The 72,089-nt window shown below is 49.4% G+C and overlaps 1 protein-coding gene and 1 long non-coding RNA gene across 3 annotated transcripts; both read left to right on the forward strand.

Moving 5' to 3' along the window:
- Positions 1-5,530: 5,530 nt before the first annotated feature.
- Positions 5,531-30,017, forward strand: LOC127342009 (uncharacterized). 2 transcript variants are annotated; one of them, XM_071828060.1, is made up of 3 exons: positions 5,531-5,841; positions 5,919-6,059; positions 29,657-30,017. In XM_071828060.1, exons 1-3 carry the CDS (start codon positions 5,641-5,643, stop codon positions 29,777-29,779), a joined length of 465 nt encoding a protein of 154 aa, XP_071684161.1. In that variant the 5' UTR covers positions 5,531-5,640; the 3' UTR covers positions 29,780-30,017. The 2 variants fall into 2 exon arrangements, with proteins under 2 accessions (XP_071684161.1, XP_051223910.1); XM_051367950.2 differs by lacking the exon at positions 29,657-30,017 and adding an exon at positions 7,042-7,415 and having other exon boundaries at positions 5,539-5,841.
- A 12,728-nt stretch (positions 30,018-42,745) lies between these two features.
- LOC127342010 (uncharacterized) lies at positions 42,746-44,341 on the forward strand. The gene is made up of 3 exons (XR_007876110.2): positions 42,746-42,879; positions 43,199-43,489; positions 43,965-44,341. It is a non-coding gene; the product is annotated as an uncharacterized lncRNA (long non-coding RNA).
- Positions 44,342-72,089: the final 27,748 nt, after the last annotated feature.

Genomic DNA, 72,089 nt, shown 5'->3' on the forward strand with positions numbered 1-72,089 from the left:
AACCTTTCGGTCTTCCGTGTTCCGAGGCCATGTCTGTACATGCTAGGCTCATCAAGTCAAACCCTAGTTTCCGCATGTGCAAAACTTTCTTGCACCCGTTGTATGCACACGTTGAGTTTATCAAACCCGATCATCACGAGATGCTTCAAAACAACGAGTCTTAGCAACAGTGCTAACTAAGGACGTACACTTCATTATCTTGATTTTTAGTGAGAGGGATCATCTTATAAAGCTACCGTCGTGATCTAAGCAATATAAAATGCATAAAAGGATTAACATCACATGCAATTCATATGTGATATGATATGGCCCTTTAGTCTTTGCGCCTTTGATCTTCATCTCCAAAGCATGGACATGATCTCCATCATCAACGAGCATGATCTCCATCATCTTCGGCGTAGCGTCAAGGTCAATGGCGCCGTCTTCATGGTTGTTCTCCCATGTAGCAACTATTACAACTACTTTGAAATAATAACTCAACATGAAAGATAAAGACAACCATAAGGCTCCTGCCGGTTGCCACAATACAATAATGATCATCTCATACATATTCATCATCACACCATGGCCATATCACATCACCAAACCTTGCAAAAACAAGTTAGACTCCTCTAATTTGGTTTGCATATTTTACGTGGTTTAGGGTTTTCGAGTAAGATCCAATCTACCTACGAACATGAACAACAACGCTGATACTAGTGTTGTCAATTGAAATAGTAGATTGAATCTTAACTATGGTGAGAGAGACAGACACCCGCAAAGCCACTTATGCAATACAAGTTGCATGTCGAGCGTGGAGCAAGTCTCATGAACGCGGTCACGTAAAGTTAGCCCGGGCCGCTTCATCACACCATACCGCAAGATGCAAAGTACACATAACAAAAGACAACAAAAGCATCAACGCCCACAAAACCATTGTGTTCTACTCGTGCAACCAATCTATGCATAGAACCTAGCTCTGATGCCACTGTAGGAATTCGTAGCATAGAAAACAAAAAATTTCCCACCGCAAGAACGAATAACAAGCCAAGATCTAATCTAGTAGATGGTAGCAACGAGGTGAAGATCAACATACCCACGAAGATCGCTAAGCGTTAATGAGATAAATCTCGTGGTTGATGTACTCGATCACTTGCCGCTTTCAAAAGCGCGTAGAAGATCTTGTCGGTGCCACAATCGGGCAGCACCTCCGTACTCGGTCACACGTTCGGTGTTGATGACGATGTCCTTCTCCCCGTTCCAGCGGGCAGCGGATGTAGTAGATCCTCCTCGGAATCCCGACAGCACGACGGCGTGGTGGCGGTGGCGGTGGAGATCTTCGGCAGGGTTCACCTAAGCACCGCGGGAGTATCGGGAGGAGGGAGGTGGCTAGGGTTTGGGGAGAGGGGGCACTTGGGGCGCCGACCTTGGTGCCCTTGGGTGGTGCGGCTGGTGTGGTGGCCGGCCCCCTCCCTCTCCTCCTCATTATATAGGTGGAACCCCTAGGGTTTGCCCAAAGATTCGAATAAGAGTCCAACTCAAAACTTACCATATGGGTGAAACCTAGGGGAAGTGGGATTGCTCCCTTTCCTTCCCCTATGGCCGGCCATGGAGGTGGAGTCCACCACGGACTCCACCTTCCCCTTGGATGGCCGGCTAGGGTTGGTGGAGTCCATCTGGGACTCCACCTTCCATGATGATTTCTTCTGGAAGGTTCTAGAACATTCTAGCGCCTTCCATAAATGCACCGGATCATTTCCAAACTTGGAAAGTGACTTCCTATATATGAATCTTATTCTCCGGACCATTCCGGAACTCCTCGTGATGTCCTGGATCCCATCCGAGACTCCGAACAACACTCGAACTCCATTCCATATTCCATATCTACTTAAAACGACATCAAACCTTAAGTGTGTCACCCTACAGTTCGAGAACTATGCGCACATGATCGAGACTCCTCTCCGATCAATAACTAATAGCGGGACCTGGAGATCCATAATAGCTCCCACATATTCAACGATGACTTTGTGATCGAAAGAACCATTCATATAAAATAACAATTCCCTTTGTCTCGCGATATTTTACTTATCCGAAGTTTGATCGTCAGTATCTCCATACCTAGTTCAACATCGTTACTGATAAGTACTCTTTACTCGTACCGTGATATGATATCTCTTGTGAACCAGTCACATGCTTGCAAGCTAATCAGATATCATTCCACCGAGAGGGCCCAGAGTATATCTATCCGTCATTAGGATGGACAAATCCCACTATTGATACAAGTGCCTCAACCCTATACTTTCCAAACACTTAATGCCACCTTTATAACAACCCATTTACGCAGTAGTGTTTGGTGTCATCAAAGCATTCATCCGGTGTAGGTGATTAACAAGATCTCATGGTCGAAGGATTAAGTTACTAGGCATTTCAAAGCTTGAAGCATAAAGAACTAAATGACTTGATCATATGCTATGCTTACTACGGGTGTATGTCCATCACATCATTCACCTAATGATATGACCTTGTTATTAATAACATCCAATGTTCATGACCATGAAACTATGATCATCTATTAATCAACAAGCTAGTTTAACAAGAGGCTTACTAGGGACTCTTTTATGTTTACATAACACACATGCATTAATGTTTTCGGTTAATACAGTTATAGCATGAGATGCAAACTATTATCATAAACACAAAGATATAATAATAACAACTTTATTATTGCCTCTTGGGCATATCTCCAACATCGAGAGGAAGGAGGCGCAGTGAGATTGGAATGTGGAAGCGACGAGAAGGAAGGAGGGGGCGCTCTTTATTGTACATCAGCGGCAGCGGGGCGTCGGCCGCAATAAACACCAGCGCAGATAGCCACACAACCATGCGCGACGAGACGCTTTACTGTGCCAGCTGGGAAAGCCTAGACGCCATTAACATCGCTTGACTAGAGGTAGGAGACGGGTTTTAGACTTCCGTGTCAATGACGCGTCGGGCCCGCCACTCCCCGCCTCGCTTCTCGCTCTGTCCGGCGCGTCTGGAGCGTCCCTGTGGAGCGGGGACGGACTCAGGGCGCCGGACACCGTATTGGACCGCGCTGGACGGAAGGAGGCTTTGGGGCGCGACTAGGGACGAAAAAAATGTCCGGCGCACCCAAAAAGGTTTGGGGGGACGCGATTGGATATGCTCTCGGTCACTCAATTTGTCCATCAATCTTTGCTCGTTCAATGACTATAGCAAGCATATCAGTCACAGTATTAAATAACATAGGTGATAATGGATTGCCTCGCCTTAAAACTTTGTTGTGTGAACGTCTACCAATGTTATCATTAACTTTTATAGCTATGTTTTCTCGAAAAAATAGTTATAAATTAGAGCGCGTCAGTCCTCAGAAAATAAAGTATGCTCTCATATTACACACTGATGGCTGTGTAAAATATACCCATAGACCACATGTATGTTCGAGCATGGGACATTTCGTCAAGAATTGCTGCGACCTTGAGATATTATTGTCACAACATAATGGTCAGTTTGTTGCCAGAGCGCCAGCTGACCATTAATGTGGGACTTCTTTGATGCAGCTTCACGGAAAATAACTCCCAGAGAAAAACGATACCAAAATCTCCATCCAGAGGTGCCACATTAGGTACAAGGTGATTGTGATCTTGAAGGGCTATGAGTTCAGGTTTTGTAAAGAGGCAGATGATTCCAGGCTTTGTTCTGTTTGTTTTGGAAACACACAGATAAGGATGATAAGGCCGGCGAAGGACCCCTAGATTTGCCATTTTCATTAATTAAGAAGATAGTTTGACCGATTAATTAGCGGGAAACCAGCTTAAGATCGTGACACCCCTCGCCGACTGTCATGAAACACGACCATTGTGAAGGTAAATAACCCCGTGGCTGCCCACACAACCTACATGTATAAACGAGGCGAAGGTCTTCGTGGAGGTTGCCTTCCAAAAAAAATATCATTGCCATCATGCAGCGGCGACTCCGACATCCTTGAAAACCTTGCAAAAGCGAATGTGAAGCCGGCCAATGCCAAGCATATGACTCATCACAAAGCGTCAGAATGATCCAATTCAGAAGACTTAGATTTATGAAAATGTTTAAATTGAAAAATATTCAAATTTGAAAAAATCTAATTTAAAATATATTCAATTTTGCGATATTTAGAAACTTTTATTATTTTTCAAAAAATACCTTTTGGTCCAATAAAGTGTTAACTTTTAAAAACAAAATTATAAACAAAAAACAAACATGAAAGAGAGAATAAGAAAAATAAAAAATAAATTAACTACTGGGATGCAGCCCACAAAACAAGTCAGGGGCGTTCGGCACCCCATACGCACTTCATATCATAGCTCTCATTTTCGTCCTATTTCTCAATGAGAAACTCCTAGCCCATAAAATAGAAATGCAAGATCATTAGAGTATAGGCCGACAAAAAACAAACACAAGAGGATCAGGTGGAGGCTAGAGAATACTCTCTCCCGAATCTAATTTAATCTACATCCTAGCAAAAATCAGATAAATTAGTATTATATTCATTAGTACTTTCTCCGTTTCAGTTTACTAGTCCGTCAATTTGGCAAACTTAATCCAAGGTATATATTACAAAAAAATATATCATTAGAAACTTTAAGTTTTATACTTTATAATGGTATAATTTTTATGGTATATAATTTATATTATATAGATCAAATTGAGAACCTACTACACGTGCATGTCTAGTAAACCGAGAGAGAGAGGAAGTACTAGTTTAGTCAATCCAAACTACACTGAAAGTACCTATGTCCGATAAAAAGAGTAAGACGACTTTTTTATGTGGTCTTGTTAAATAAAATCTAGAATGTAGATAATTATGGAACAAAAAATTTAGCCTAAAATTAAAACTAAATCAGAACATGGAGTATATTATATACTCCCTCCATCCACAAATAAGTGTACTTCTAGCTTTTGTATTAAGTCAAACATTTTAAGTTTTGACCAACCCGAAAAAAAGTAGTAACATATATAATAAGATTTTGATATAATTTGAAACTACATTTCAAAACGAATCTCGGGATACTAAATTAGTGTCATAAATGCTACTACTTTTTCTTATATATTTGGTCAAAGTTTAAAGAGTTTGACTAAACATGAAATCTAGATGTACACTTATTTGCGGACGGAGGGAGTATGCAACGGCCGGTGGACTGAGACGTAAGGATATGTCAGTCCACCAAGACCTAGGCACGCCCTTCCTAAAAACCATTCAAATTACAAAATTTGAAAAGAAAATTTTCAGTGATAATTGAATGGGTAGAGTATATTTTTTTAATGTATAGTGTAAAAACAAACTTAGAAAAAACTGCTCTAGAACTGGATTCAATGAATAAGATATTGAATAGAAAATTTACTAAGAATTTGAAAATTCAAATTAATGCCGTACCCTTCAATCAAACATACTCCCTCCGTTCTCTTTTAATTGACTCAGATTTAGTACAAACTAAATTTGAGTCAATTAAAAAAGAAACGGAGGGAGTAGAATAGTTTACGAGAAATCGGCGGAAGCAGAACACACAAACACCCCCGTCGTCGTCGGGTCAAACCAAGCCCGCTCCTCCACGATACCACCGCGCACGCCGCCGACGCACGCTGCGCCCGCACGGCGCGTGCATGGGCGACCCGGCGCCGCCGGCGTGGATGGCGGCCGCGGCCCGCAAGTGGCTCGAGGACGCCGGCGCCATCGGGAAGGACGCCGCAGGCGGCGGCGGCGGCCGCAGGGCGTTCAACGCTCTGCCGCTGTCCGGCGTGCGCGTGGCCCTCGCCGAGCGCGGCCGCGCCCTCTGCTCGCTCCGCGTGCCCGCCCACCTCACCGTGCGCACGCCCTCGCCTGTCTCTGAATCGATTTCCTCTTGCTGGGCTGCAATTGATTCTACTCTGCGTGTGAGCAGGACGCGGAGGGGAACTGGCACGCGGGGGCGATCGCTGCGGCGATGGACGACGTCTGCGCGGCGGCGATCATGTCGGTGGAGGGCATCATCAAGGTCTCCGTCCACTACGACATCTCCTACTTCGCACCGGCCAAGCACCATGTGCGTTCTCTTCCCTGTTCCTCCTCCAAAGGCAACAAAAAAAATGGTTTGTATATTTTGGTAAAAATGTATTCTTGCGATCGGTATGTTGATAGCAACGACCAATTTCAGCTAGCAATTTCACATGTCTAATCATTCAATTCTATCGGTAATCTAGGCTGTCAGTACCAGAAAGTGATAAACTGTTAATTTGATTATGAGGGATGTTTATGCATAATCAAATACTTCCACATCTGACCAAACTGGTACTCAAATAAATTATCAGAAAGAACATTACTTATATCACACTGTTAGGGGCTTAGGGCGGCGATTAGGTTGTGTGGGCGGCGGATTATCATATAAAACTAGATTAGGCGAGTTTGGTCTTTCCAGGAAAGCTGCTTTTTGGGCCAAAAGAATCATGTCAATTATTCAACGTGTGCTTTTTGAAGTCGTATTAGAGTATCCATCCATAGATGCTTTTTTTTTTAGAGCTTTCAACAATTTCTTATTCTTGTAACAAAGTTACTCTACAATCTCTTCTTTGAATAGTTAGGCTTAGGCCACAGACAATGCAATGGTGGTTTCTCCACCAAGACTTGCATAGTTTTGTTTCCTCTTCTGTCGTTTATGCAACACAATGCAGCGGTTATGTTACCATAGAAGGGATATTCCGGAACAAATTTAGGCTGTGTCATTTTCAGGCGCGGCACACCGAGCTTTAAGGGTACATTCGCATCACGGTCCAAACAAAGTATTAGTTCCACATGCCAGCATTCCAATTTCAGACGTTTTTCAGTTTCCATCAAGTCCCATTTTCTGAAGTTGCCGAAATTCAGGGTTTTTTTGACGGTTAAGTGGCAGTAGCTCTGCCTTTGCATTATATAGAAGAAGCAGTTTAAAAAATCCAGAAATTCAGGTTTTAGTTGCTTTCTTTTTTCGTTCTCGCGCATACAAGTGTTTTTTACAAAGCTGAAGTGAAAACTTGTTGAAATGTTTTTAGGATGAAGTGGAGATGGATGGGAGGGTGGTGGACCGGAAAGGGAGGATGACGGCGGTGACGACCGAGGTTCGTAAGAAGGAGACTGGCGAGCTAGTGGCGATTGGACGGCAGTGGATGACCACTTCCAGACCAAAGGGGTCTCAAGGAAGCAAGCTATGATAAGCTTGTTGTGCTGTATTCAGGGGCATTCATAATTGGTCTCTTTACACCATCCTAAATCGGCTAGAAGTTCGTAAGTCATTTTTTTTTCAAAACTAACCAATTACCTGCATTGGTCATTAATTCATTATGGTAGCGCTTGTTGTATGTTTGGAATATGCTGATTTTGACGGGCTCTTTCACAACCTTTGATGAACACCCTTAGCCGTGTTCAATTCCTCGAGCGATCATCATTAGCTCAATTCACATAATTTATCACCATGAAACACAATTAGTTTACTATAACTAAAGTTTGAGCTTTACAATTGTTACTTGTATTTCGTTAAGTTTAATAAACATAAGGCTATAGGCCCGGCTTTATATATAAAGCCATACGGCAACCACAAGAGTATGATAGCTTACAAACCAAATCCTGGCCTCACCCAGCCCCACACATCAAGATCATACAACGTTCGATCAAGTACCAAAGCAAACGGAGTACAAGACACAAGCACACACACACAGCCACAAAGATCGCAAATGGCTTCATCCAGCTTGTGCGCGCGTTGTCGCCTGGAGCCTCCTAACCCCTTCCATCACCACGTCCAGAGTCGCACGGTGACATGGGCATACCCTTTGGGTACCCATTATTAGTATACCTGGCTCGGCCCAATATGGAGAAGACCTAATATGGAGAAGGCCCAACAAGGCAACCCGAAGAAGTAGTCGACTAGGACTCTTGTAAAACCCTAGGCTGGTTGCATATATAAAGCTAGCCAGGGCACCCGAAAGAGAGAGGACAACAGATAGACAGAATAGAGACAACATAGATCCGCCTATGGCGACACCCTGTAAACATACATATGATCATATACTGGATTGCTAGCAGCACGTAGGGATCCTCCACCGAGGGGACCCGAAGCTGGGTAAATCGTGTGCCCAATCTCGTCCCCGGAATCTCCATCGTCGCTCTTCCCGAAAACCCTAGTCTACAATACGTAGGCATTGCCGAGGTGATCCCTCGTCAATTGGCGCCGACCGTGGGGATCGCGACGACTGGATTTCGTTATCCAGGCGAGATCCTTATCATCTTCAAAGCTTGGTCGCTTCCGTCGACGTAAACAAGCAGGTGGCGGCGCGCCGATCTACATAAACGAAACATATGCGGCGCAGCAAGCAAGAGACCTCATCCGAAGATATAGACATATCAGGACTGGTTCTGTGTATACGGTTCCAATCAAGAAAGATCAGATCATCTATCAAATCGGTGCAATTTTTGTGTCTACAGCGGGCGTCCCAAGGTCAGGCCAACACACTCGGCGTTTGCCTTAGGCCGTTCCAAGGCGCTGCTAGCAGAGACTCAGGAAGTTAAAGAAAGGAAAGATCAATCAAGACGGCAGGAGAGAGAGGCGGCATGTCTCCTCGAGGAGTGTGCACGCACATACACCCATCAATTTGTGTCCAAGATTGAAAAGCTAGCTGATCGAACGGGAGAAAGCATCGGATGGCGGCCGCACTCGGCGAGATCAGCTCGTTCCGTCTTGTCGTCGAGTTGCTTCCACAATTTTTTTTTTCTTTTTCTTCATCGGATCAAAAGATCCTGAATCAAGTCCCAAGACGCGCACCATGGTCAGCAATACAAACGGTGTATACCAAAATCAGATGAATTTCCATCCGCCGTAAGGACCAAGTCGATTGATTACCGAGCCGGAAATTGCAAGCAACAATGACGATCTAATTGTTTCCAACACAAGGATCATCGATCAATCGATCAGGTGCTATATTTTCAGTTAACTACTACTCGCAATATTTATTTGGTCAAATACTTTTTTGGCTCGTACTATTATTTGCTCGTAGATTTTTTGCGTCGTAATATCATTGCAGATCAGAACAAATTTCGCTTACTTTGCTTTGACGACCCTATTTGCCATTACGCACTTGCTACGTTCGGGGGCTGCCTGTCGTGAACTCGACAGCGTGCACCTCGTCACGCTCGGGGGCTCACCCATCGCGGATCCGCTACATCGACTACTTCCGGCTAGGCGCCGGGCGAATACATCGACTGTGTCCGCCGCACGACCTCCTTTCACGTCGGCTCCGCCACAGCTGATAAAAAAGCTAAGTGTCCCTCTTTCAAGATTCAATTATTATTTACTTTCGCCACACCCGAATACTCGGAGGCTGTACCATTACTTCGTTACCACAAATATGCTCGATTACTTGGTGAAATTCTTTTCTTCGTCTCTGGATATATCTACTTCGGCTAAGTGGATTTATTTTCGGCTCGATGGAATTATTTTTTTCGGATCAAGGGATTCATCTTCTTCGGCTTATTGGATTCCTTTTCATCGGATTCATCTTATAAGATTCATTTATATGAATATTACTGGCTTACTCTTATACAACATTACCCGAGGCGTTTCGGGTCACTGGATTTTTCATCGAGGATTATTACTGGATTTATTTTCTTCGGCGGATTCATCTTCTATATTACTGGATTCTTCGGTTCAATGGATTAATCTTCTATGATTATTACTGGAACTATTTTCTTCGGATCAATGGTTTCATCCTCTATGATATCAGCGAATTCATCTTCTATGGGTATTACTGGATTTTTCAGGTCAATGGATTCATCCTCTATGATATCGATGGATTTATCTTCAATATATGCTCTATATTTAATGGTGTAATCCTCAATATGGACTCATCTCAAATACTTCATCTGGGAGTCATCTTCATACATTATTGACAATGGCTTCATCTTAAATGGCTTCACCTTATATGATGTCGCGACTCCGTCAACTTATTTCGACATCATGGCTAATACTCGGGGGCTCGACCGTGATTTCGCCTTGGGTCACGACTGCGACACAACAATCATGACATCACCTCAGCAACGCTCGGGGGTTTGGCTATTTCTTCATCAACAATTTCGTGGCATCCACTTTTGCTATTTGGTAGTTTCTACTTTGGCTGGATTTCTTATCTACACTCGAAGACTTCATCATGCATCGACTTCATCGTGTCCAAAAAGCTAAGTGTTCTTTTATTTTGCACAAAGTTGATTATCATTTACTTTTGCCGCACCCGACGCTCGGGGGCTGCACGGCATATATTCACTTTACATATCATCAAATCCGAGCATCTAACACCGCATGCGAAAAAGAGAGTCAAGGAAAAGATAGAAAAAGTTTGTTTATTTGTGCAGAAGATAGCAAATTTCAAAGTATATAAAAGAGCACCCGACGAAATTTTCTTCAAAAGAGAACCCGACAAAATCTTCTTCAGGGAGGAACCCGACGAAATCAAAAGAGCACCCGATAAAATCTTCTTTAGGGAGGAACCCGACGAAATCAAAATAGCACCCGACGAAATCTTCTTCAGGGAGGAACCCGATAAAATTGTGAGAGAACCCGACGAAATTTTTTTCAAAAGAGAACCCAATGAAATTTTATTCAAGGAGTTGCCGAAGAATTATCCTCAAGGAGGTGCTGAAGAATTATCCTCAAGGAGGTGCCGAAGAATTATCCTCAAGGAGGTGCCGAAGAAATTTTCCTGAAGGAGGAACCCGAAGAATTGTCCTCAAATAGGACCCGAAGAAATTTTCCTGAAGGAGGAACCCGAAGAATTGTCCTCAAGGAGGACCCGAAGAAATTTTCCTGAAGGAGGAACCCGAAGAATTGTCCTCAAGGAGGACCCGAAGAAATTTTCCTGAGGGAGGAACTCGACGAAATTATCATCAAGGAGAAACCAAAAAAAAAAAAAAAGAGGAGTAGAAAAAAAAAGGGAGGAAAAAAAAGAGGATGGACAAATCTTCGGGTCCATTGACTCGTCATTTGTTTTGAGCAAGAGCATCGGCGATGTGCCTGACGACAATATAGAAGAACCAATATATTCGGCTGTCTCATCAAGCCCGAGAGAAAAATATAGAAGAACCCGCAAAATGGGTCATTGCATCAGCAGAACAAGGCACTCGACAATATATTCTCAGAACGCCAAAGTTGCGATCAATTTCTGAATGCCGCAAATTTGCGAAGGTAAGACCCCAGATCCGTTCTGCTGGGCGTGGCATCGCCGAAGACTGCGCTCTGCTACTTTTATCCGTATCAACAAATACGAAGAAAAATCCTAACGGACGCGTTAGGTACCCGATAAAATATGACTGGGACTCGACAGAATGGTAAGACCTTAAGCGGCACCTGTCGAGTTAACACCAGTATCCCGAGATCATGTCCAGGGACGTGATCTTGAAGTAGGTTTTTGCGGATTGCCACTAGAGCAGTTAACTAGTACCTGATCCGTCAGATGAACTAGCCCCAATTACCATTATCCCTGTACAATATAGATATGGATGTCAAATAAAAATAGCAAAGACCTGGAGTCGATAAAAAAGAGGGGCTGTGCCAAGTTGTTTATTGAGTAGTACAACTCGAGCCTATGCCTAGGTGCAAGCACCTGCTCATAGGCTCGGGGGCTACTCTTATCGAGAGTATTGTTCATCCTCCCGATAAGATACAAGAAAGAGGAAAAATTGTGGTGTCGATTAAAAGCAAGTTGAGCCTACACCCAAGTGCAAACACTTGGCTGTAGCCTCGGGGGCTACTCCCATCGGGAGCGCTGGTCGCGCACCCGATAGAAAATAACTTCGACATCATCTATGACAATCAAGGTTTGCAGACTCAACTCGATTCTACGACTCGAGTGGAGCCTACTCCCATCGGGAGCACATGGATTTCATCGAGTCCTCCAGAAATATAGTTAAGTTCTTCATCGAGTAGTACAACTTGAGTCTATGCCCAAGTGCAAGCACTTGCCCATAGACTCGGGGGGCTACTCCCATCGGGAGCGCTGCCGCGCACCCGATAATTTCAAGAATCGTCGACATCATTTACGCTACACGTGATCTGCGGCATGGACCTCGCCTTGAATTTTTCTTCGACTTCGGAGATTGTTATGCTTGGAGTTTCTACGCAAGTCTGCGACTTCCCTATAAACTCGGGGGCTACTGACATGGGCATACCCTTTGGGTACCCATTATTAGTATACCTGGCTCGGCCCAATATGGAGAAGACCTAATATGGAGAAGGCCCAACAAGGCAACCCGAAGAAGTAGTCGACTAGGACTCTTGTAAAACCCTAGGCTGGTTGCATATATAAAGCTAGCCAGGGCACCCGAAAGAGAGAGGACAACAGATAGACAGAATAGAGACAACATAGATCCGCCTATGGCGACACCCTGTAAACATACATATGATCATATACTGGATTGCTAGCAGCACGTAGGGATCCTCCACCGAGGGGACCCGAAGCTGGGTAAATCGTGTGCCCAATCTCGTCCCCGGAATCTCCATCGTCGCTCTTCCCGAAAACCCTAGTCTACAATACGTAGGCATTGCCGAGGTGATCCCTCGTCACACGGTCCCTCGGTCTGACCAGAACCCTCCAGCGCTGCATATATGAGTGCATGTGGAAGAAGACATCAGCAGGGTTATTGATAAGCTTTCCTTCCATAGCTAGTTTATTCCTAATGTTCCAAAGCGCCCAACATTGGGCCGCAAAGGTGAACCAGGCTAGCCTACGAAGTGACCCCGAAAGACTTTGGACAAGAGCGATGAACTCCCCAGCCCCTGCTGGGTTCCAATCACACCGTAGGAGCTCCCTAGCTCCTGCCCATGCCAACTTGGCCAGGTAGCATGAGAAAAAGATATGGTTACAATCCTCCTGTTCCCCACAGAAGGCACATGCCCCATTAGTTGGGCCATTCCTCTTCGCCACTTGTACTCCCGATGGAAGGCGGCTTCTGATGAGTTGCCAAAGGAAAACCCTAATCCTAGGCGGCACCCTCGTCTTCCAGACCTCCCTAAAGTGAGTCACAACCGCCCCCTGCGAGAGACATCCGTAGATGGACCTAGTGGAAAAGGCCCCGGATGGTTCAAGAGCCCACGAGACTTCGTCCTCGCCCTCCGAGAAAGGATGAAGGTCGAAGATCCTGCAAAGGTTTTCCCATTCCACAACCTCCGCCGTCCCAAAGGTCCTCCGGAACCTAATATGCCACCCGTTGGCATCCCGCACTCCCGCAACTGTGGAAAAGTGGTTGTCACAGCACTCAAAGAGGCGGGGGAACAGCACTCTCAAGGGACCCTTCCCTGTCCACCAGTCGAGCCAGAAGTATGTGCGTCTTCCGTTCGCAACCCTGTGCCTCGCGCCCAGTTTGAAATACCATTTGATTTTGTGTATTGCATTCCAAAACTGGGAACCCTTAGTCGGCACCAGCGGGGAGAAGAGATCGTTCCCCCTAAGGTATTTGGCTCTGAGCAGGTCCGCCCATAGACCCTCTGCCCCCTGGTAAAGTTTCCAAATCCACTTCAACATCAGCGCAATATTCATCAATTTTGTGTTAAGGATTCCCAATCCTCCAAGCTCCCGTGGCTTGCACACCGTCGCCCAATCGACCATGTGGTACTTCCTCTTATTCCCTGCTCCTTCCCAAAAGAAGCGGGCTCTGGATTTATTCATATCCCCGTGTGTCGCTTCGTGGAGAAGATAGATCCCCATTGCGAACATCGACAGACTCGACAGGCACGAGTTGGTCAGCTCCAGTCTCCCCGCAGAGGCCAGAAAGAGTCCCTGCCATGGGTCAACCCTATGGCCCACTTTCTCCGTCAGGAAGTACCAGTCAGCCACCGAGAGGGATTTATCCGAGACCGGAAGGCCCAGATAAGACATGGGAAGGCTCTCGAGGTTGCAATTAAGCAAGTCGGCGACCCTACGCCGCTCCGCGTCGTCCACCCCTGTGACAAGCGCCTCACTCTTGGTGAAGTTGATCTTGAGCCCCGACATGTTCTCGAAACAGAGCAAAAGGAGCTTGAGGTTTGCAATCCCGATGTCAGAAGGCTCAGTCATGATCAACGTATCATCAGCATATTGGAGATGCGTGACTCCCCCTGGAATCAGGTGTGGCACAACCCCCTGGATGTGGCCGCTCTCCTTGGCCCTGGTTAGGATGGCCGCCAGGGCATCAACCATGAAGTCAAAAAGAATAGGGGATAGGGGATCCCCCTGCCGTACCCCCCGGGCATTGCGGAAATATTGGCCAATCTCACCGTTGACGTTGATCGCCGTCTGCCCACCCGAGACAAGTTGCATCAATCTGTGCACAACCCCTGCTGAGAAACCCTTCCTCAGTAGGACTTCACGGAGGAACTCCCAGTTCACCCGATCATATGCTTTCTCAAAATCCAGCTTAAGCAGAATGCCCTTGAGCTTCTTAACCCGTAACTCATGGGCAATCTCGTGGATAGCCAACACTCCCTCGTGTAAGCAGCGGCCTCTAATGAAGGCCGTCTGGCTCCTGTCAATCGTCCTATGTGCAATCGGGGTCAGTCTAGTCGCATACGCCTTAGCTATAAACTTAAAGATCACGTTGATGAGCGCAATAGGCCTGTACTGTCTAATCGCTTCCGCTCCTCTGACCTTCGGGATCAAGGAGATGATACCATAGTTGAGGCGTGCAATGTCTACTCTCCCTAGAGCAAAATCGTTCAGGATGTTGAGAACGGGTCCTTTAAGAATCTCCCAGAACTTCTTAAAGAACACCACCGGTAGCCCGCCAGGGCCAGGCGCCGAGTCCGGTTTCATCTCGGCGAGCACAGCATCAAGCTCCTCCGGCGTAAAAGTGAGTGCAAGTTCTTCATTCTCCCCTTGAGAAACCTGCTCCTCCACCGGCCAGAGGTCCGGGCCCAAGGAGAACACTTTCTCCTCCCCCACCGAGCCCATAAGGCCCTGGTAGAAACCGTATATGTGATCTACCAAGTCCTGTTGCACGGAAATCTCCCCAGCTTCCGTGATCAGGCGGGGAATCATGCATTTCCTGCGTCTACCGTTGGCGAAGGCATGGAAATATGCCGTGCACGCGTCCCCCTTAAGCGTCCACTGCACTCTGCTCCTCTGTTTCCAATATTCCTCCTCTAGGCTGTCCATCACAATGATCTGATCCTCCAAGCTGTATCGGAGGGCCCATCCCTCCTCATCCAAACCATTAGCATCTGCCATCTCATCTAACCCCTGGATCCGCTTGACCAAGTCCTCGCGGAACACCCGACGCTCCCTCCCTAGATTCGCTCCCCACCCTTTGAGGAATTGCCTAAGCCCTCGAGCGATGTGCTGCCAAAGGTCAACACTCGACCTCTGTGTTCCTGCAGCCGATATGGCAGATGCCAACCTACCCCGGACCAGCTCCCCAAAGCCCGGTACCCCAAACCACCACGTCTGAAAGAATAACCGTGGTGATCGCTTAAGACCTTTCTCCCTGTTGTCCAAGATCAGAGGACAGTGATCCGAACCGATCCTTGTGACCGCCGCAAGGGAAGAAAGGGGGAACACCATCTCCCAAGATGGCGAGACAAAGACTCTGTCCAGAACCGACCTAATCGGAGAGGCCTGGTTATTAGTCCAAGTGAAGCGGGCCCCTGCCCGACAGATTTCCCTCAGGGATAAGCTAGCCAGGACGTCATTAAATCGGCGCACCCGTGGCCAATTAACCACCCCATTACTCTTATCTTCCGCTCGACGGACCAGGTTGAAATCCCCTGCTACCACAATAGGAAGTAGGCAATTGGAAACCTCCCTCTCGAGCTCTCCCAGAAACTCAGATGTCCGCGAGTGATCTGCTGGACCATACACCAGCATGAAGCGCCATTTAAGATTGTTATTCCTCTGTAGAATGTCAGCGCTAAGAAAGAAGGAGCCCTTTCTCCAGAACCCAACCTCAAAGAATTCATCCCTGAAGCCTAGCAAGAGCCCACCCGAGTGCCCCGCCGCCGGCACCCAATTCCAGTTGAATTGGCCACCGTGTTCAAGCCAACGCAGTTCTTGTGCCGAGAAATCCTGTTTAATAGTCTCTTGTAGGCCAATGATATCGACTTGCTCAGTCTTGAAGATGTCCTTTAGCTGAGACCGCCGCCCCGGCGCTCCCCAGCCACGTATGTTTTGGATAAGGAACCTCATGCGGCCCCTCGGCGCTTAGAAGAGTTCTTCCTGACCGTGAGCGAGGACTTCTTCCTCCTCCTCTTGGGAGCCTGGGTGGTGCGACCCTTCGCCCCATCCAAGTCCGGCACTGCCGCCGTGGCCAAGTGTGTCCCGTTCACCTGGTCGTCCTCCTCCCCCTCGGAGGCGGTGGACGCCGCCTCTTCATCCCGAAGAGGCTGCCCCACCCGAGAATCGGAGCCCTGCTCCTCGAGGGCACCCTGCCGCTCCTGCGCAGGGGCCATGCTGGTCGTTTCCGCCGCCTTGCGGGCTTCCGACTCAAGCTGGAGCCTTCTAGCCGTGGCCGCCAGCGCAGCCTGAACTTGTTCCTTAGCGCGAATAATGGACAGAGCCTCCCCCGGGCAGCCCAAACTAGGAGAGAAAACTATGCAGCTATCCTTGACTACAGAGGAGAGATGGGAGTCGGGTAGGATGTCAAGGATGGCGAAATCCGTACCTTTGTCTGCCTTCTTGTTGTTGGTGCCGGCCGTCTCCAGGTTCTTGTCGGCCGCGAGCTGCTGCGCCTTCTCCATCACCGTTGTCGAGGCCGCCGTCCCCTTCCCGTGACGGGCGCTCTTGCGCACCGCCGAGGCCGGCTTGCTCGCCGTCTTCCGCGCGTAGGGGATCGCTGCCGACCGCGGGCCGCGCACCACCGGAGTGGCCGTCCTCGCCTCCTGCAGCAGGTCCTGTACCATCACCTGTCCCACAGCACCAGCCTCCTCACCAACCGCCTCGCCCAGCACCACCACCTCCGCCACCGTCGATATGCCAGCCCCGGCCTCCCGCCGTGCCACCTTGGCCGGTGGTCCCAAGGGGTCTGGGCTGTCCACCGACCAAGAGGAGGGGGGGTCCGTCACCGTGGAGAGCGAGGAGCCCTCCAGGCCAGCCCTGCCTGCCTCAGTCCCCATCGGCGTCGCCTGCAGCCCCTCCGGCCCGTACAGCTCCAGGGATGGGAACGAGAAGGGGATCGCCGTCCCCTTAAGGTTTGACCCATACTGATCCAGCGCCAGACCACCAGGCGCCGGCCCCTTCCCAGGCGGGGGAGCGGACTGGGACCCCTGTCCCACAGCTGCCGCCCCCAAGACGGTCTTGCCGGTAGTCCCCGTCGAAACTGACTTGTCCTTCTCCGGCACCGCATCCTTCTCCTTCTCGCTGTCCTTGTTCTTCCTGCGCCGGTGTCTGTTCCACTCGCTGTCCGAGGAGAAGCCGTCAGACTCCTCGTCCTCATCGTCCTGACGAGCCGGAGGTTTGGGCGGCCCCCCTGATCCCCCAGCGCCCCCACGCGGCGGCGCTTCAGCTTGCACCCCCACAGTGAACCCTTCCCCGTTCACGAACACTTGAACCGACCCCTTGATCCTTTCCGGGAACCGACAATGGAAGCGCATGCGGATCGGCTCCGTGTCCCTCTTCTTCAACGACAACTCATCCACCTCAAACGGCCTTCCCACCATCACGAAAGCAGCCATGAGCCTCTCCTTAGTCGCCAGATCCTCAGGGACCCCGGTCAGGCGAACCCACGTCGACGGCAGCAGCACACTGGGCCTAGGAGCCAGAAAAGCCTCACGGATAGCCGTGTCAGTCCTGCTCAGCGGGAGGAACAACTTTCCGCTGCCCGTGCTCAGCTTGAGCGTCTCGCGGGATGGGAAGACAACGGAAAACTCTACCTCCGAGAGCTTGCGCACTTGCCAGTCCCAAAGCTCATCCACCAGATGCTTGAGTTCATCGGACAGCTGTTCCTCCGAAAGGGGCTTCCCCTTGAAGCTAATGATCGCCGCGAACACCTCCCCGGGTGCCTGGCTACCTCTCAGCGGCTCTACATCAATGTTATAGAACCCGCCCCCGGTGATCGCGTGGCCCATGGATTGCAGCCTCAAAGTCTTTCCCCTCGACGGACAGTTCGCCGAGGAATGTCCTCACGCTGCAGATCACACAGAGGGGCTCGAAGGTGCATTCCGATTGGAAATGTCCCTCGCGGCCACACTTGAAGCACTCTCCTCCGGCCGGTGTTCCACCCTTGGAAGCACCAGCCTTGTTCTTCCCCTTCGCCAAGGGTTGCTGCCCCCCTCCGGCCGCGCCCTGCGCCTTCTTGAAAGGTTTAGCCTTGTTGATATGCTGGCGATGGCCGCCCGCGCCACCACGGTCTCCCTGACCCGCGGCAGCCGCCCGGTCTCCCTGACCCCTGGCGCGCATCGCCTCTTGTTGCCGCTGCCATTGCTCCTCCTCCCGCCGTTGTGTCGCCTCACGACGCTGTTGCTCTTCCCACCAAGGCGGCGGTGGGCCCCAATCCTCCCGGCCACGCCCCTGGTAGCGGTGGTCAGCACTCTGGTAGTGGTACTCGCCGCCATGGTAACCACCCTCGAGCCTGCCGCCGCCCTCAAGCCGTCCGCCACGGCCCGCACCGGAGCCGCGACCCTCACCGTGGTCAAAGTCCCCGCCGTCCGCCCGCCACTGGCTCGCCTCCCCCTCCAGCCTCCTCTTCCGCCCTTCCTCGAACCCTCTGTCCATCACCGCCGCAGCAAAGGAGCGAGAGAGAGGGGGCGGTGGCGCGATTTTGCGGAGGAGTCGATGCGGCGGCGCAAACGGGTCGTTGAGCCTCTGCCTAACTTCACTCGCACGAGCAGGAAACCCTAGGGTTGGGATCGTGCATCCCTTAGGCAGCCAAAGCCACCTAAAGAGGCTCCCCTCCCGTCGGCTGGGCCTCACCGAGCCAGGCGGGTTGGGCTCCCCCTCCACCTGGGCCAAGGACGGCCCAGCGTCCTGAGAGATAGTCAGCCAGGAGCCTCCCTCGGCGTCCTCCCCAAAGCCCTCTGGGGTGCTGCACAGAAGTAGCCCAATTGGGCCAAGCGGCCCAACAGCCGGCCCACGCGGGGGACAGGCCGCGGCCCCCGAGCCACGCGTGCCTCCCCCGACAACCTCGGCCACCCGCATCCCTGGCGGCGCCGAAACCGGAGCCTCCGGCGTCCCCGGCGGCACCGCCGCCGTCCGCAGAGCATCCGTCTTGCCCCCAGCCGGCGCCGACGCAGGACAACGGGCGGCACCCCCACGTGCCCCTGCACCTCGTGGGCGGCGCCCATCCAGAGCACACAAACGGCGGCAGCGGGGCGTCTCCCGCGGCCGGAATCGAGAGCCCCTTCCGCCGGGCGCGAACGCCGACCGCCTCCCGAGCCTGAGCTCCCCGCCCAGCTCCTCTGCGCGCCGGACGAAGCCGTCCAACCGCAGCTCCGACGGTGTGTTGCAAGGTGAGCCCGGCTCACCCACATCTGAGACCTCCACTTCTTCAGACTCGGACGCCGGTGAGGCCTCCCCATCCACCTCCTCCAGCGCCCAGAACCGGCCCCGGCAGCTCCCCGCTCCCGTGGTCGAGGGGGAAATCGGCGCCCCCATCCCGGCGTGCCGACCCTCCCCGCCGCCGCCGCCCGCGGGGCTCGGAAATTCAAAATCGCCTCTCAATCGCCAGATCCGCCAGAATCTACTGTAGCACACAGCCAACCACTTGCTTTCGCCAGATTCGTTAAGTTTTGAGCCTTGGCAGAACAGTAAGCTCTTCAAATTGTCTATATTTGGTTCTATTGATTTACTTAGTATGAATATACAGTCTCCATAGTTACATCTTTTCTCACCTCTCCGGTATTTCGTTAAGTTATTGGTCTACCAATCACTCAATGGAGGTGGGCTTTAACGAATGGAGCTAACTGAATATCAAACTAAATCAAAGCCGCGGCAGAACAGAAAAAAAGTTCATCTTCGCTTATTTCCATAATTCATTTCCCCTAAAGAGACGAATGGACCACCAAAATGCTTAAAGTATAGTCTTGCAGAAACTAGCATATAGCAAGAAGTAGCGTACCAGACCCACGATCCGACACCATTCCTTGGAGCTTCACTTTGACCAAACGTTGCAAGAGTCGCGCCCTCTTTGCGCGCGAGCTGGTGTGCCCGCTGCAAGGCTGGCCATGGCCAGCGCCGCATCGCAAACTGAGCACTCCCGATCCCCACCCGCCCCGCGGCCGTGGCTCCTCCTGCTCCGCTCCGGCGCGGCGGACGCGGCTACTCTGCCGCCCTGGGTCGTTTGCCTCACTTTTTTTTAGATAAAAGGCATCTAGTGCCCGACTTTAAATTAATAAAGCCCTCGAGGTTTGAAACATAGTATGGTTACAATGCTGCGGCATACAGCTTAGCCGAAGGAACAAGCTAACAACATAGCAAGAAAACGAAACAGGGGCGATCCAGCCTAAGTCATGGCGCCACGTCAAGAGGAGTCGCGTGCGCCTGCGCCATCGGAGATCCTTGCTGGTCGCTTGCCACCACGTCCGCGTGCAAAAGTCTTAATTGCCTTGCCATCTCCAACAGGTTTGCTCTGTCTTGAGGCTTTGCGAGAGGCGTCCACAGCTGCAAGAACACGACAGTTTTATAAAGAAGGTTAGCAGGTTTAGAAATCACCCTAGATTCAAAAACGTGCTTGTTGCGAACTTGCCAAAGCGCCCAGCTTTGCGCCGCAAAAAGGGTTCAAATAAGACGGCGCGGACGGCCCGAAAAACTGGAGACGATGGCAAAAAACTGGGCAAAAGAGGTAGGGGACCAGCGACAATCGAGGAGCTGCCTTGCCACACTCCACATAAATCTAGCGAGCGAACAAGTGAAGAAGATATGATTTGTGTCTTCTGGCGCATCACAGAGGGCACATCTCCCAGTTGCCGGGCCAAACCTGGAGGCCACCAACTGGCTAGATGGGAGGCGATCAAGGATCAACTGCCAGGTGAAAATGCGAATCTTAAGAGGGAGTTTGGCTGCCCACACATCCCTAGCATGCGCAACAGAAGCTCCCTCGGACAGTTTCTTGTACATGGATGACACGGAGTAGCAGCCCGAGGGGTCAAGGATCCAGGTGATGGTGTCAGCTCCCGGAGCAAGCCTGGTTTCCTGAAGTTTGGGGAGCAAACTGGCCCATTCCTCTCTGGCCTGAGGACCAAAGGCTCGACGGAAGCGAAGTCCCGAAGAGGCAGTGCAAGCGGAGGCAACAGAGATTTGCTGGTTTTTGTTGCTTTCGCCTCTAGAAGGTTCAGAAGGAGAAAAAATGGTCGAGATTGCTGTCAGAAAATGTATGGACCAAATTCACTAACGTAACCCGTTCAGTTAACCAATCGATCAAAAAGAAAATAGGTAGAGTTACTACATCATCCCGTCGAAAAATAGCTCAGTACGATATTATTTGAGGACGCATATTCGGGAGACGATAATTTTTCAACCGTGCAACGGCGTGACAATTTCAACCTCAAATTTAGTTTTAGCAGTAATTTTTTGTGAGGCGAAAACAACGTATATGTTTCTAGAAAGCAATTTCTCAGTACACATCTTGAACATTGCCGATGTAAACTATGAAACACGCCGTTAACTACTTACTATTAGTTATTTAAGACCACATATTTCTCCACCGGTCATTTTGCAACGACACATAGGGTAGTAATTTTTTCACGAACCTTCAACCTCAACCGTGGTTATGTACATTAATTACCTACCGATATTTTTTTTAGTAGTGCATGATTCTTCAATGCTGATTCAAAAAAAATAACCAACATCCGCTCCCTCTTTTACTCGGGAAAATAATGTTGTGTTCTTCTACGGTAACATCAAAAAAATATACTTACTCCACCATCCATCACATTTTCACCTGAGATGATCTTCTTTTATGGTAACTTTATAAAGATAGATTTACTCTATCACCCATTGCCTCTTTCGGCCGAAGAAATACTACCATTTCCTTTTGTAGCAACACTGAAAACAAAAACACTCCACCATCCGCCACCTATTTCATGGGTACTTCTGTGGTACTTCAGCAACCCAAATATTGTTTCTATAATATTTTAACCAACGATCTATAAACAAAAGCACTCCACGATTTTCTGCCTATTTCACTGACATTTCTGTGGTACTTCGATAACCTAGGTATTATATTATTTTACAAAATTGTAACCAACGATCTTCATACCAAGGTGTTGCGGTCAGAAACCCACCGGCGAGCAGCGACGGGTAACACAGTAGAGCCGGGAACAACTTAGTGCTGCGGCTGGCCCTGGTCCCTCCGAGCGATGGCCCGCAAAGCCTCTGGTACGCACGTCCGATGCTGGTGCAAGGGCGTGCCACCTGACCTATACCTGGTCAGGAAGGTGATGGAGATGCCTCGCTTAGTTTCCTGCATGGCATACACGTAAACATTAAATACGAGCCTCGATCGGCTCTCAGGTTATCCTGTGAATCGGCTCAAGGAGCCGATCCACCCATGATTCGTACGAGGTGCACGAATATATGGTGGTCCTGCTTGATCAAGATAAAGCTAAAGCGATCTACGACGATTTAGGGTTTTCACCGCATAATCGGATCATCCTACTCACGATTGGGCCTCGCAGTCACGTACGGTGATCGTAAGCCGGTCCTAGACAAGGCCTAAAAACCAACGCGAGGTTGATCCTCGGAACATCCTGTCTAGGGCTAGCAAACGACACCCTACGCGTCGCTGGATCCTCCAACCCTTTGTAAGGCCTAACTATTGCAGATATTAAACTAATCCTTGAAGAACAAGGAGCAACCGTAACGGATCGGATCTACTAAATAATGATCAAGCGGGGTGCCGCCCCTACACCTAAGATAGGTGTAAGGGCGGCTAGATGTATAAGGGTTGCACTACGACAGCATATGATACGAAGAACAATGCTAACCCTAACACATCTAAGATAACTACGTTGCTCGCCATCAAAAAGGCTTCAGTACGAGCAACGCATGAACAACGAAATAAGCTTATGCTGCCTAGATCGCAAGATGCGATCTAGGCAGCATGATGCTTACCGGAAGAAACCCTCGAGACGAAGGAGTTGGCGATGCGCCGAGATTGATTTGTGTTGAACGATGGTTGTTGTTTATTTCATAAACCCTAGATACATATTTATAGTCCAGGGGACTTTCTAACGTGGGAATAATCCCAACCGTGTACGAGGCAAACTCTACCTAACCAATACGTAATCTACTATATTAAGATACACGGGCCAACTAGCCCAAACTTTGCATAACAGGCCGATTCACGTATTTCTTCCATGTATATTCTTCAAGTCCATCTTGATCGCGGCCCACCTCTGACTCGGTCAAATTCTGGTGATAACACATGCCCCCCTGGTTTTGGAATTGATAATTCCAAAATCACTCTGCTTTTCCTTCGTCGGGTCATGTCGTGGCAGAGCAGAACCGTCGCAGTATCCTTTATCATGATGCCTTGCCTTCTCAACTTCTCCGCGTGACCTGGCAGTTTTTTTTTCTTTTAGGCACCACTTCCTCGGAAACTGCTGTGGCATTGAATTTCCACTATATCCCCTTTTATTTAACCGCTCCAAACAGTTTGCCTCCGCATCCCCTTCGCATTAGCACTCCAAAAGCCCTCCTGCGCCACCATGTCTTCTTCCTCCTCTGTCTCATCGGATCTTTCCACCCAGTCTTCCTCTTCCCGCGAGCCGACGCCGGAGCCGAACCCGGAGGAGGTTCACGCGGCCAACACCCGCCGCGCCATCGAGGCCGGGGAGGAGCCCAGTCATGACTTCTCCGTCTGGTCAGAGGACGACAAGTCCTTGACCGACGGGGAAAGTGACCTCCGCTTCCTCGCCGACGGGAAACGGAGGAGGAGAGCGATGACGATCGCTTCTCCTGCGACGACTTCACCTCTCCCGAGGAGGAGGAGGAGGAGAAGGAGGAGGAAGAGGAGGAGGACGACACCTCCTCCGACGAGCCGCCGGCCAAACGGTTCTGCCCCTGGCCGGGGAACCTCAGCGACTTCGACAGCGACGACGACGATGCTGACGAGGAGGATGAGGACAACGAGGGCCCGGCCGGCGGCCGCTGGAGTAGCGCCGACAGCGGCGACGACGGCGATGACGAGGACAGCGACGGCCCTTAGATAGGACCATTAGCATAGGATCAGTAGTAGTAGACGGGGCAATGTATCCCCTAGTACTTCCTTTTGGGAGCAATCAGCTCTTTATGTAAGAAATCTTGCTTATCAATGAAGAATTTCCCCAATTTGACTTTGCCGATTTCCCTTGAGCCAATTTAGCCGATTTCCCCTCATACTGATTCTGCCGATTTGTCCACTTAGCCAATGCTTAATGAGCCGATAGCAACACATCGGTCCTTTACGATCCATCCTCCAATTCTTCAACTGATGACCCTGAGATCTGGTGGATAATGTGAAGTCCTCAAGAGAGCCTTTAAATTCTTCCAACCAGGCCCAACGATCTTCTCCTGCATGAACTCACCATTTTTGAAGGAGGTTGTAATGAAGGATCAGCCGATGACGCCTCAATCGGCTTCCAAAACAGAGCATCTACCGGGCCAGCTGCCCCCCGAGCCTCAGCCAAGGCGAGAATACTGGTAAGGATGCACAGATCAGGCAAAAGGCTTGGAACTCAGGTAATTCTGACACAGCCACCCTGCCGACTCAGTCGCTCTTGACCCCATCGATTACTTCTTCCTCTGTTGAAAACCGATATTGTAGACGAAACACTACAGTACTATTGCAATCGGCTCATTGCAGCTGAAGAAGCTCTCATTGTACATTCCCTTCAAGGAAACAGAAGCTCTTGAAGCCGAACTGAAAACCATCTTGGCGAAAATCTGGGCCTTGAGCACATAGCCGGTAGGTCTTGCGTAATTGTACTAGAGTCGATGGCTGTGCATCGGCTGTATGTCATGAATTTTTTTTTCTTTACTGGCCGATTTTTTCTAATCGGCCCCTAATATTTCACTGCGCACATGTTCACCTGCACATGTTCATCTGCACATGTTCATCTGATTAGATGCCCCCCGAGCCGAATCTGTCAGGTAACTGCAGATATCGGCTCTGTAATTTAGCCAAGGCACCGTATTTGCACGTCGGCTTCGGTAGGACCAATGTTGATTTTCCCTGACTCATCAGCCGACGTAAACCGCTGCCCAGTAGATCGACGTTGTATACAAGCAGAACATGTGGTGAGGATAATTTTGGCCGATTGCTGGAATCGGCCTCCATATTGATCGAAGCGTTCAATGAAGGTTTTGTAATGTTCCTTCATAGATCTTTGGGGGCCGATCCCAAGGATCGGCCTCGCCACATTTGCTCATCGGTTTTCTCTTGCTACACGGTCAGGCCAGTGGATAAGACCAGCCTAACCCTGCCCTTCGTCACGTCGATGCGCTCGCAGTCGTCCAAATTGGGTGCCTCGTGTAATCCTGGAGCACTAAACTCCGTCGGAAGGACGAGCACCATGTTTGTGCCAGCCGATGTTTCATCATCGGCTTTCCTTTGCTTGGGGCGCCACTCCATTTTCCGTGGTCGACCCTCTTCATCCAGGGTTCGCTGAATTTTCGCGGCCAGATCAGGCCGCGCCTTTCTTAGCGTGTGCAGGTATAACCTTTCAGCTTCCTCCAAGCCGCGCAATCGCTGAACCCTACGCTTTTGGGAACGGCTGAGTCCATCAGGGCACCACCTTGGCCAGTGGTACCTGTCTTCTTCTTCTTCCAGATCCTCGAGATCTTCCAAATCCTCGAGATCTTCCACCCGAGGGGACTCAGCGCGTTTGCTTCGAGGTGTGAGAGGCCCTAAGCGTTGGAACACGGACACGTTAGCTGCCTCCTTCTTCTTCCGGTTACATTCTGGGCAGTTGCCGATTGTAGGCAATCGGCTCATTCCTGAATCCCAGCAGTGTCTGAAGAAGGGGCAGTCCCAGTGCCTATCCTCGTCGTCCTGCTCCCTCGACTCTTCCTTGGCACGGCGCTCGTACTCCTCTTCGCGATCATGCCGACGATGTCTCCTGGTGTCCCTAGCCAGACGGTCTCTATCATCATCGTCGCTGGATCGTCGGCGTTGGCTATATTGACTCACATACTTATTGAGGAGGTGATCAGAGAGGGGTCGCTGATATCTTATGTTCTTTACTTCTCCCTCTGTGACGTAGCGCTGGCCATCGTGACGGAGCCGATCGCGTGGAGCGGCCTCCTCTGTGTCCTTGCTACGAGAGCAGCTGCCCTCGTCTCCATCCTTGCCAGAGTGGTGTCCAGGTCCTACCATGTTGATGCTGAACGAGGATCCTGGCTGGCAACCTTCAGGGTAAGTGCATTCCACCATGTTAACGGCGGGGAAGGGGTGGGTGTCGACCTTCATGGCGTACTGGTTGAAAATCAGACGTCCTTGTTCTATCGCCATTTGGATCTGCTGACGCCACACCCTGCAGTCGTTGGTGGCATGGGAGAGCGAGTTATGCCATTTGCAGTATGGCTTTCCGTTCAGCTCCTGTACCGTGGGGATTTTGAGGCCTTCGGGTATCTTCAACTGCTTTTCCTTGAGTAGGAGGTCGAAGATTTGCTCCGTTTTAGTCACGTCAAAATCGAACCCTCTAGGCGGACCTGGTGGCTTTACCCATTTGCAGGACACGGGGGTTGCCCCCCGAGTCCATTCAGCCACTGCTACCTCTTGATCTCCCGCAGAGCCTTCGTCTTCATCCGCCTCAACCAGGACTACCGCACGCTTGAATTTGTCCTGGTACAAGTCCGGGTGGCGCTGTTCATATGCTGACAGTTTCTGAACCATGTGCGCCAGTGAAGGGTAGTCTGCTTGGGAGGCCATATCCTTGATTTGTGAGGCGAGGCCCACCACTGCCAACTCGACTGCTTCTTTTTCAGTCACACGAGCCGAATAACATCGGTTCCTCAGATTTCTGAAGCGCTGGATGTATTCCGCCACGGTTTCTCCACGCTTCTGACGTATTTGAGCTAGATCGGCAATGCCGGCCTCGGAAGCTTCTGAGTGAAACTGCATGTGGAACTGTTCTTCCAACTGCTTCCAAGTCCGGATCGAGTCCGGTGGCAACGAAGTGTACCACCCGAAAGCCGATCCCGTGAGGGACTGTGCGAAGAACCTCACGCGTAGTGGATCCGACGCTGAGGCCGTTCCTAGCTGTGCCAAATATCGGCTCACATGCTCGATGGAGCTGGAACCATCTGATCCACTGAATTTGGAGAAATCAGGGAGCCGATATTTGGGTGGTAGCGGGACCAATTCGTACTCATCGGGGTACGGCTTGGAATAGCCGATTGTCCTCCTTTTCGGCACCATGCCGAACTGATCTCTCAGTATAGTACTGATTTGATCCACGGTGCTGGCTGCAGGAGTCGAACTCTGAAGATTCGCCGAGGTGGCGTACTTAGCCAGCCATGCTTGCTTTTCCAGCTCTGAGCCAACTGCAGGAGTTGTGCTCTGGAGGTTCGTCGGAGTGGCGTACTTAGCTAGCCACGTCTGCTTCTCAAGATCTGTCGCTGACGTTCCTCCTGCTTTTCCAGAAATCCCTGTTGTCGCGGCCTGGTTTGTGAGTGCCCAGTTACCGCAGTCCGGCACGTATGTGCACATGTATCCGTGAGGGATCTCCTTAGGCGTCTCATGCAAGAACTGGCAGTCACTAGGGTCACCACCGATCTTGTAGAGATGAATGCCGGTGAATTCGGCACTTCTGGTGCTGCCAACGCAAATGGCAGCGGTGGACGGGACTGGAGTGGCATCTCTCCTTGGTATGTCCCGAGAGCTGGTCCTGACGGGGAGTACTGGTGCCTCATGATCTCCTGGATCACCCGAAGAGCGACGCACTCCAAAGTGTTCACCAGGTTCTCAGAGTGGCGGTGCAGCGAGTGAGCCACCATGTAGTTGATCTCCTGACGTAGGGACCTGGTGCGTTCCTCTGACGGGGCAGACATGTCTATCCCATCGAGCGCACCATCAGGCGAGAACCCCTTCCACCTGATGCCATGTGAACGGGTTCTGTGAAAAGAGCCGATGAGGTCGGCCTCGAGGATAGCTTTGACCTCGTCATACTTCTTCTTGAGCTCGTCGGTCAGATCCTCGTACGTGACTGGAGTGCCGTCCGCCATCTCAGATGTAGATGGCGATGTGGTTGATGTCGAAGCTTGTCCCACCGGGCGTGCCAGAATATGTTGCGGTCAGAAACCCACCGGCGAGCAGCAACGGGCAACACAGTAGAGCCGGGAACAACTTAGGGCTGCGGCTGGCCCTGGTCCCTCCGAGCGACGGCCCGCAAAGCCTCTGGTACGCACGTCCGATGCTGGTGCAAGGGCGTGCCACCTGACCTATACCTGGTCAGGAAGGTGATGGAGATGCCTCGCTTAGTTTCCTGCATGGCATACACGTAAACATTAAATACGAGCCTCGATCGGCTCTCAGGTTATCCTGTGAATCGGCTCAAGGAGCCGATCCACCCATGATTCGTACGAGGTGCACGAATATATGGTAGTCCTGCTTGATCAAGATAAAGCTAAAGCGATCTACGACGATTTAGGGTTTTCACCGCATAATCGGATCATCCTACTCACGATTGGGCCTCGCGGTCACGTACGGTGATCGTAAGCCGGTCCTAGACAAGGCCTAAAAACCAACGCGAAGTTGATCCTCGGAACATCCTGTCTAGGGCTAGCAAACGACACCCTACGCGTCACTGGATCCTCCAACCCTTTGTAAGGCCTAACTATTGCAGATATTAAACTAATCCTTGAAGAACAAGTAGCAACCGTAACGGATCGGATCTACTAAATAATGATCAAGCGGGGTGCCGCCCCTACACCTAAGATAGGTGTAAGGGCGGCTAGATGTATAAGGGTTGCACTACGACAGCATATGATACGAAGAACAATGCTAACCCTAACACATCTAAGATAACTACGTTGCTCGCCATCAAAAAGGCTTTAGTACGAGCAACACATGAACAACGAAATAAGCTTGTGCTGCCTAGATCGCAAGATGCGATCTAGGCAGCATGATGCTTACCGGAAGAAACCCTCGAGACGAAGGAGTTGGCGATGCGCCGAGATTGATTTGTGTTGAACGATGGTTGTTGTTTATTTCATAAACCCTAGATACATATTTATAGTCCAGGGGACTTTCTAACCTGGGAATAATCCCAACCGTGTACGAGGCAAACTCTACCTAACCAATACGTAATCTACTATATTAAGATACACGGGCCAACTAGCCCAAACTTTGCATAACAGGCCGATTCACGTATTTCTTCCATGTATATTCTTCAAGTCCATCTTGATCGCGGCCCACCTCTGACTCGGTCAAATTCTGGTGATAACACAAAGGCATGGTCGAGTTTTAGATGCTTCTTCATCTGTTTTTGAAAAGGAATCCCGCACTCCTAAACCTAAAAATGCCGTTTATAAAATAATGCCACACCGTAGACAACACGGGCGCGGCGTGCGCCGCGCCGCAAACTTCCTAGTTCCATTTCATACACTTTTCAGTTTCCATCAAGTCACAGTTTCTGAAGTTGCAGAAACTCAGGTTTTAGCTGCATTTTTTTCCTTCTCCTGTGTGCATTTTTTTCTTTCACAAAGCTAAAGTAAAAAAAAAAACTTGCTGCAATGTTTTTAGGACGAAGTGGAGATGGATGGGAGGGTGGTCGACCGGAAAGGGAGGATGACGGCGGTGACGACGGAAGTCCGTAAGAAGGACACTGGCGTGGCGAGCTGGTGGCGATTGGGCGGCAGTGGATGACCACGTCTAGACCAAAGGGAGCTCAAGGAAGCAAGCTATGATAAACTTGTTGCGCTATATTCCCGAACATACTAAGGCTATGACATTTTCAGCCGCGGCACACCCAGCATTAAAAGCACATTCTCATCATGGCCCAAACTAAGCATTAACTCCACATGATAGCATTCCACTTCAGACGTTTTTCATTTTCATTCAAGTCACATTTTCTGAAGTTGCAGAAATTCTTGTTTTAGTTGCATCTTTTCGTTCTAGCTTGTGCAAGTGTTTTTTACGAAGCTGAGGTGAGAACTTGCTGAAATATTTTTAGGACGAAGTGGAGATGGACGGAAGAGTGGTTGTCCGGAAAGAGAGGATGACGGCGGTGACGATGAAGGTCCGAAAGAAGGAGACATGTGAGATGGAGGCGATCAACCGGCAGTTGATGACCACGTCTAGACCAAAGGGAGCTCAAGAAAGCAAGCGATGATAAACTTGTTGTGCTGTATTCAGTGGCGTTCATCACTGGTTTCTTTACACCGTCTTAAACGGGCTCCCGCTACGCAAGTCATTAAAAAAACTAACCAATTATCTCCATTGGGCATTACGCCGATTTTGACGGGTTCTTTTAAAATATGTGGTGAACACCCTTAGCTGTGTTCAATTCCTCGAGTGATCAGCATTAGCTCGACGGGCCTAATTTTTCGTCATAAAAAAAACAATTAATTTACTGGATCTAGGGTTTGAGTCAACCATTAGCTCGAGTGATCAGCATCTTGCTATCATGATTGAAGCATCCACATCCGTAACTTCATCGGTTATACAAGCTGAAGCAAAAGCACTGCTACTAGCAGCAAGACTGAAGACGCTACCCAACATCGACCTGCTGACCTTTTTAACTGAAAATCAAAATCTGGCCAGGAACTAGACAAAATTATTTCCCTATCGTCTCTCTTAGCGTATGCGGTGGACATGCCCTAATATTAACCGAGGTTTTCTTCTAACGATAGGTTATATACCGGGTACCCGTGGTTCTACACTTGGCAAACCTCCAAACACTTGGCATCGGCGGTTTCTCCAGCGGTGACCATCCATCGATGGAGGAGGAGGAAAGGTAGGCCTCCATGTCCATCTCATACCCAAGCAAGTTCTTCCATGAGTCACCGTCATCAGCGAGCTTGTTGACGACTTCGTCATGGAGGTTCAACACGAAGGTGCCCCTGTGTCCGCTAGGCCTTCCCATGGTGAACAGGACGAGACCGCTTTTCTCGCCAAACCACCGCAGCTTGATCGCGGTGTTACGGTGTGACATCTTCATCTGGGGCATCCGCAAGTGTTTCTCGTCACGACAGATCCCTTTGGTGCCAGTGCGAATGTTGTCTTCTTCCTCGAACTCGAAGTAGGAGAAGCTAGCCATCATAATCTTCTCTTGGTGCACGACCCCAGTGTACATGAAGAAGAGCCTGTTGTCGGGCGAGATGCCCAAGAGCCGCTTTTCTGGCCACCAATGAGGTGTGTCATACGGCACCAAGTGCATGTCCATCACGGCGCCATGCTGGTCGATCTGATCGAGGCGTGCCCCGAGCACCCCAAGGTCCAGTGCCCAGAAGGCCACTCCGCGGCGCACCACAGCTTGGCCGATGTCGCAGATCTTCGTGCTTGGAATTTCGATGCAGCACTCGGCCTCCCGTCCCCAGCAGCCAGTGTCCGAGGAGTAGCACTGGAGCACGGTCGAGTTCCCGGGGCCACGGTTGTGGTTGTAGACGAGCAGCAGACGGAAGAAACTGTTGCAGCGAGGTGGGCGGAGGTCCTGGCCGGTGAGCAACGCGCAGCCGTAGTCTTGTATGGTGCTTGCTGATGAGACCAGAGGCGGCACGACGACGATGCTATTAGGCATCATCGGGTTGCAGACGGTGAGGCGGAGACCGCTGGCGGCGTGGCCCTCGCGCCGGAGCTCCAGAACCAGGCGGCCGTTCCGGGACGCGACGGGGCGGGAGTGGTTCAAGAGCCCGCCGTCGTCGCGTAGCCCCGCGACGCTGAGAAGCCGCTGCTGGCCGGCGAGGAGGAAGCGAGCGGCGGAGGCCATGGGCACGAAGCACGGCAGGGATGATGCCGCTGCGGGCAGGTCTATCTCAGGCCGGTGGAAGAGGCCGACCGCGAGGTCCGGCAAAAAGCGGCCGAGGGACGGCAGAGAGGGGGAGATTATGGAGGCGCTCGTGGCCACGACGCGCCCCCAGCGCCGGCACGTGGCGGCGCAGCGGACCGCAGCTGCCGCATCCGATAACCCGGCGAAGATGCAGGTGACCAAGTCGTCCGACAGAGACACGGTCGGGCTGCCGCTGGCTTTGCGGTGTTGACGATGTTTTTTGATCCGGCGGTGTTTCGCCTTCCTGCAGTAGGGCGCCGGGTTGGCCGAAGAAGGACGGGGGCAGCGCTGTCCTGTGCGCGGCGGCGGCATCTCCTGCCGGTGGTATCGAGATTGATATATTGATCGATGGCAGATGTGTTTCGCTAATGCGTCGATCGATTCCGGAGGAGGATGTAATTTATCGGACCTTATCATGACGCGACGGCTTAAGGAGCAAACCCAGTCCGGAGCAATCACGTCAGTTGCCATCACGCCCTCCCCTGGAGGATCTGACGGCTGGTACTAAATGATCCACGTCTAGAAAATCCTTCTAGGACTTGCAGGTTTGATGCGTTTAGCTTAGTGGTTGGCTGGTACACAAACTTGATTTTTGGGTGCAAAATAGGTCCATTTAGTTCACTGCTTGGCTGTACATGTTAGACCATTTTTTTTTTTTGCCAAAACCATCTAGTACTCCCCAAAACAATTCATGTAGTCCTTTGTCAAGTGGGTCCGTGCCAAATAGCAAAAATGACCCCGGGCGGATTTAGGTAGGGTTAAGGGTTTGATGATTGGCAGCGATTTAGCTCTCAATTTCGGTTGGAACTGGTGCTGATAGTCTTAAGTATAGGGTTAGGGATTGCGAGAGCAAGAGCAAGAGCAAGCAGCCAATCACAGAACTTGTGAAAATCATAAGTCCATTGCAAAGTACAAAATGTAGAATTAAGTACAAGAATATCCACCACCAAGGACAGCTAACCATTTGCAGCACAGACATATGATATATAACATCATTACAACTAATCAAGATAGATCTATCTCAAGGAGGACAAAATTGTCCAGAATATATCAAGTGATAAAGGTATGTGTTGCTCAATCTCAACCTCACTTGAAACTGCGCGTATGCTGACTTTAATTAACTCATATCCATTTGATTGCTAAATGCTAAGCCTCCAAAGTCCCACCTGATACAGCATGTAATGAAATAGATTAAAATGGTTGCAAAGGCTAGGAGGCAGGAGCACACGAATAAAACAAATATGCAGCTGATTTGATTAAGATGAAGTGGAGCATATGAAAATAGCCAGGTTGTTTATATATACCAAATTCACATTTCCATATACCTGCAGCCATCATATCAACTTAATAGCATACAGAGAGGCTAAAAAAACACATATCAACTAAACAGGAGGCAGACAGGCAAAACGGTGAAGTAATATAGTCCCACACAGACATCTTTTATCTCTAAATATGAGATCCCCACTACCTTATTTCTCTGCTCTCTCATGCATCCACGTCACCACTTTTGCTCAACCCATGATGTTTAACTATTTCCGTACGGGTCTAGGAACTTCTTTTGCATTATCTCCGCGACTGCTTTTCTTCGTCTCCTAAAGAGTCAATGCAACAACCGGTGTCAGTAACGGACAAAGCAGGCGAGCAGGCGACTTCGTAGTAGCGCATTTCCTCGGATAGAGGCCGGGCGTGGCCACCACACTTTGCACCTTGCGATCCCTCGTGTCAATAGCTAGGACCCATGATTTGGGGTGCCTCCAGTTCTCCCTCGCAGTCAGGTAAACAACATGCATGTCATTCCCGTTCATGCCAATAACAGGATCAGAGACATAAAGATTGTGCAAGTCTATCGGCGGTAGGTCGGATTTCGGGTGGTCGCCGAGTAAGATGTCGGAAGCTTGGATCGTGTCGACCATGCGCCAATCATCGTAGGAGTTACTCATCTCCTTGTTGGTCCAGGTGGTGATTGTCCAGTTCTCGATTCGGTGGCGAGGCGACCCAGTATCTTGGTCATACACAACGGGGGCGACCTTGAAACGAACCTCTCCTAACCTGAGATGGCCACCGACGAAGGCGATGCCACGGCTAGTTCTTCCAGATGTTAGCTCCTCGTCGCTTGGATCGCCGTCAGGTTTGGTAAGCTTCAGTGAGAGCGGCAGCGGAACACCACGTAGCGTATGGTGACCGGAGAGCATGTCACAGAAGAGGACGCCGCGCCAGAGATCGACCCAGCCGATGGTTCCTCCAAGAGTGAGCACAGTGGACATATTATGTGATGATAACAGAAAGCGATAGTTGATGGGGATGGGAACCGGGAAGTCGTCCTGCGGCGACTCGACGGACAGCTTCTTCGAGCTCCAGGTCTTAGTCTCGGAGTCGTAGAGGCGAAGTGTAAAAATGCCGTCCTTGAATTGATGAGGAATCATCGAGGCGATGGTGTAGTGATCCTCTTCCCCGCCGCGAGGGAAGATGCCAAACGCATGATACTTGCGGACCAAATCTTGCGGGGGCGGTTGCGGCAGCAGCTCGAGGGACGGCCGGTTGGGGTCGACCCGGTGCATGAAGAAGTAGGACGGCAGCGCGGAGCGGGCGTGGTAGGCACACCCGACGTAGACATGGAAGAGGATGAGGTCGTCCACCATGGCGAGCGTGGATGGGCGCTCCGCGAGAGCGGCGCCTGAGCAGTGCACGTAGAGGTTGGAGGGGAGCGGCGGGCGCTCGCGGACGAGGGAAGCGCATATCTTCATATCATCGGTAACTTGGCAGGGAGGATGACGGCGGTGACGATGAAGGTCCGAAAGAAGGAGACATGTGAGATGGAGGCGATCAACCGGCAGTTGATGACCACGTCTAGACCAAAGGGAGCTAAAGAAAGCAAGCGATGATAAACTTGTTGTGCTGTATTCAGTGGCGTTCATCACTGGTTTCTTTACACCGTCTTAAACGGGCTACAGCTACGCAAGTCATTAACCAATTATCTCCATTGGGCATTACGCCGATTTTGACGGGTTCTTTTAAAATCTGTGATGAACACCCTTAGCTGTGTTCAATTCCTCGAGTGATCAGCATTAGCTCGACGGGCCTAATTTTTCGTCATGAAAAAACAATTAATTTACTGGAACTAGGGTTTGAGTCAACCATTAGCTCGAGTGATCAGCATCTTGCTATCATGATTCAAGCATCCACATCCGTAACTTCATCGGTTATACAAGCTGAAGCAAAAGCATTGCTACTAGCAGCAAGACTGAAGACGCTACTCAACATCGACCCGCCGATCTTTTTAACTGGAAATCAAAATCTGGCCAGGAGCTAGACGAAATTATTTCCCTATCATCTGCGTTGGACATGCCCTAATATTAACCGAGGTTTTCTTCTAACGATAGGTTATATACCGAGTACCCGTGGTTCTACACTTGGCAAACCTCCAAACACTTGGCATCGGTGGTTTCTCTAGCGGTGACCGTCCATCCATGGAGGAAGAGGCAAGGTAGGTCTCCATGTCCATCTCATACCCAAGCAAGTTCTTCCACGAGTCGCCGTCATCGGCGAGCTTGTTGACGACTTTGTCGTGGAGGTTCAACACGAAGGTGCCCCTGTGCCCGCTAGGCCTTCCCATGGTGAACAGGACGAGACCACTTTTCTCGCCAAACCACCGCAGCTTGATCGCGGTGTTACGGTGTGACATCTTCATCTGGGGCATCCGCAAGTGTTTCTCGTCACGACAGATCCCTTTGGTGCCAGTGCGAATGTCTAGGAGAAGCTGGCCATCATAATCTTCTCTTGGTGCACGACCCCATGCCGTAACTGTGGATCTTCCTTTGGATACAACCTCTTGAGGATCTTCAACGGCCTCGCCCTAGTCGCCTCTATCCCCAGCTCCTGTTCACCACGCCGTAACCTATTCATAGGCAGTACTGAAACTTGTTTGTTTTCAGGCCATCTGGCTCTCTTGCCGGCTGTGAGGGGCAGCTTGCCTCTGGTGGCTCTTGTGGTGGTGGTGTTGTTGCTATGCTAGATCTAGCCTCCCACGCCTCCCTCATGGTTGTAAGCTTACCTTGGTCCTGTATATTGTAGTCATGCGACGGCGGTGAGTTCACCATGCTGCAACCACGGTAGCTGTGAGGCTTGGCCTGGGCTACAACCTCTCTGGTAAGCTACTATGTGCTATGTGATACCACGGCATTGTGCTGTGGCTGCAGTATGCTCTGGCCATCTGGTCTCCTAGTTACTAAGTTCTATTAGCAATAGTTTGACATCTAGTGGGACTTTTTTGTAGAGTTCCCGGTGATAGTATTTCTGGTTACTGATGATTGTTTTATGGGCCTACACTTGCTGTCATTTGGTTGTGAATACCCACAGTTGTGTAGACTTAAGAAGTACAACAATAAGAAAATATTGCTAAAATCTGGCTGTGTTTTAAAAGTGATACATGGAGGTAACTTTTAGTTTTGCTTATTCTGTATTTTGTTAGCTTCACTTGCATTCCTGGCAATAAAGTGGCTACAAGTGTCCGGCGAGTTATTTGTTTTAATTATGGTGATTATGTTCATCTCATCACCTAGTTTGTAAGTTATGGTCCCTTTTGTTCTCTCTCTACCTCGCCAAACTGTCCTTTATTATCATGTAGTCGTATGTGTTCTTTGTACTCAGGTGTGTATCTATATTGACCACCAAGCTCCGGGCGGTTTGTTTGTGTTCCGATAATTCGCACCTGAGCACTGTCAAGTGCCTTCTTTGTGTTAGCGCGTGTGTTGAGATATGTAGTGAGCAATCAATGCTCTTGTAGTTGAACCTCCTTTCTTTCTTTGTTGAAGAAACCAATGAAGTGTCATACTGGTGTATTGTAAGTTTCTTATCAGGTTTATCTTGGAAGCCGTATGTGTTCTTTGTACTCAGGTGTGTATCTATATTGACTATGAAGTAAGCAGGAATAAAATAAAATTCAAAATCGTTCATGGTTTTTTTCGTGCAGTATGATGTTGCAATGTGTATGCATGTTAACGATAAACCGATCTCATCCTTGATTCACCGAGTGGACTATCTTTCTAATTTTTAAAATACTGTGTTATGACAAGTCATCATTACCTACCGACGCCAGACTTGGCAGTTTTAAGTTGGATGATTTGTCCTACAAGTCACCATTCCCAACCAATGCCAGGCTCTACAAAGCTTCAAAACTGATCATTTAGAAAACCATTACACATGAACAAATTCAATTGCCCCCGTCGCACAATAATCTAGAGCTACACTAGAGAACAAAAAGAAAAAGTTAAGCTGGGATACCTTGAAATAAGGATTGATCGTATTGATTGATTCCTGGAAACGACCAGCTAGCTAGCCAATACCGTGAGAGAGGGAAACCCCAGAGTCAGCTGGAGAGCTAACCAAGAAATTATAGATATGTAGTAGAAAATGAGGCGTCTGCAATCAATTACAGGCTCCATGCCTGGCTTTTGATATTTTTTTTTCATTCGTTTCAAATAAATAAGTGCATAACGCCACTCGTGTCGCTGCAATGAGGAGAAAGCTATAGCTTGTACTAGCTTTTTGTTCTTGCCATTAGCATCGGCCTGAGGCGCCGCGATGAAGCGAGCCAAGAGACCTGGGTGAGCCGTCGACAGCATCGCTCGTGTCCAGCCTCCAGCGTGGACTCGCAGGAAGTCGGAGTTCATGAAGTGGGTACCATTGCTTTACCAATATACGCGGCACTCTGCGGGTCTAGAAATTCCCTCCACACAATCGATATACACATCTTTGCTAAGAAAAAGGGAGACAAATGAATCAAACAGTGTGGTTTCTGAACATAGCTTCCCACGCATAACCCTACCACTGCGATTAATTAGATATGAAAGAGCGAGAAACCCGGAGACTACCTAATTGGATTGACTATATCGACCCGCAGATTGTGTTTATAAAATGGGGCGCAGTTGATATCATAGCCGTTGTTTATAGTTGTGTTCCTCGAGATTCGGTCCAGCATGACCCCACGTGAAAAAGGAATCTACAGCTGTCATGTGTGTAAAATCAACAGTACTTTTGACATTACTACATGTACCATATGAAAAATTGACAAGGACTTTATAAATCCAGCAGTACTTTTTGCAGGACTACATGAACATGGCATATGGACTACATGCGCAAACAATAGAGGACTTTATAGATACAGTTCACGAAATCAATTTTAAAAAATTAAATATTAGACTCATTTTGAAGAGTTCGTCGGGAGGAAGTCAAATATGCAAACAAAATCTCATTTACATTTATTACGCGAAAGTTATACTCATTTTAGAATTAGTACTGTATTTCAAGAAGAGAATCTTTTGCAATGAGTGGATAAGCTAGCGGACCCCACAGATGAGCATCCATATGCATGTGAATGGCTGTGATTTCACTTGCGCCCCAATTCATAAGTGCCAATGCATTTTCGTGACTATATCTATTAAATAGGTGACTCCTCGAGTTCTACGACGTCTACGGTTTATTGCATCTGCCATGTCAATGATCCATGACACCACCTAGATCTTGACCGTCCATCAAGAAACCAGAGAGAGAGGAGTGGAACGATGGGAAAACTCCCGCTCTACTTCCCTCGTTAAGAATTGATGAAACATGCCCTTTGCTCTATAAGTAAAGCCCCTAGCCATGTTGCCGCGTGTCGGCTGCGCGTGACTAGTGACTTAGACTTTACGCGTGACTAGTGACTTAGGAGAGGAGAGGAGAGGAGAGGAGAGGAGAGGAGAGGAGAGCGATCGCCATGGCCGGCCGGCTGCCGAGCGACGCAAGGAGTTGCCATGGCGTGGTGTGAGCTGTCTTCGTCGACGTTTCGATGGCCGGCGAGTGGACGATGTTCAGGATACAACAGCTAGCAGGTAAATCGTTCGTCCCTGGTCTAACTTTGGCTTCCTTACCTGTTACGATTTTTGACATTTGGATCGGCAGAGAGATGCTAGCTAGGATGAGGTATGCTTTGACTTTTTTGCGTTTTGGGTTGTTTCTTCTGATTCCTTTGAAGCAGCTGGCTTTGTTTATTTGGCCTAAGGAAACAAAACGACCACAGCTAGCTCGATTTTCCTAGCTCGTAGCGCGCGAGTCTCTGAACCCGGAAACAACAATACTGTTTAGTTTCTGAACCCGGAAACAACAATGCAGAGCGCTGAGCCGGGCGAAAAACGGCTTTAGGGAGACACAGATGGGGAGAGATCGAAATGGAAAGGGGATGGCGTGGAAGGATGACGCCGGCGTCCGGCCACACGTATATAGTTTGCTGCCCGGCGCACGGCATGGTGGCATCCCCTCTCCTCTCCGTCCCGTCGCCAAAGTCAAAAGTCATAAGTCACGGCACGCGCTGCCGCCCGCGGCGACCAATGAGGTGTGTCATACGGCACCAAGTGCATGTCCATCACGGCGCCATGCTGGTCGATCTGATCGATCTGATCACGATCCCTTTAGCTTAGTGGTTTTTTTTTAGGAAAGCTTAGTGGTTATTTGTTGGACGGAAATCATTTTCAATGAGATTTTGTCGACATTCACTGAACCTCAGTGATTTGGGTAGATCCTGAAATAATTTCCTTTCTGTCAAACTACGTCAGACATTTCACTAATACACATAGGTTAGAAACAATTCGAAATATTTTTCAATTTTTGAATGTTTAGATGAATTTTAAGAGAAAATTCAGCCCTTTTGGCCAAAGTAAAAACTGAAATCACTCCGAAAACTGAAATTAGGTAAGAATAAACACACATTAAAGCAATGTTTGAAACACACAGTAAAGGTGGTTTTTGAACTAAGGCGGAGATGCATGATGAACTCATGGCACGTGCGGCACAAGGGAGAATTAAAATGAGTTAATATTAACGCCATGAGTACACTAAGTGTCTTGGATATGAATTTTCACACGAAAACTTGCAAATTGTTGTACAGGGTACACAAACTTGATTTTCGGGTGCAAAATAGGTCCATTTAGTTCACTGCTTGGCTGTACATGTTAGACCATTCTTTTTTTTGCCAAAACCATCTAGTACTCCCCAAAACAATTCATGTAGTCCTTTGTCAAGCGGGTCCGTACCAAATAGCAAAAATGACCCCGTGTTTTTCCCATATTACTATGTCCTCCTTTCCGAGAACAAGCCTAAAACAAATGGCACCAACATGCACGAAGCACGTCGCTGCCGTCGAATTTGCCGCAATGTCACCCAATACACAGCCATTCGACCAGGAGGATGTGCTCCTTTTCTCACTTTGGACCCTTCTTTCTGTCTCGCTGTTAGGGGCGGATTTAGGTAGAGTTAAGGGTTTGATGATCAGCAGCGATTTAGCTCTCAATTTCGGTTGTAACTGGTGCTCACAGTCTTAGGTATAAGGTTAGGGATATCGAGAGCAAGAGCAAACAGCCAATGACAGAACTTTTGAAAATCATAACTCCATTGCAAAGTACGAAATGTAGAACTAAGTACAAGAATATCCACCACCAAGGACAGCTAACCATTTGCACCACAGACATATGATATATAGCATCATTGCAACTAATCAAGATAGATCTATCTCAAGCAGGACAAAATTGTCCAGAATATATCAAGTGATAAACGTATGTGTTACTCAATCTCAACCTCACGTGAAACTGCGCATATGCTGACCTTAATTTAGTCCATAGCCATTTGATTGCTAAATGCTAAGCATCCAAAGTCCCACCTGATACAGCATGTAATGAAATAGATTAAAATGCTTGCAAAGGCTAGGAGGCAGGAACCCATGAATAAAACAAATATGCAGCTGATTTGATTAAGATGAAGTGAAGCATCTGGAAATAGCCAGGTTGTTTATATATACTACATTCACATTTCGATATACCTGCAGACATCAGATCAACTTAATAGCATACAGAGAGGCTAAAAAAACAGGTATCAACTAAACAGGAGGCAGACACGCAAAATGGTGAAGTAATATAGTCCCAGAAAGAGATTTAACTGAAGACTCAGCGCTTTTAGTTAATTACAGAACGCCTAGCAATTGATCCAAAAGAACTGAATGGTCTTACATTATGAAATCAATGATTTAGTAAAACAGTAGTACTAATTACCTAGTGAAGCGTTGGCACACTATTTGGAGATAATAGTGCAGGTACAGTAGTTTGCATCGTAGTAGCGCATTTCCTCGGATAGAGGGCCGGGCGTGGCCACCACACTTTGCACCTTGCGATCCCTCGTGTCAATAGCTAGGACCCATGATTTGGGGTGCCTCCAGTTCTCCCTCGCAGTCAGGTAAACAACATGCATGTCATTCCCGTTCATGCCAATAATAGGATCAGAGACAAAAAGATTCTGCAAGTCTATCGGCGGTAGCTCCGATTCCAGGTGGTCGCCGAGGAAGATGTCGGAAGCTTGGAACGTGCCGTCCATGCGCCAATCATTGTAGGAGTTACTCATCTCCTTGTTGGTCCAGGTGGTGATTGTCCAGTTTTCGATTCGGTGGCGAGGTGACCCAGTATCTTGGTCATACACAACGGGGGCGACCTTGACACGAACCTCAACTAACCTGAGATGGCCACCGACGAAGGCGATGCCACGGCTAGTTCTTCCAGATGTTAGCTCCTCGTCGCTTGGATCGCCGTCAGGTTTGGTCAGCTTCAGTGGGAGCGGCAGCGGAACACCACGTAGGGTATGGTGACCGGAGAGCATGTCACAGAAGAGCGACCCAGCCGATGGTTCCTCCAAGAGTGAGCACAGTGGACATATTATGTGATAACAGAAAGCGATAGTTGACGGGGATGGGAACCGGGAAGTCCTCCTGCGGCGACTCGACGGACAGCTTCTTCGAGCTCCAGGTCTTAGTCTCGGAGTCGTACAGGCGAAGTGTAAAAATGCCGTCCTTGAATTGATGAGGAATCATTGAGGCGATGGTGTAGTGATCCTCTTCCCCGCCGCGAGGGAAGATGCCAAACGCATGATACTTGCGGACCAAATCTTGCGGGGGCGGTTGCGGCAGCAGCTCGAGGGACGGCCGGTTGGGGTCGACCCGGTGCATGAAGAAGTAGGACGGCAGCGCGGAGCGGGCGCGGTAGGCACACCCGACGTAGACATGGAAGAGGATGAGGTCGTCCACCATGGCGAGCGTGGATGGGCGCTCCGCGAGAGCGGCGCCTGAGCAGTGCACGTAGAGGTTGGAGGGGAGCGGCGGGCGCTCGCGGACGAGGGAAGCATGTATTTTCATGTCATCCGTAACTTGGCAGTGGGCGGTGGTTTCAAGTCTGGTGGTATTGCTTAGTGGGGGAAACAAAGTTAGTTTTGCTAACTGAACAGTAAAAGTTGTGCATTTAAATGGATTCATGTTGTTGTTAGGCCATATTCTTCTTTGTCGATGTGTGGCTGCACTTGAGGACACATAATTATACACTTGCAGATGGTGCCTTGTAGCATATTACACTGATGTATTCAGTTTGGACAGTACTGGTTACAATTGCTCAATACCTAAACTAACTTATTATTGAGAGAGAGATATGTGACAATCTACAAATAAAATTACTAACTTACTGGGTTCAGATTTCATATTATGTCTAATTTAAGTAAACCAAACTACTAGTATTCTATTTTATAGTTCTGAGATTATGTAGTTTGAATGGACATATATTGAGATACTTATTGTGAATGTTAAGATTATAGAGCTGTCGATTAATGGAAGCTACATAATTCCGCCCCTATACTTCCAAATATTTCCCCATTCCAGTAGAAATTTGAGACGTTTTTTGTCAAGACACAAAGATAACACTTATTATGATTGAAGTGGTTGTTGCATCTGCTAGTATGCTTTCTTTTATAGTGACCTAACCTACGTTAACTTGTCTGCAGCGATGAACAACCCAACCAACTTCACCAAGCACCAAGCCAACCCGAAGGTGGGTCCCACCATAGCAAACATCATGTCGAAGGTCAATGGTGGGTCCCAGTTAACATCATGAGCTCACTGTGCGCAACCGCTAGCTCCCAGGTTTGCCCCTTCAATCTGGAGCTCCCATATGTTGTGGGATACCATGGCACTGCTTTGTTGGGCCATCGATCCCATGACCCCTATTTGAATTATAGTGATGATGATCATATGGTCACCTAGTTTCAAAGTTTCTCTTAATTGACATTTGGTCCTGGTTATTAGAGGTCCTGGTGCTATTATTTGTGGTGATTTTTAATATTTGTTGTAGGCCGAAACCCTAATTCAACATGCAGTTTCTGAATAGCGTGAGTGATGGTCTGAGACAGAAAATAGTGATGGATATTGTGCTTTGCATATCTCAGCTCTTTTTATGTCGCAGGTTGTGCTTCCTAAAAGTCTACAAGTTGTTCTCGAGGCAATCAAACTTGATCTGAGCAAAGTCATTTATTGAATTTCACCCTCCGGTCCAACACCTTCTTCTTCTCTGTCACTGCTGTCGTCATGAAGGTAATGAAGCACAAGGGGGTTAAAGAGAGGCTGCAACTGCTATACCTCTACTTCCAGCAGGAAGGACATCGTGGTGGTTTTGGTGTGGCGCCTTGGCAATTTCCGGTGTCCATGGGGCTGCTAATATCGCCAGAGAGAACACGATCAGGACTTAATTGGGGAGGTGCGGACCGTTTCTTCCTCAATAACATGAATACATCTTGATTTGTAGTTGCTGGATTGATTATGCTGAAAAAATATTTCCTCTCAAAATAATTTTTGCTGCTTTGGCGGTGAGCCGACTGAATCTGATTCTAGGACTTAATTGCCTATGTTTATAGACATGGTTCATAGTAATTCGAAGTAGTTAGCCTTGTGGCTGGGTTAGCTGTGCAAATTCCAAATATGTAGCATTTTGGGAATCATCTTGGTTTAGTTGGCTTCCAACATGAAAAATAAACCTAATTTGTTGCCTTGTTGTAATCTGAAGCTAATTTAATGAGCTAGGCCTAGTAGTGACTGGTTATAGATCTTCTGCTATTATTTACATTTTTGGAGCAATGATGCGTGCATGAACAAAGAAAGTCTCTTGTTGCCATTTAATTATTTGGACAGTGGGATGTAAAGAACAATCTTGTACTAAAACTTGTATTTTTCAGGTTCAAAGCCCGTGGTGTTTTTCAGCATCTTTGACGAAGCCGCAGAAGGTTAAACTTTTCCTCACTAGCTTATCGTATTCTTGATATTCCGGTTCATGTATATAGCATATGCTCCACTGACATAGAAGACTGAACAAATTCTTTGGGCATGAATTATATATGGGACTATAAGTGCATTTATACCTGAACAAATTCTGGACCCAAGGGATAGTTTTGTGCAAGAATACCTGGCTTACTTTTTTGCTCATATTAATTCATTGCATAATATCTACATAAGTGGTGCTCTTTGTTCCACTTGCTTTGACAATGCTATCTGATTTCACTTGTAATAGATATATAGAGAGATATAGGGATTGCAACCTGATGCATATTTTTTTCTTTTTAGTGGCCGGCCATAAAACTATTTCAGTTTAGTTCTTAATTTACTTGATCAAATTACTTTTGTGATGTAATGTAGTCCTTTCCCTACCTCTTGGACCTATAATAATGTCTTCATCTCCTACACTTGGATAGTTGGCTCGACATAGAACTGCATTTCTTCTTCTCTTATATGAGAAAGAGTGCAACTTTTCAGTCTAATTTGCGTATTTCTTCATGGAATTTTGATGTTGTATATGTCTCTGGTAGTTTCATCTTTAACATGGCGCTGAGTATGCCATGTGCTACCCAGCCGGGAGCTAGCTTTGCTCAATTTTATTTTATCTTCACCTGGGCATCTATAAGTTTGGATATATCGTGACATTTGTTGCATGAGTGTAGTAGTATTATCACAGCTGATGTTATATATGCATATATAGGTGATGCTATATGTTGTTTCCGGATGAAGCCTGGTGACCGGGTGTATACGTGAGCACGCGCTGATTGACTGCCACGTGTCTAACGGACGTTTGTTTTCTGTGAGATTGGCCCGTGGAAACGCTCGCGTGTTGTTCTTTTGACCGGTAGACAAGTCACGAAAATGGCTCTTCGATGAAGCATAGGGGTGGAACGGGTTAGACTCGTCTACAGTTGAGATGTAACTGTACGGGTGCTGTAGCTGTTAAATCCACCGTCAACTCCAATCAAAAGGCCCTGCTTCATTCCCCTTAATTCTCCAATTAATTAAGTATAAAACACCTAGCCGACGTCGGAGAGGCCGCAATGGCCGTCCCCATGCTGCCCGCGTCTGCCAGCTCTGTAGTCGGCGTAGCTAAAGCCGTCACGCTTAGCACCGGCGCCGTCGGAAGTTGGGACAGGGGAGCCCGCCCGCCTCGTAGAGAAGCTGCACTGCTGTACTGCTCTACCGGAGAACAAGATCCTCAAGGAGCCATCGTTTATTTGTATACGTCTGTGCAGACCGAGCTCACTATGATCTGCGCCATGGAGAAGAAAACTAGCAGCGGTGGAAGAGTTCTTGTCTCAATGCCACTAGAAAGCTCCTCCTTCGTTTTTGATCTGGCGCCGAAGTATTATTAAGTTACTACCGAGAACTTATCAGACGCTACAGCTCCGGTGACGCCAATAGCGGGCAAAAACTTGACCTCTTTGGCGACGGACTGCTGGCCTCTCCAGCCGACCAGGAACTCCCTGATGGACACCTTGGCGGAGTCGGCGCCCCGCCGGAACTGGGCCGAGTAGCTCGTGGCGTCCTTCTCCTCCAGCGACTCCCGGATCGTCCGCACCACCTCCCTCGCCGCCTCCAGGTACGCCTTGGGGAGCCCCTTCCCAGCCTTGGGGCCCCGACGACCCCCTCACCGCCGGCGCCTTCGACCTCCTCCGTCGCCCTGGCGCGACCCGCCGGCGACACCACAGCCACCGCGGCGCCCGCGAGGAGGGAGAAGACCTGCGGGTCAGCAGCAGCCGCGCTCCACCTGCACTGTTGCGCACGCAAGGAGTTAGCAAGGATTAGCGCGGCAAGAACGGCCGGCCGAGAGAACGATCGAGCTGAGAGTTTCTTCATGCTGATTTGCCTCCAGTATTTGGGTCTTTTTGGCAGCTGATTTATATGGAATTTTTTATCTTCTTGACTCCACTTCCTCTTCTCTTCTTGGTGTCCCGTGGATCCAGAGCAGCCCAGCCACACGAGCATCGCGGCAGCTCCATGGTCACGTGGACCACGATTAGACTGGCAGAAAAGTAGATTCCAAGATAGAAAAGTTGATTTCACACCGTGTGCTCACCGTGAGCATCTCTCAGATCTGCGCACATCTAAAAGCAAATCGAACGACAATGACTGCGTGCACAGCTATACACCCGATCACCAAATCCACACTCGTTTTGTTTCCCCTGCTAGCTAGCTAGCTGATGTGCGTGTACTAACATAAGTCCAAACTAAATTATTGTTCCTGATGTGCATGGCAGCTATAGCTGGTGCTAGCCTAGGCTGCAAATTAAACTTATTATGCCGGGAGAGCCTAAACTTGTCATTGGTTTCACTGTTTATTTAGTTTTGTGTCTTTTGTTGCAATATGTACCTAGAAGATTTATCTTACGGTGCTAGATCCACCGGGGATGATTCTTGTTTTGTGGCAATTTTCTTTGCATAATTCATATTATTATGTATCACACTTCTCTATGAGTGTCATGTAAGGTTCAGAGTAGCGTAAACCTGAAACCTTCCCGGTGAGACAGCGACATGCATTCAGAATAAGCTAAACCTGAAACTTTGGGTTATGTTAGTAATTGTCACCTATCGAACATTTCTTATGCACGTCTCATTGCCTGATCTAGTCAGTACTCAGTATGTTATATGTTGTTTCTGCGCTAGTAGTTTCATGTGCTGTACCTAGAGGTGATTCTTTCTTGTCCTGCATGTGATGTTGAACAACCCTGTAATATATGGAATCTGTCCGATAGATTTCTTAGGTGATCCTGGGATTATACATGCTTTTCTAGAACATGCCATGCCTAGGGTACTCTGTAATATGGCCTGCTCACCCAGTTTTACTGGAACACCTTCCAGCCATCACATGCCATTAGTAGGAAGTTATGAATGAACACTCAATATCGTCACTTGTTGAATATTCTTTATTTGTGTATGTAGATTCTGATGCCTAGTCTGGCCTAGTAAATATCGTTATTGTTTTGGTAACAGTTTCCTCTGGTCTGTTTTCGTGCAGTTGATGGACAAACAATCAAACAAACCTTGTTGAACCAACCAGTGCTAAGCGGACGTGATGCTTGAGCGGTACATGGGGCAGCAAATTCAAGTGGCGCTCGCTCGTGGGGAGGTGGCCAGGAGGGGGGCACCACCAGGGCTGCCTGATTCGTACAATGGTTTCTGTGTTTGTTAAGATTCGTCGTGACTTGTTGTGGAAGGCCAAGAATTATGATAAAAGAGGGGCATGCTTAGTCAGCTGGAAGAATGTTTGTTGGCCAAAGTCGCTTGGAGGCCTAGGTATTTTGGACCTCAACTTGTTTAGCAGAGCCCTCCGGTAAGGTGGAAGTGGTTTGAATGGACAGACGGGAGGCGGCCATGGGTTGGAACTACAGTGCCATGTGACCAAATTGATTTATCCCTATTTGATGCTTGCACTCAATTTTCCGTGGGGAGGGGTAATATTGCTATGTTGTGGACAACAAGGTGCTTGGACGGGGTTGCCCCGGCTGAGATGGTGCCTAGTTTGTTCAAGCTGACTAGGCTTGAAAAGCTTACGATTGTACATGTCATGCCATGATGGATGACAAGTGGATGATGGGACTAACCTGGATCAACACGAAGATCCAGCTTAGGGAATTCACAGAGCTGTGGATCAAGCTGCAAGGGGTAAACCTCACCGAGGAGGATGAGATCGCCTAGAAGCTCAATGCCTCATCCCAGTATAGCTTGGCGTCTGGATAGAAGGTACAGTTCATCGGGTCTTACCCTGTTATTGACTACAACATGCGCTGGAATTCCAAAGTTCAACCCAACTGTAATTTTTTTATGTGGCTTTGGCTGAGGCAGTGTATTCTGATGGACAATATGCTGCAGGCTAGAGGAATTGATCATGGGAGCATTGCGCTCTATGTGAGCAGGATCAAGAGACGGTTGATCACCCCATTATGGGCTTCCGATACGCACGGGTTGTCTGGTAATTACTAGCCCAATGGACGGGTTTTTCCGACCTGCAGATTCGACGACACCAATTCTTCTCTCTGGCTGATTTGTGGAGACACATGACAGGTATGTTGTCAAAAGATGAACTGATGGTTGCCAGCTATGGAGAGTAGCACCTATGGAAGGAATGATGCCGAAGAGTTTTTCAACAGAAGACACTAAAATTCAAAAAAAAAGCAGAAGACACTAACTGACCGGCACTGTTGGAACTACTTAAGGATGATCTTCTGATACTGGGAGAGAAAGCTCGAAGAGATGAGACAGGCATGGAGCCTATCTACAGGAGAAAGCTCGAAGAGAGATGAGACATGCATGGAGCCTATTGAGAGCGAGTAGTCCGCTCAGTCTCTCTTTTCCGTTTCTCATTGTTTTTTTCTGTTTTTTTTTCCTTGTCAGCCAGATGCTCTCTATCTTGTATCAGACTCTTATTCGCTGAACTGAATTGCCACAACATGCTGTTTTCCTCAATATAAAGAAATATGTTGTAGTGGGTCTGTTAGGTACTAGCTACTCGAGTGTGTCCATTTGTTTGTCATATAACATCCATGTACATAGACTGAGTTCACACCTGGGCATTTTGGTCTGCATGTACGTACATGTGTACTTTGACTTGCTAGTGGTTTTCCTCATTATTTGGTTCTAATTATGCTTGTTTTGCTGTGTGGCCAAAACTTCCAAAAAACTGTAGAGAGCATGTCCAAATTTCTAGCAAATTTACCAATGCAGGGAGGTGTTACCTATGGTATGATAAATGACACGCATGGACCCTCTCCTTACGCTCATATATATCCAAATAAAAGAAGAAGAGAGTACTAAAAATAGCTGGTTTGTTTGCACCGGGAGGAGGCTAGCTTGTACGTGTTTTTTGCTCTTGCTATTAGCATCGGCCTGAGGCGCGACGAAGCGAGCTGGGTTCGCCATTGACAACGTCGCTCGTGTGTAGCGCAGCGTGGACTCGCTGGAGGTCAGAGTTGATGAAGATGGTACTGTCGGGGCTGCACCTCCACTAGTGGAAAACTGGGCAATAGGCCCGGTCCATTTGGGCCTTTAGACCCGGTTCCTGAACCGGGACCAACTAGGCGGGACTAAAGGGGGTACCCTTTAGTCCCGGTTCAAAGATAAACCGGGCCTAAAGGCCTCAACACGTGGTGCGACCAGGGAGCTCGCGCTGGAAGGGCTTTGGTCCCGGTTCGTGGTACGAACCGGGCCTATGTTTCTCTGCCGCGGCAGAGAATTGCTATTTCTCTGCCGCGGCACAGATTTGGGCTGTACTCAGGCGTTTCTACGCGCGGCAGAGAAACAGTCTGTTTCCCTTGCCGCGGCAGAGTTTCAGCAATGCATATATATATCATTCAAGAAACCACAAAAAATCGTCATGAATATATATAGACATCGTCAACAGTACACGACATAGTCAACACAGTACACGTAATGCATGCATATTTACAATACAACTTTTCCTGAACGAATATCCTCCGCCGTCACGATCTTCCGATAGTGCTCTCCACCTGGGGTAAGGACCTCGGTAATAAAGAATCCCGCGATTTCCTCTTGAATTGCTTTTATTTGATCCGCTGTTATGAGAGTGTCCATGGGCGTGTCATCTATATTTAAAAAAGGAGATCAATATATGAATGGAACTCAATACAATAGATGGTACTAATTAAGATTAATTGTGAAAATTTGTTATCGTACACGAGTGTGGTGTATTTGGGCATCCCCACCCTTGGGACAGGACATGTCACGCATGAAGGTGCAGACGTAGTATCCACATAAGTTATTCCCTTTTTCCTGCCTCATACACTTTACGAAAAATAGTTCGATCAAACTAATAATCAAGCATCGTATTGAAAGTAAATATCATATATAAAGTTTCACGGACATAGCTATATATATAGTACTACTTACAGGGGTAATCTCTAAATGTAAGCTCCGGTTTCCATTCACCCGAACAGTATTGATGAACCGTTTCCAAGCCCTGCCCGGCAAAAAATAATGAGTAAATGAGTAATTGATTAGTTGATGATATCTTCGAATTAGAGCAGATGAAGATGCCAATACGAAATTGATTGAAACTACCTCTGGAGGATGGCAGCCATGTCCGCCCATTCCGCATATTCTGTACGTTTCGAGTCCATGACGTTTACGACTCCAAGGTGAAGATCAATGATTAGGAGAATAAAATGGAAAGCGCACAAGCATAGCTCAATGATTACGAGAATAAAGTGGAAGGTGCACAAGCATAATGTATGTTATATATAACACTCACTTGAAGTTGTAGGGAAAGAATATATCCTCTTTGTCTGCTTGCTTCTCTAAAAACATTACGATGTTGTCCTCTGTGTCCTTGGCGAAGTCTCGAACCGTAACTTCATGAACTGTGTTTGGGTCTATGAACCCCAGTGGTAGGAGCTTGCCTCTTTTGTATTCCAGCTTCTTCATTCGCATAATTAAATGTATAGCGTACACAAAGAATATAATGAGGATAATTGTTAGTGCAAATGAATGAGCTACAAACTTAATTACACAAATAAATCACTTACGAGGCAATAGCAATCGATGACAGCTTTGTCGAGGGCGTCTTGATTGAATAATCGAAACAGCTTCTTCTAACTCAATGTTTATCTCATCTTCCCCCGGAAGTAATGCTCATCTCTAAGATACACCGTGATGTAGGTTTCACATCTTCGACAAAGCTTTCAGGTACCAGACATTCAACCTTCGCAACGGAGTCCCTAGACGCGCGATCTCGCCAGGTTTGACGAGATCAGATCCGTATCTATACTTGTTTACCACGTGAGCCGTTGGATAGTAATCTTCGTACTCAACGATGCTCCCGAGCTCTAGCCGCCCGTTCGATCATCGATGCCGTCTCTGGATCATGATATGGCTCCACGATGAAGTGGGGTGCGGCTCGAATGTCTCTTTGTCCAAGCTGGGCGACTTTTTTGCTTCTTTCATCGCTCTAGAGGACTGTCCAAGAGAGCGGTCATAATCAGCTCTCAGCTCAGGTCTCTTCATTCTCGTCTCGGCAAAGTGCTTCACTGTCTGCGGTGGAATAAACATCTTCTTCGGCGCAGTTGCAAGAAACGCCTTTTGCTCTTCGATCTGCTCATGTGGCAACAACTCGAGTCTGTTCCCTCATTGGAGTTGATGATCTCTTCGGAGCTGTAGGAGGTGCCGCGGACCGCTTCCTCTTTTGCTTAGGTGGAAGCGGCGGAGTCTCCCGACGAGGAGGAGGAGGCGGCGGAGTATTTTCACGCGGAGGAGACCGGTCATGGATAGGGGAATCATCATCGCGCAGAGGAGAATCATCACGCGGAGGAGACTGCACAGGTGGCGGAGGAGGCGGAGGTGGCCCGCTTGTTGGCTTCTCACCTGGATACACAATGTTCACCTACCGCCATTGCACGGTGGATCTACGCGCTTCTCCCATTTCTTTGATTACCCAAACATCACCTTCAGGTAGCTCAACAAACAAACCCTCATACTCTCTCAACACGTCAACCACCATCACAACAACAAAGTCGTCTTGGACCGGACGGCAATGGTAAGACCTTGTAGGTAAGAGGATGCCGACCGCCGCCTTGAAGGATAGGTTGAAAACTTTAACATGCAGCTCACAAGGACGGCTCTCAGTGAGATCATCCACGGGGGGGTAGCGAGGAGGCTCGACCACCTGGTCATCATCATCATCATTATCCACCTGCTGAGAGGAAGCCACGCTGCTTTTCCGGTGTGGTTGAGATTGCAGTGGGGCGATGGCATTGAGCAGTGCAGGATCTACAGCCTGCCCCGAGCCATCCGAGATGTAAGTACTTGGGTTACCATGGTTAATTGGGCGTTCATGGTGCTCAGACCCTCCTCTAAGTTAGCCAGGCGGTCTGTTTCCCTTGCCGTCCTCCTCTCATGGCTTTGATCAGGAAATCTATTCCTTTCCGCAGGAAAGCCATACTTCCACGGAACGGAGCCTGCTGTGCCTCGTGTTCGTCCGCCGTGTTCTTTGTTCCCAAGGGCGCGTGTCAGCTCATCGTTCTCTCTTTCGGGCTGGAACAACCCCGCCTCCACGTCCCTATGTGCCTTTTCCAGGGCATCAATGGGAACCTTCAGATGAGCTTTCTTATAGATGCACTTCCCTGTTTCTCGGATCCAACGTTCCCCCAATCCCGTAGAACCACTCCTTGCACCGTTCGATCCAACCGTGTGTCCCTAATCTGATCCCTTTATCGGTCGGGCCCGCCTCAGCTGCCTGCCACTTAGGACGGTTAGCCCTGTATCCACCTGGACCCAGAATTTGGTGATATAGCTTCAACGCAACATTTGCCTTATTTATTTCCGACCTTCTCTTAAATTCTTCTGACTCCGTGCTGTACTTCACGAATTCGTCCCAGTGATTTTTTACCTTCTCACTGTCCGGAGTCTTCTTTAACTTGATAAGGCGGCGCAATCTTTTCTTGTGGCTCTTGAATAGTTCGGCCATCTTCTTCTTGCCAAACTCGCGGAGGGCCTGCTCCATCTTGGCCTTCTCGCGTCACCCCCCTCTTCGGGTACTATGTTGAAATGTGCCATGAGCTTGTTCATAATGCTGTTTTTGGCTACATCATCGATATAAAGACCTTGAGCTTCTTCCTCTGCAGACAGCACTAGTCCCTTCGGCTTATGCCATTCTCGAACGGTGATCGGGACGTGGTCCCTAACAAGCACTCCGCATTGAGCTATAAATGCCTTTGCACCTTTCTCTGGAGCAATCGGTTTACCATCCTTCTCGATGTGGGTGATGTCGTGCCTAACACCGTCATCCAACTTTTTGGCCGGGCCTCGCTTCCTCGACTTTACAGAAGAAGTGCTCGATCCGGAGGGCTAAAAAAGAAATAGTTCATAGTCGCACAATTTCATTAGTTAATGCATCTAGTCGATCAACAATGCTTAATTAATTTATATACCTCGGTGATAACTACAGTTCGGGAGCCATTATGATGATCTTGTTCCTCACCGGCGCCACTAGGATCTTCTTCCTCAATATCCTCCGCTCCCTCACCGGAGTCATTCAAATAAGTTGCGGTGACATCGTCACCGCCATCATCTGGAATAACGTCGTCGTCGCGATCATCCAGAGTACCGTTTGCTATGAGTTCCTCCATGAAATTTTCTTGAATTTCATCTCTCTCCATGCTTTCTACAACGACCTGCAAGCTATACATAGGAACCATCATATGATCAAATTAAGGATAATGCAGAAAACTGAAAATGGAGTTACATATGTGTAGTTCTTAACTAAGGATCGATAATATAGTGCTGAAAGCAGACATCGCAGATTACATGCATAAATAGATCGCGTTCATGTTTATTTAACCCATATCCATATCAAGCACTACTACCACCACTCAACCGCTGCAGACCGGGTCCTAGAGGGCGCCGACCGGGTCCCGAGCCGCTACTGGTGTGCCCCCAAAGCCACGGAACAACAACGGGAGCATAGCTAACATGAGATCCCCGCATAATGCTCCATCCGGTCCTATACATGTTGTCTAACGCGTACATGTAACGGCGAACGTGCTGGTCCTCCGCTTCAATGCGCTGAGCTACCTCCTCCGGCGGGGCCGGCTCCTCTCGAAACGACCGTGGCCCATAAGACCTCCACCAAAGAATATCCGGGTCGACAACGGGACCCGGATTCCGCACCAAGGTGCGCGACCCGGAAGCTAAGACCTCCCAGTGCCACCCCGGCGGAGCCCAGTCCCGGACCTCCCCCATCTGCTCCATCTCCTCGGTGAGAGTCAGACCACGGCCCGCCGGCTGTCGCTGTCGCGGCATCGTAGCTACGAAAACAAATCATATATATATGTACCAACGTTAACATAAATTAAAAAATAACTTTACTACTTTTATGTTAGTGGGCGTCGGCACTATTTAGTCGGCGCCGGCACTACTCTATTTAGTCAGCGCCGGTACTACCGTTTGAGGGGCGCCGGCACTACCGTTTGAGGGGCGCCGGCACTACCGTTGAGGGGCGCCGGCACTACCGTTTGAGGGCGTCGGCACTACCGTTTGAGGGGTGCCGGCACTACCGTTTGAGGGGCGCCGGCACTACCGTTTGAGAGCGCCGGCACTACCGTTTGAGGGGCGCCGGCACTACCGTTTGAGGATCGAGCGCCGGCACTACCGTTTGAGAGCGCCGGCACTACCATTTGAGAGCGTCGGCACTACCCGTTTGAGGAGCGCCGACTATACTAATTAACTATACTCTATATACTAACAATATATACTAACAACTATACTAATTAACAACTATACTAACAAATCATATATAAATTTCACTATTTTCTATATAACATTTTTTTCGAATTAACTATACTAACAATATACTAACAACTATATACTAACAACTATACTAATTAATTAACAACTATACTAACAAATTTGATACATCTAATATATATCTAATATGTCAAATTTGATAAGAAAAAAAAAAAAAGGGGGTGTGGCCGGGGGGCCGGGCTCACCTTTGCCGGCCGGCGGAGAGGAGGCGGCGGCTGTCGAGGAGGAGGCGGCCGAGGAGGAGGCGCGGTGGCGGGGGCGTAGGCGCGGTGGCGGCCGGCGGAGAGGAGGCGGCGGCGCGGCGTGGAGGCGACGGCGGCGGCGCACGGCCGAACGGCGGCTCGGCGCGTGGCGCGCGGCGAACGGAGGGCGGCGCGCACGGGTGGTCGAGCGGCGGCGGCGCACGCGCGTGGAGGGCGGCGGTGCACGGCGGCGGCGAACGGCGGCGGCGCGGCACGGCGGCAGCCTGGCGGCGTCGTTTGCCTTCGTCTCCGCGGGATTGATCTCCGCGGAGACGAAGGGGCGACAGTTATAGTGCCCCCCCCTTTGGACCCGGTGCGTTTTACAAACCGGGCCCAAAGACCCCCCTTTGGACCCGGTTTGTAAAACAAACCGGGACTAAAGGTCTTTTTTGCTGCGTTTTCGCTGCGCACGCAAAAAAGGCCTTTAGTCCCGGTTTGTAATACAAACCGGGTCCAAAGGCCAATTTTTTAAAAAAATTTCATTCCCGCCTTATTTCAAATGAAAAAAAGCCACCGCACCGCCACCGCCTGGCCACCACCGTCACCGCCGTGTAGTGGCCACTGTCGCCACCGCCACCGCCGCCCACCACAGCCCACCGCCGTGTATCGCCACCGTCGGCACCGCCGTGTACTGCCCACCACCGCCACCGCCACCGCCTGGCCACCACCGTCACCGCCATGTACGGGCCACCGCCGTGTACTGCCCACCACCGCCACCGCCACCGCCACACGTGTCCCTTCCCCGTGCCACGTGTCGCCGCCGCTTCCACGTGCCTCGCCCCGCCGCCACCGCCATGTACGGGCCACCGCCGTGTACTGCCCACCACCGCCACCGCCGTGTACTGGCCACCGTCGGCACCGCCGTGTACTGCCCACCACCGCCACCGCCACACGTGTCCCTTCCCCGTGCCACGTGTCGCCGCCGCTTCCACGTGCCTCGCCCCGCCGCCACCGCCGTGCGACGTGTAGATCCCGCTTCCACGTGCCACGCCCCGCCGCTTCCCCGCGCCACCTGTCGCCGCCGCTTCCACGTGCCACGCCCCGCCGCTTCCCCGCGCCACCTGTCGCCAAACTTGCCGCGTCGCTGTGCTATAAAGCGCCGCGTGCGCGCGGAACCACACGTCGCCGTCGCCTCCGTTCATTCGTCGCCGGGATGCCGCCGCGCCGTCGCGGCTCGTCCGGTTTCCGTGGCGTCCGAGCGCGCCGAACGGTAGGTTCTACGCCGAGATGCGTGCCGGTGGCTTCCGGCTCACCCTCGGCACGTACAACACCCCGAGCTGGCGGCGCGCGCTACGACGCGGCCGCATGGCGATTTCGGCGGCCACGGTGCGACATGAACTTCCCGCACGTCGAATCGCTAGAGGAGGCGGAGTTCTCGCGCCGACGCCGTGCCTCGTCGACGACGAGGACCGTCGCCGCCACCGCCAGTGCAGCGCCGGATCGCAATCGCCGAGCACGACGAGGAGTTGATGCGCCAAAGGAGGGCGCAGTTCCCCAACGACGTCGACAACACCGCCGCGTTCTTCGCCGACCTCCGGCACAACGCAGGTCCAACAGCGCCATCGTCGGGCCGTCGCCGTGTTCGAGCTCGATAACCCGAATACAACTTGGGCCGACAACGACCCTCGGTGGGACGACATTTGGACCGAGACAACCTCCGACGACGAGTAGATCGACTAGACTAGTTGTTTATCTATTTTATTGTATTTTCAATAAAGTCGTTGTGGCGTACGCCGATGATGAGAAAAGTTTCCCGCCAGATTACATGTGGAATTAAAGTACAGAACTCAACTGAAAATTAATTAAGATACATGGCCAGATAGTACTCGTGCCTAGCCCTATAGTACTCGTGCCTAGCTCAACTGAAAATTAATTAAGATACATGGCCGTATTCGATCGTTCGAGTCATTCGGTCATACTCGTGCCTAGCCCTATAGTACTCGCCACCGTAGTCGTCGTAGTCGCCGTCATCATCGTCGCCGGCATCGGGGTCGCGGTAGTCAAACCTCGGCGGGAGAGCACGCGTGGCCGGGACCGAGGGTAGTGCAGGCGGGGGCCACGGTGGGCCATGACGCCCGGAGAGTTCGGTCGCGCCACCACAGCCGACGGCCGGCCTCGTTGAAGTTCGAAGGAGGCGGGCCGCCCTCCTCGTGCCTGGCGAGCGCCCTCTCACGCCGATTGATGAAGAAGCTCTCCCAAGTCGGGCTGTAGTCGGGATGCCACTGGGGATTCCTCCGCTGCTCTGGCGTGAGCTCGAAGTAGTAGTGGTTCGTGATGGCCATCTCGCGCGCCACACCTAGAGGGACAGAGGGACCGGTACCCCTCCGACGCTCGGCAACCAGCCGGTAGGGACACGATAGCCCGGTGGGCAGGGGTAGTTCGATGCGCAAAGCGCCTCCGCCTCCCGGAGGGTTAGAGATACGATGGAAGCCATGTGACCTGGTGATGAGGTTTGCAGATATGAGTCTAGATGTGATATGTAAATGGAGGCCAAGCCAACATATATATAGTGAAAAAATGGCGGGAGGACGGAGGCGGGAAGCAGTGGAAAGCGCGGGAAGAAAAATAGGCGGGAACGCAGTGGTGCCAAAAACTGTCGGTGGGATAAGGACGTGTGGGTAACCTTTAGTCCCGGCTGGTGGGTACAACCGGGACTAAAGATCCTTTTTTGTGTCATCTAACAAAACTGTCGGTGGGATAAGGACGTGTGGGTAACCTTTAGTCCCGGCTGGTGGGTACAACCGGGACTAAAGATGTCGGCAGGATAAGAACGCATGGGTGGACGCACTGCTCGATGAGATAAAGCATGTAGCGCACGACGCCCTGTCGAAGGAACAAGACAAAGTAGAAGAGGTGCCGTGCCTATAAAAGGAGCATCGATACGCCTTGCCAAGCCCCTGAACGACTACATCTCATCTAACAGTGTTGGGGAAAGGGTTGGGAAATCTCCCGTGGCGCATCTCCACTTTTAATATCTTACATACAGTTACATGATTACACAAAAATAAATGGGAAATTGATTGCCATGTTGAGATACTCATTTGTGCCATGAACATTCTTCAATTAACTTGATGATGGAGCATCTTCATCATTTAATTAATCTTCTTCGGCCGTAACCATGGAGCATCTTCATCATTTAACTTGATGCTTGGATCAATGTTCACTCGAAGGGTGGAATTTCATCAAACTGATTATAATCTTCTCGACATGTCTGTCTTGTCCTCCACTCCCACGATGTTTCTTTTTCCGTAAAGAACTATGTGGCGCTTTGGCTCATCGTTTGATGTATTTGTTTCCTTATGTTTCCTTTTTCTTGGTTTGGTAGACATATCCTTCACATAGAAAACCTGGGCCACATCCTTGGCTAGGACGAATGGTTCGTCTCTATACTCAAGATTGTTGAGATCCACTGTTGTCATTCCATACAACTTGTCCACCTGAACCCCGCCTCCTGTTTTGTTGACCCATTTGCACCTAAACAAAGGGACCTTAAAAGAAGGTCCATACTCAAGTTCCCATATATCCTCTATGTAACCATAATATGTGTCATTTGGGCCTTCATTCATTATTGCATCAAAGCGGACACCACTGTTTTGGTTGGTGCTCTTTTATCTTGGGTGATCGTGTAAAATGTATTCCCATTTATCTCGTACCCTTGGAAAGTCACTACGATCGAAGATGGTGTCCGGGCCAGCAAGTACAACTGATCTTCAATATGTTTGTTATTCAGGAGATGTTTTTGCAACCAACCGCCGAAAGTCGACATGTGTTCACGTCTAATCCAATCGTTCGACTGCCCCGGGTTCTGGGAGCGTAGAAAGTTCTTGTGGTCACCGATATATGGAGCCACCAAGGTGGAACTTTGTAGGACTGTGTAGTGTGCTTGAGTCAAAGAAATCCCGTCCCTACATATCATTGATTTCCTTCCTAGCGTGCCTTTTCCACTTAGTCTCCCTTCATGCCGCGATTCAGGAACACCAATCGGCTTAAGGTCGTGAATAAAGTCAACACAGAATTCAATGACCTCCTCTGTTCCATAGCCCTTGGAGATGCTTCCTTCTGGCCTAGCACGGTTATGAACATATTTCTTCAAGACTCCCATGAACCTCTCGAAGGGGAACATATTGTGTAGAAACACAGGACCGAGAATGGAAATCTCATCGACCAGGTGAACGAGGAGATGTGTCATAATATTGAAGAAGGATGGTGGGAACACCAGCTCAAAACTAACGAGACATTGGACCACATCATTCTGCAACCTCGGTAGAATTTCTGGATTTATTACCTTCTGAGAAATTGCATTGAGGAATGCACATAGCTTCACAATGGGCAGTCGAACATTTTCCGGTAGAAGCCCCCTCAATGCAATCGGAAGCAATCGTGTCATTATCACGTGATGTCATGAGACTTCAAGTTACGGAATGTTTTCTTCTCCATATTTATTATTCCCTTTATATTGGAGGAGAAGCCAGACGGGACCTTGATACTGCTAAGACATTCAAAAATATTTCCTTCTCTGCTTTTGTAAGAGCGTAGCTGGATAAATGACGTCCTTTAACTCTCTCATGCAGCTTTTTGGGGTCTTTCCAACGTTGCTGGTCCTCCCGTGCTTCTTGTGTATCTTTTGTCTTCCGTACACACCCGTAAAGCCTAGCAGGTTCACGCAAAGATTCTTCGTCACGTGCATCACATCGATTGAAGAGCGGACCTCTAAGACTTCCCAATAGGGTAGATCCCAAAATATAGATTTCTTCTTCCACATGGGCGCGTGTCCGGCATCGTCATTCGGAATGCACCGTCCGCCAGACCCTTTCCAAATATTACATCTAGATCCTTGACCATACCAAATATATCAACACCATCACGATGGGGAGGCTTCCTCCGGTGATCAGCCTCACCGTTGTAATGCTTGCCTTTCTTTCTTACGGGATGGGTAAGCCTAAGAAATCGACGATGCCCTGTGCACACGACCTTCGACCTTTTTCCAAATAATCACCTTCGAGCTCATGTAAACAAGTGTGTGCATGCATTGTATCCCTTGTTTGACTGTCCCGAAATGTTACCAAGAGCAGGCCAGTCATTGATGGTTACGAAAAGCATCGCTCTTAGGTCAAATTCCTCCCGCTTGTGCTCGTCCCACACACGTACACCGCTAGGGACCACAGCTGTAGAAGTTCTTCGACTAATGGCTTCGTGTACACATCAATGTCGTTCCCGGGTTGCTTCGGGCCTTGTATGAGCACCGGCATCATAATGAACTTCCGCTTCATGCACAACCAAGGAGGAAGGTTATATATACAAAGAGTCACAGGCCAGTGCTATGGCTGCAGCCTCGCTCTCCAAAAGGATTCATGCCATCTCGTACCGAGACCAAACCGTAAGTTCCTTGCATCCTCGTGCAAAGTTTGGGAACTCTCTATCGATTTTTCTCCATTGGGAGCCATCAGCAGGTGCCTCAACATCACGTCTTTCTTACGGTCTTCTTTGTGCCATCGCAACAACCTAGCATGCTCTTTATTTCGAACAAGCGTTTCAGCCGTGGTATTATAGGAGCATACCACATAACCTTGGCAGAACCCTCTTCCCCGGGGCGCTCGCCCTCAACATCACCAGGGTCATCTCGTCTGATCTTATACCGCAATGCAAAGGTGCACACCGGACATGCATCCAAATTCTCGTACTCATCGCGGTAGAGGATGCAACATTAATGCATGCATGTATCTTTTGCACATCTAATCCTAGAGGGCAGACAATCTTCTTCGCTTCGTACGCATCGGCGGGCAATTCGTTACCCCTTGGAAGCTTCCTCTTAATTATTGTCAAGCAACTTTCCAAATCCCGAGTCGGTGACACTGCTTCTCGCCTTCCATTGCAACAATTCCAAGCAGTGTCTTGCCTAGCTTTTTATGGCCATCTTCGCAAGTTGGGTATAACAAATTGTTGTGATCGTCAAACATCTTGTCGAAGGCCACCCGTTCCTTTTCAGTTTCACATTCTCTCCTTGCATCAAGAATGGCCCGGCCAAGATCATCATCAGCAGTGCTCATCTGGTGCCTCTTGATCTTCTACTTCATTGTCTTCATTGCCTTCTCGAGATCATCGTATTCAGGGAAATTGGGATAACCGTCATCATCCTCTTCCTCTTCGTCATTGTCTTCCATCATAACCCCTCTTTCTCCGTGCTTGGTCCAACAATAGTAACTGGGCATGAAACCGGATCGCAGAAGGTGGCTGTGAATGAGACTCGAGCGAGCGTAATTTACGGTATTCTTGCAGTCCACACATGGACAATACATGAAGCCACCATGTTTGTTTGCCTCCGCCACGGCCATAAAATTATCCAGGCCCGCAGTGAACTCGTCAAACCGTCGGTCAATGTACATCCATTGCCGATTCATCTGCATGATATAATTAAGCTGATCAAAACCATTACAGAACATCACGATGTATATATACACATGCATTTTATCAATTGCAGATGAAAAGGATAAAGTTGTTAACCTCGATGAAGAAGAAAAAAGCAAGTTAAGTGTGGCTTGATTTGTGTAAACTCAAGTGGCAAATCCTCTTAAGCATTTCATCAAACACCTCTTGTGCATGTGAAGAAGAGAGGAGAGCAATACACCCTCTTGTGAAGATAGTGAAAAAATGGCTAAGTGTGGCTCACACTTGGGCAAGGGCAAGGTTATATAGCCAGAGAGGGGCCTTTGGACCCGGTTTGTCATACAAACCGGGACTAAATGGTTCCCAGCTGACACGGCCTGCCGCGCCTCGGGTGGACCTTTGGTCCCGGTTTGTATGACAAACCGGGTCCAAAGGCCGCTACAGGACAGGCGCCAGCGGGTGGGGTCGTCCTGGGCAGAAACGAACCGGGTCCAATGGGGGCATTGGACCCGGTTTGGTTCAGCAGTGGGTCATTTGCTTGGGTCCAAAGGCCTCTTCTCCACTAGTGCTCGCAGCCCCTCTCTCTTCTTCGACCTCTCAGCTCTCTCTACTCACGGCCTAGAACACACACGCGAGGAATAATAAACAGACTTTGTCGTGGCTCTCTTCCTTACACCACAGGCGTTGCATTTTCTTTAGTTTCTCATTCACTAAACAAACACAAGTACAATGCTATATATAGGCAGCACACACAGCTGGACGAACAGCCAACTAATTCTAGTTTCGTGCCACTCACCCACTAATTCATGCACTAAGTCCATGACCACGTCTTGCTCCTGGAATCTCTCCACGACTGAGACTAAGAAACTAAGCCTGGATACGCATGCATGGCTCTAACAACTCTCCATGCATCAGCTTGACCGGATCGCTCGGTCACTTAATGTGCAGCTCGTTGTCTTCAGATGGTTCAAACGGCATCAGCATCTCGCTATCGAAGCTGCACCGAACAGCAACCTTTCGGCATCTCGCATTGCCCGCCTCCGCTGAAACTCGTCAGCTTCGTACGCTTCACACCTAACACCTTGCCGATCTCCAACTTACTACACACCTAACTACATGGATAGGAAATACAAACATCCAAACCTCTAAACTAGATACAATGTCACACTACAGGAATGGGGCTATATGCCGAGGGCCGGGAACCCTCGGCGTAGCAAGCTTTGGCCCTCGGCGTAGGCTATGCCGAGGGCCGCCCTCGGCATAGCTCCTCGGCGTGTAAGTCCCTCGGCAAAGGCACTATCGCCGTCGGCGTAGCCCGGCCCTCGGCGTAGCACGCTACGCCGACGGCAAAACCCTCGGCATAGACTTTTAAAAAATTCAAATTTCCCGTTTCCAAAAAAATTCAAAAAAAAAAAATTCGAAAAAAAAATATTTTTTTCTATATGCCGACGGCAAAACCCTAGGCATAGACTTTTAAAATTTTTTAAATTTTAATTTCTTTTACACAATTTTTTCCTTTTTTCCTTTTTTTTACTTGTTTATCTTTCACCCAATACACTTTTAACTCTAACTACACTTAATCTTATGTCAAATTACAATCATGGTTAAACTTCCCAGTCGGTCACCCATCCTCACACTACTCCAGCCTCAGCACGCTTAACTTCTTGGTTTCATTCGGATGAGCTTCCATTATAGAATTGACACCTCTTGCTGATAATAATAGCATATCAACCCTATTAACCCTTGAACCGTGATGCACACTTCTTTATTTTTGAATCCCAAACAATTACTTAAGTAGACAACAATGAATATATATAAGTAATAATAATATTGAATTCAAATAAAAATAAAATGATTTTATTTTTTGGTCTTTTTTCTATTTAATATTGAATAATTAATATCTTTAAATTGGAAAATCAAAATTCCACAAATAATATGTCTAAATCGATCAGAAAAATGAGAGGAATCTAAATATAACATACATATCATCATTTGAACCTAAAAATTAGAGGAATCCAAATATGACGCCCAATTTGCCATGTGGCCAAAACAGCCCCCTCGCGAGATGCGAAATGGCCGTATCAGGCGGGCTGGTGCACCGTTCGCCAACACGCTAAACGGACAAAAATTAGCACATAAAGTGATGTGTTATAGACATAAAAACATTTTTTGCGGAATTTATTGAGCGACGGAAAGTGTACCCCTAGTTCAAATCCGGTCAGTTTCCAGCGGATTCGGCGGGACACCGCAGGAAGCCGCATGGATTCCCAGAAAGCTAGCGCGCACATATGACATGTGATATGTGGTGCGAAGGCGGTGTCCTACCACTACGCGGAGGTCTCGCGCAATACTAAAATGCGCCCCATGTAGCTGCTTCACAAAATAAACCCGTTTTGGTACCCCGAAAATGAAAAAACCATCGCCCATCGGTCGGATTGGAAATCCGCTCCCGGGGCCTTGCTTCCCATCCCAGGGACCACGCACATGCCAAATATGGCCTCGTTCCGACAAACTATGCGGTGTCACGGGACATTTCCTACTCATTTGCCCTAAAAGCCATAGAACTCCGGACGTGATAGCCCTGTTTGTGAAGGGTTTTCCAAAATAATTGCCGTATCCTAATTCCGACTTTTGTAGTGGTTACTAGAACACATAAAATGACGCCATGCGGCTCCGCGGGATTTTCTGACTTTGTTTAAATTGTCATTTGGCCAAAACGGGCCCCCACGGAGATGCGGTATGTCCGTACCGGGCGCGCTGGTGCACCCGTTTACCATCGCGCTAAACGGACAAAAATTGGCATATAAATTGATATGCCATAGACCTAAAAACATTTTTTGCGGAATTTATTGAGCGACGGAAAGTGTAGTCCTAGTTCAAATCCGGTCACTTTCCAGCGGATTCGGCGGGACACCGCAGGAAGCCGCATGGATTCCCAGATAGCTAGCGCGCACATATGGCATGTGATATGGGGTGCGAAGACGGTGTCCTACCACTACGCAGAGGTCTCGCGCAATACTAAAATGCGCCCCATGTAGTTCCTTCACAAAAAAACCTGTTTTGGCACCCCGAAAATGAAAAAACCATCGCCCATGGGTCGGATTGGAAATGCGCTCCCGGGGCATTGCTTCCCATCCTAGGGACCACGCACGTGCCAAATATGGTCTCGTTCCGACAAACTATGCGGTGTCACGGGCCGTTTCCTACTCATTGCCCTAAAAGCCATAGAAATCCGGACTTGATAGCCCTGTTCGTGAAGGGTTTTCCAAAATAATTATCGTATCCCAATTCCATCTTTTGGAGTGGTTACTAGGACACATAAAATGATGTCATGCGGCTCCGCGAGATTTTCTGACTTCGTTTAAATTGCCATCTGGCTAAAACGGGAACATGAGAACATATAAGAAAGTGATTGAATTGTTTCTATGTTAACATGTTATTCTACATGATTCAAATATGCATGATTTTGACATAAACGGATAGAGGATGTTTTTCTGAACATTTTGATACCTCATACGCATTTTTCTGACATCATATGAATTAGTTATGATTTTTACAAAATTAGACAAATTTGAAAAATAGCCTACGCCGAGGGTGGCCGTCGGCGTAGCCCTGTCTACGCCTAGGGCCAAAGATATGCCGAGGGCTGCCCTCGGCGTAGAGGTCGCTACGCCGACGGCCACGTTTCGCCGAGTGTTGAAAGGGCAGGCTGGCCTGGCCGGGCCATACGCCGACGGCCCCGACTTTTGGCCGTCGGCGTATAGCCTGGCCCTCGGCATAGCCTCCCATTCCTGTAGTGGATCAAGATTAGAGCTAAACACAGCGCAATCGAGAGAAATGCAGACTCGTCGTAAGTCCGAGTTGATGAAGAGGTTACGACGGTGCAATCAAGAGGAGCCCGGGAAGACAAATTGGATCACATGCTTTGTAAACACAGTTTTCAACGCGTGACCCTACCATGACTGATTGGATCTGGAAGATTAAGGAAGCGAGAAGCTTGGAAACCAACGCTGACTACACCTATTAACTAGGTGACCCCTCGAGTTTTACGTCTGCGTTTATAGCAGCTGTCATGTCGTACGTCTCTGATCCAGGATACAACACAGATCTCAATCGTCCATCAAGTAACCAGAGAGAGAGAGAAAGTAGAGGAACGATCGGAAAAGCTCCCGCTCTAATTTTCACCTCATCAAGATCGAATTCAAACATGTCCTCCTTTTGCTCTATAAATATGAGCCCCTAACCACATTGCCGCGTGTCGGCTGCGCGTGACTTGTGACTTAGACTTAGACTCTTGCTCGGAGAGGAGAGGAGAGGAGAGGAGAGGAGAGGAGAGCGATCGCCAAGGCTGGCCGGCTGCCGAGCGACGCGAGGAGTTGCCATGGCGTGGCGTGAGCCGTCCCCATCGACGTTTCGATGGCCGACGAGTAGATGATTTTCAGGATCCAGCAGGTAAAATCACTCGTCCCTGGTCTAACTTTGGCTTTGTTGCCTGTTATGATTTTTGACGTTTGGATCGCCGGAGAGATCTAGAACGAGGTCCGCTTTAGCCTTTTGCGTTTTGGGTTGTTTTGATTCCTTGTGTCCTTCATTGCGCTGCTAGGCCTAGCTTTGCCAGTGTCCGAGGAGTAGCACTGGAGCACGGTCGAGTTCCCGGGGCCACGGTTGTGGTTGTAGACGAGCAGCAGACGGAAGAAACTGTTGCAGCGAGGTGGGCGGAGGTCCTGGCCGGTGAGCAACGCGCAGCCGTAGTCTTGTATGGTGCTTGCTGATGAGACCAGAGGCGGCACGACGACGATGCTATTAGGCATCATCGGGTTGCAGACGGTGAGGCGGAGACCGCTGGCGGCGTGGCCCTCGCGCCGGAGCTCCAGAACCAGGCGGCCGTTCCGGGACGCGACGGGGCGGGAGTGGTTCAAGAGCCCGCCGTCGTCGCGTAGCCCCGCGACGCTGAGAAGCCGCTGCTGGCCGGCGAGGAGGAAGCGAGCGGCGGAGGCCATGGGCACGAAGCACGGCAGGGATGATGCCGCTGCGGGCAGGTCTATCTCAGGCCGGTGGAAGAGGCCGACCGCGAGGTCCGGCAAAAAGCGGCCGAGGGACGGCAGAGAGGGGGAGATTATGGAGGCGCTCGTGGCCACGACGCGCCCCCAGCGCCGGCACGTGGCGGCGCAGCGGACCGCAGCTGCCGCATCCGATAACCCGGCGAAGATGCAGGTGACCAAGTCGTCCGACAGAGACACGGTCGGGCTGCCGCTGGCTTTGCGGTGTTGACGATGTTTTTTGATCCGGCGGTGTTTCGCCTTCCTGCAGTAGGGCGCCGGGTTGGCCGAAGAAGGACGGGGGCAGCGCTGTCCTGTGCGCGGCGGCGGCATCTCCTGCCGGTGGTATCGAGATTGATATATTGATCGATGGCAGATGTGTTTCGCTAATGCGTCGATCGATTCCGGAGGAGGATGTAATTTATCGGACCTTATCATGACGCGACGGCTTAAGGAGCAAACCCAGTCCGGAGCAATCACGTCAGTTGCCATCACGCCCTCCCCTGGAGGATCTGACGGCTGGTACTAAATGATCCACGTCTAGAAAATCCTTCTAGGACTTGCAGGTTTGATGCGTTTAGCTTAGTGGTTGGCTGGTACACAAACTTGATTTTTGGGTGCAAAATAGGTCCATTTAGTTCACTGCTTGGCTGTACATGTTAGACCATTTTTTTTTTTTTTGCCAAAACCATCTAGTACTCCCCAAAACAATTCATGTAGTCCTTTGTCAAGTGGGTCCGTGCCAAATAGCAAAAATGACCCCGGGCGGATTTAGGTAGGGTTAAGGGTTTGATGATTGGCAGCGATTTAGCTCTCAATTTCGGTTGGAACTGGTGCTGATAGTCTTAAGTATAGGGTTAGGGATTGCGAGAGCAAGAGCAAGAGCAAGCAGCCAATCACAGAACTTGTGAAAATCATAAGTCCATTGCAAAGTACAAAATGTAGAATTAAGTACAAGAATATCCACCACCAAGGACAGCTAACCATTTGCAGCACAGACATATGATATATAACATCATTACAACTAATCAAGATAGATCTATCTCAAGGAGGACAAAATTGTCCAGAATATATCAAGTGATAAAGGTATGTGTTGCTCAATCTCAACCTCACTTGAAACTGCGCGTATGCTGACTTTAATTAACTCATATCCATTTGATTGCTAAATGCTAAGCCTCCAAAGTCCCACCTGATACAGCATGTAATGAAATAGATTAAAATGGTTGCAAAGGCTAGGAGGCAGGAGCACACGAATAAAACAAATATGCAGCTGATTTGATTAAGATGAAGTGGAGCATATGAAAATAGCCAGGTTGTTTATATATACCAAATTCACATTTCCATATACCTGCAGCCATCATATCAACTTAATAGCATACAGAGAGGCTAAAAAAACACATATCAACTAAACAGGAGGCAGACAGGCAAAACGGTGAAGTAATATAGTCCCACACAGACATCTTTTATCTCTAAATATGAGATCCCCACTACCTTATTTCTCTGCTCTCTCATGCATCCACGTCACCACTTTTGCTCAACCCATGATGTTTAACTATTTCCGTACGGGTCTAGGAACTTCTTTTGCATTATCTCCGCGACTGCTTTTCTTCGTCTCCTAAAGAGTCAATGCAACAACCGGTGTCGATAACGGACAAAGCAAAGTAGCAGGCGACTTCGTAGTAGCGCATTTCCTCGGATAGAGGGCCGGGCGTGGCCACCACACTTTGCACCTTGCGATCCCTCGTGTCAATAGCTAGGACCCATGATTTGGGGTGCCTCCAGTTCTCCCTCGCAGTCAGGTAAACAACATGCATGTCATTTCCGTTCATGCCAATAACAGGATCAGAGACATAAAGATTGTGCAAGTCTATCGGCGGTAGGTCGGATTCCGGGTGGTCGCCGAGTAAGATGTCGGAAGCTTGGATCGTGTCGACCATGCGCCAATCATCGTAGGAGTTACTCATCTCCTTGTTGGTCCAGGTGGTGATTGTCCAGTTCTCGATTCGGTGGCGAGGCGACCCAGTATCTTGGTCATACACAACGGGGGCGACCTTGAAACGAACCTCTCCTAACCTGAGATGGCCACCGACGAAGGCGATGCCACGGCTAGTTCTTCCAGATGTTAGCTCCTCGTCGCTTGGATCGCCGTCAGGTTTGGTAAGCTTCAGTGAGAGCGGCAGCGGAACACCACGTAGCGTATGGTGACCGGAGAGCATGTCACAGAAGAGGACGCCGCGCCAGAGATCGACCCAGCCGATGGTTCCTCCAAGAGTAAGCACAGTGGACATATTATGTGATGATAACAGAAAGCGATAGTTGATGGGGATGGGAACCGGGAAGTCGTCCTGCGGCGACTCGACGGACAGCTTCTTCGAGCTCCAGGTCTTAGTCTCGGAGTCGTAGAGGCGAAGTGTAAAAATGCCGTCCTTGAATTGATGAGGAATCATCGAGGCGATGGTGTAGTGATCCTCTTCCCCGCCGCGAGGGAAGATGCCAAACGCATGATACTTGCGGACCAAATCTTGCGGGGGCGGTTGCGGCAGCAGCTCGAGGGACGGCCGGTTGGGGTCGACCCGGTGCATGAAGAAGTAGGACGGCAGCGCGGAGCGGGCGTGGTAGGCACACCCGACGTAGACATGGAAGAGGATGAGGTCGTCCACCATGGCGAGCGTGGATGGGCGCTCCGCGAGAGCGGCGCCTGAGCAGTGCACGTAGAGGTTGGAGGGGAGCGGCGGGCGCTCGCGGACGAGGGAAGCGCATATCTTCATATCATCGGTAACTTGGCAGGGAGGATGACGGCGGTGACGATGAAGGTCCGAAAGAAGGAGACATGTGAGATGGAGGCGATCAACCGGCAGTTGATGACCACGTCTAGACCAAAGGGAGCTCAAGAAAGCAAGCGATGATAAACTTGTTGTGCTGTATTCAGTGGCGTTCATCACTGGTTTCTTTACACCGTCTTAAACGGGCTACAGCTACGCAAGTCATTAACCAATTATCTCCATTGGGCATTACGCCGATTTTGACGGGTTCTTTTAAAATCTGTGATGAACACCCTTAGCTGTGTTCAATTCCTCGAGTGATCAGCATTAGCTCGATGGGCCTAATTTTTCGTCATGAAAAAACAATTAATTTACTGGAACTAGGGTTTGAGTCAACCATTAGCTCGAGTGATCAGCATCTTGCTATCATGATTCAAGCATCCACATCCGTAACTTCATCGGTTATACAAGCTGAAGCAAAAGCATTGCTACTAGCAGCAAGACTGAAGACGCTACTCAACATCGACCTGCCGATCTTTTTAACTGGAAATCAAAATCTGGCCAGGAGCTAGACGAAATTATTTCCCTATCATCTGCGTTGGACATGCCCTAATATTAACCGAGGTTTTCTTCTAACGATAGGTTATATACCGAGTACCCGTGGTTCTACACTTGGCAAACCTCCAAACACTTGGCATCGGTGGTTTCTCCAGCGGTGACCGTCCATCCATGGAGGAAGAGGCAAGGTAGGTCTCCATGTCCATCTCATACCCAAGCAAGTTCTTCCACGAGTCCCCGTCATCGGCGAGCTTGTTGACGACTTTGTCGTGGAGGTTCAACACGAAGGTGCCCCTGTGCCCGCTAGGCCTTCCCATGGTGAACAGGACGAGACCACTTTTCTCGCCAAACCACCACAGCTTGATCGCGGTGTTACGGTGTGACATCTTCATCTGGGGCATCCGCAAGTGTTTCTCGTCACGACAGATCCCTTTGGTGCCAGTGCGAATGTTGTCTTCTTCCTCAAACTCAAAGTAGGAGAAGCTGGCCATCATAATCTTCTCTTGGTGCACGACCCCAGTGTACATGAAGAAGAGCCTGTTGTCGGGCGAGATGCCCAAGAGCCGCTTTTCTGGCCACCAATGAGGTGTGTCATACGGCACCAAGTGCATGTCCATCACGGCGCCATGCTGGTCGATCTGATCGAGGCGTGCCCCGGGCACCCCAAGGTCCAGTGCCCAGAAGGCCACTCCGCGGCGCACCACAGCTTGGCCGATGTCGCAGATCTTCGTGCTTGGAATTTCGACGCAGCACTCGGCCTCCCGTCCCCAACAGCCAGTGTCCGAGGAGTAGCACTGGAGCACGGTCGAGTTCCCGGGGCCACGGTTGTGGTTGTAGACGAGCAGCAGACGGAAGAAACTGTTGCAGCGAGGTGGGCGGAGGTCCTGGCCGGTGAGCAACGCGCAGCCGTAGTCTTGTATGGTGCTTGCTGATGAGACCAGAGGCGGCACGACGACGATGCTGTTAGGCATCATCGGGTTGCAGACGGTGAGGCGGAGACCGCTGGCGGCGTGGCCCTCGCGCCGGAGCTCCAGAACGAGGCGGCCGTTCCGGGACGCGACGGGGCGGGAGTGGTTCAAGAGCCCGCCGTCGTCGCGTAGCCCCGCGACGCTGAGAAGCCGCTGCTGGCCGGCGAGGAGGAAGCGAGCGGCGGAGGCCATGGGCACGAAGCACGGCAGGGATGATGCCGCTGCGGGCAGGTCTATCTCAGGCCGGTGGAAGAGGCCGACCGCGAGGTCCGGCAAAAAGCGGCCGAGGGACGGCAGAGAGGGGGAGATTATGGAGGCGCTCGTGGCCACGACGCGCCCCCAGCGCCGGCACGTGGCGGCGCAGCGGACCGCAGCTGCCGCGTCCGATAACCCGGCGAAGATGCTGGTGAGCACGTCGTCTGACAGAGACACCGTCGGGCTGCCGCTGACCTTACGGTTTTGACGATCTTGTTTGATCCGGCAGTACGGCGAGGTGTTGGCTGAATAACGATGGGGGCAGCGCTGTCCTGTGCGCGGCGGCATCTCCTGCCGGTGGTATCGAGATTGATTCGGGAGGAGATGTAATTTATCGGCCCAATTTCTAATTCTTGCCTGGGCACGCTCTAGTCTTACAGGGTGCTCCCCTCTCGTAGTCGTTGGATCGCAATTGAGTGGCTCGGACGAACCAGCGCAAGCGAGGAAAAAAAAAGGCAACCACCTCTTCCCTGTTCCCCTGTTCAAAGTCAACTTCGTCCCCAACCCTTCTCCTCTTCACGCACACCCGCTTCCTCTCAACCCCTCGTCAATCCCCCCACTAAATCAACCTCATCGGCAGCGAGCGGACCGCCGTGAAGCCGTGGGGCGTTCCTCCTAGTGGGAGGGATCCGTGGAGCAGCCTCGCCGTCACGGACGCGGGGATCGACGCGTTCGATGGGGCCATGTAATTTGACGCATTCGAGTTGGGCTGGGCGAGCTTGGAGGCGTCGGCGAGGGGGCATCGGCGGCGTGGTGTTGCGTCCAGACCGTGGCGTACTTATGTCGCTTTTTTGGAGATGGTGAGTGCTTCAATCTCGAGCTTTTCCCCGTCCGGTTGTTGCTTTTCCGCGGTGGTAGTTTAGGGTCGACGCCCGTTTGATTTTAGTTGCTTAGGGGTTGATTCACGTTTGATTCTAGTTGCGGAGACACAGCCCCAGCTAACTTTGGAAGATGTGTGGCAAATTCTCCGTTGATTTGTCAGAACTAAACTAGTGTTCTAGCAGGTTTACTCGCAGCAGTTAGTTCGTAGCTCTCCATCGTTGTCATTCTCCATGGATGAGCTAGTGGTGGTCAACACCATAGGATGTATATTTATCAGCGCAGGTACGGTGGTTTCTTCATGGTCTGTGTCTCTGTTTTAGCATGTATTTTTTTGCCGGTTGGATGCTAGCAGATGTTCCCGGTTCAGCTGCTTGAACCTCTCCTTTTTACCTGATCAACTTGGGCATTTACATGGAAGTGTTCAGAAATACATGGAAAATCTGAAATTTCTAGCGGTGGATGTATTTTTTCAATTTTTCTACATCTAGGATCTGATTTGTAGGTTTCCCCCAAGATTCTGGATGTAATAAATAGTAGGTTCCTCCAGATCTGGATGTGACAAATAGTAGGTTTCTTTAAAGAATGATACTGGGTATCTGTCCTTGGGGTGTTTAATCTCCTGATGTCATTTTTCTTTAACAAAAGCCAGTTGGCATGTACTTCTCCTAAGTAAAACTGTGAGTATACTTGCACCAAATC

The sequence above is a fragment of the Lolium perenne genome, chromosome 3 (genome assembly GCF_019359855.2).
Source record: "Lolium perenne isolate Kyuss_39 chromosome 3, Kyuss_2.0, whole genome shotgun sequence".
Lineage (NCBI taxonomy): Eukaryota > Viridiplantae > Streptophyta > Magnoliopsida > Poales > Poaceae > Lolium > Lolium perenne.

Coding starts and splice junctions, on each gene's coding strand:
- LOC127342009 (XM_051367950.2), top strand. CDS start 5,641: ATGGGCGACCCGGCGCCGCCGGCGTGGATGGCGGCCGCGGCCCGCAAG. Junction 5,842..5,918: donor GCGTGCCCGCCCACCTCACC/GTGCGCACGCCC, acceptor GCGTGTGAGCAG/GACGCGGAGGGGAACTGGCA. Junction 6,060..7,041: donor TCGCACCGGCCAAGCACCAT/GTGCGTTCTCTT, acceptor AAATGTTTTTAG/GATGAAGTGGAGATGGATGG.